The sequence below is a fragment of the Etheostoma spectabile genome, chromosome 5 (assembly GCF_008692095.1).
Source record: "Etheostoma spectabile isolate EspeVRDwgs_2016 chromosome 5, UIUC_Espe_1.0, whole genome shotgun sequence".
Taxonomy (NCBI): Eukaryota; Metazoa; Chordata; class Actinopteri; order Perciformes; family Percidae; genus Etheostoma; species Etheostoma spectabile.
The window spans coordinates 30977517-31049222 of NC_045737.1; the positions used below are offsets into that span (position 1 = coordinate 30977517).

Genomic DNA, 71706 nt, shown 5'->3' on the forward strand with positions numbered 1-71706 from the left:
AGAATGTGTCTGTAACAGGCTTCTAGTAGGGCTGTAGTGGAGGGTCCATGCACGTTACAAGCTGTTTACTACCTGTCAAACATGGTCTACACAGCAGGAGTTAGGGGATGGGGGAGACATGTAAAACAATTCAACGTCTGAGAAGACAGAACTGTTCTAATTTATTCATTTGTACATTCAAAATACAAGATTATAGCCTGCTATTCAATGGACTTACAATGGCATTTTCACGTGCCACACTCACACGCACATCCACACACTGACAGCACAGCCTTTGGAAGCAATCAGGGCGTTCAGTATACTGGGACATGCTGACTGGTCGGATCGCAAATCTTTCGATTGGTGGACGACACGCTCTACCTCCTCCTGAGCCCACAAGCTTTGGTTTTAATACGGACTTAATGACTTTTACTTCTGTTTCCTGTTATGTTCAGCAGACTGTCAGTGTTCAATCACACCCAGAAGGCTGTCTCTCAGCATAACTACACACATTTGCAGACTGGTTCTTCCTCTGCTAACTGGAATAAGGCCTTTTCCAACTAACCTGATCTCACAGAATTCCCTGAAATGAACATGGCCCCTTGAGTTAAGGAAAAGGTTGTGGGTGGGCTCACGGTTCCGTGACACGCGGAAAGAACGGGACGGTTGGGTTTGAGAAAACTAGAAGGAAACGTTACACATGGAACATGATCCCTGGTCTCAAGGGTGAAAGTCCTGTGTTTGACATCCACCCCTCCAACTAACCTCCTTATGCAGATTTTCGGGCTTTCATGCTACGCGCTACCATGGTTGCTCCTAATGCTACCTCATCTTCTCATTGACTTTTCTTTGGCATTGTTTTCCGTGGTGAACACACAGATATTTCACAAATTCCGTGCCACCACCACATAATGTTAACAGTTTGCGAACATTTCACAGTATTCTGTGAGACCAGGGTGATTCTGACAGTTTGAATGATGTCGGGGGATGTGATTCTGTGAGGTTAGTCACTGATTTTCCTGTCAAGGCCAGAAGACACAAAACAAACTGAGACAGCTGGAGGGCTTTGTGTGCTCCAGATTGGAGAGCTTGTACGGAAGAGTGAGCTTCGAGGTGTTCATCCCTCTCCAACATACAGTTTCAGAGTGTAAAGTACAAGGCTAGCCGCTCACCACGAGGACAGAAAGGAGGTGAAGTAAAATCAATGAATCTCATATCCTACTTTCCCAATGCAGGTAAGAGTTAGAGACGCACAACAAGCAGATACTCTAATGATCTATCCTGGGATTCCACCAACTTAGTTCTCAGTCAGCGTTCCTCCACATCCATTTTGATATTGACCATATCCCATTGAGCCCGATCCAATGTGTTTGATGAAGCTGGAGGTCAGTACATGTCATCTTAATATGGACCTGCATAATTATAAAATCAAATCTGAGATTCATATTTCAACACTTAGCTTGGGGAGCTGATTTACTTGTTGGGCTGCAGACTTAAAGAAAATCCATTCATTAGCAGCCAGCTGCACATGTATCTCAATTTCACAATACTCTAAAACTCCATTGCAGATGTGGGGAGACAGGGCCGGAGAATTGGATTGTATGCCCCCCCTCTCACCCCTTTTGGCTTGACCTCTGGAGAAAAAGAAACACATGACTTCACCCTCTGGAGCACTGTTTGAACACTAACCTGCCTGATCATTAGCAAGTCCTGCTGAATCCAGTGGGAACAATTATGGCCAAAGTAAAGCACTGTGGGCCACTATAGGTGAACTGGACCCAGTGGTGTGTGAGTGTGGGGGGGAGATTAATGGCGGCAATTAAACTGAAACTGCTGCCAGTGCCTGATGCTTCTAATTTGATAGCATAAATCACAGCAAAGCTAGGCTTTAGATCTGTTAAACCCTATTCAACACTAATGGCCAACACAGAATGCCATCAGACCTCCCCAATTAGTCCAGCCAATGGGAGATACTAATCTATAATAATTGCCATATGTTGACTTAATTCAGCCTGATGAGCACTCAATTTGTGTGCAAGGAAACGTTTGTTAAATGGCTGACAATACATGACATCATTGGAAAAGTACACAACAGATGCAGTGTTTAACTGAACTAGCAATAACACAGTGGCTCTTTGAACTGAGAAGTAGAGGAAGCAAAAAAAAACAGCCAAGGACTTCTGATGCAATGAGAAAGTATCCCTACATTAAGAGGACCGTCAGTCATCGTTTTGCCCTGTGTCTGCTTTTACTGTATGGGATCTCTTCCCCAGACAGACCCTTTGCCTGCCACAGGTCACCACACAGGGCTTCAAGCTAGATGCCAGAAGTTACATCAGCTCCTCCTGAACCCGCCCACGTGGAGCCCCCCGTCACGGCTAACCGCATAGTCAAACAGTGATGTCAGCTAACAGCTACTAGATTAAACACAATGGCGTGTGGTACTCAACAGAAGATGTTGTCTTTGTTACTCAGTGTTTGTTGTTATATGGACAAGTATGTAGCATAGACCTATGCCGCACACCATGGAATTTATAGCCTAAGCTAATTTGCACATTTACACATCCCTAGATGGACCCCTTTTTTTAAAATAAATACAATAACTCAACAGTTGCTGCACATAAAAGACAGTGAAGAATTTAAAATCAACAAGAGAGACATTACTTATACAACTCACACAGAAATACGGACACCCTATCAATCATGACTACGGCTCCCACTTCAAAAACAGTTTCAGAGGACGATCAAAATGATCCCAGTCAGTTGATTTCTATTTAAACTATAAACAAGTAACTATGACAACCTCCACTGGGCTTGCCCAGGCCTCCCCTCTGAACTGCATGCCTCTCTTTGGACAGTTTATTATTAAGACTACCTCCCACACCTCATATATTTTGCCCTCTAGGTTGCAAAAGTAGCGTTGTGTCAGGAAGGCAATGCGTCTCTGAGTGGTGCTTACTGAGTGTTGTGTAATAGTTTACGCTTAAAGGCTTCAGTAGCAAATGTCACGTCTAGAAAACTGTCTCTCTCTGAGTGTTTAACACAGAGACCTCCGTCCGGCTGAGCCAAGGGGGGCCCCTGAGATCCCTGCGGCAGGCAGTCGGAGGCCTGGAGAAGCTGTTGTTGGTCCACAGGACAGAAGACCTCAGAGAACAGAGGGGCTTTGTGCTCCCGCCTCACATCCGACCTCTTGGTTCTGTGGTCTCTTGGTTCACCCCACCGCCACTCACTGTGTGTTTATGGAGATCAATGTGCCATGTCACCGCTGTGGTTCTACTGTAACCATAACTCATCCAGCGGACAATGTTTTTCATGTCTCTGAAGTTGTGTCCATCAAAGACGATGGCGGCACTTTTGGACATTTTCTGCCAGGAGCTACATGTTTTCCATCCACCACACCTGGTGTATTTAGTGTGTACCCAGTTATATTCTTGGTATGGAGGAAAAGCTGAAACAGCATTAAGGATAAACATCTAGCGCTTTTAATTAAAACGCTAATTCAATCCTTTTATCCTTTGGGCAAGGCAACGGGAAGAAGATAGATTTATCTTCAAATAAAGATTTCATTAATTACATACATTTACATTGGCAGGTTGTGATAAGTTTTTTTTTATGTTGTTGTAGTTAAAGCTGCTATATTTCAATATTAAAGGATTGAATTCCCATGTGGAGCTGCTGGGGGGAATGAAACCACCATTGTCATCCACCCCTTAGCTCCATGGAGCTTTTCTCAGCTGAAATCTCTAAAAACCCACTATACAAAAACACTCTATTTAACTGGGTCCCATGTACAATACAGGGCCCCGCAGGCGTGGCATTAGGACCCCTCAGGTGGGGCTTTAGTGGTGCACACAGTATTACCAAGCTCCGTTTTAATGGATCAAACTGCCCCATTCCCTGCTCAGCGATGCAGCCTTGCGGTTATGTGTCTGTGCTTCCTCTGAATTGTTGTCTGTTTCTCCTCCCACGGGTGTTGGGGCCACATCTACGGCCCCCAGGGGACGTCTTGAATGACCGATTTACAGGGTCTCATGCCTATAAATTGATTTTACCGATGGTGTCAAAGATCTTTTAATTACTGGAACAAACTTGCATGGTGACTGAAATGTTATGGGTTACACCGGTTGACACTGGTTGGATAGGTCACACGTGTAAAGCTGAAACAACTTCACAGCGGCAATAAAAAGCATCCAGAGGGGCCGCTCTCACCAAGTTACAGTACTGCAACGTGAGAAAAATAACTTTTAACTTGGTCCACTCCCTGAGTCTGTGCCAGTAACACAACTTGAGATTCCTCAGTCAAGTTCAGCCAATGTTGTTCAATTTAAATACAGAAAAAGACAGGGAGCCAGCGTGGTGCTGCTGACGCTCTAACCACCCGAGCTGCCATAGCCATTGAGCCCCAAATGACAGGACTCAAACATACAGGAAAACAGGTAGAGACAGTTGTTTTTTGTAAATAGCAGGAGCTATAATGGTAGCAGAGTCCTCTGTCTCGTCAGGTCACAGGTTTGAAAGCCGACACATCAGCGGCCAGGTTAGGTGCTGGCATTCATTTGGAAAGGAAAGCTGAAATGCAACGTAAATAAAGATTTTTACACATAGGTTCACCTCTCCTTTTCCCAACCTCTGGTGAACCCTCTTCCCCATTTCTGATTTGCAACTTCATGTTGAGATGCCACCAGTCCATGTTAACACCCACCTTTCAAACAGCAGTAGAAGGAAATAATAACTATTATTATCATTTCTGGCACATAGTTGCACTTTGGAAAGCATCGGGGAGATCCAGGTGCTCGAAGTGCACCAGTCTTTGAAAGTGAACGATCAAAGTCTCGGGGGAGGGCTGGAGATGCACAAACACTGTCCTTCATATTACACTAGCAGAGACTGAAGGGTAAAAGTTAGCGCAGTAGTGGGGGCTTCTTGTCTAATGAATGGTTAGTTGGAAGGCCAAAGCTCATGCAGGCATCTTCATAGAGGGGAACCAGCTTTTCAGATTAATAGCCCTCATCATCTATCATTCACCGTGTCCCACCATGACCCGGCCCGTTAATTCGTCTCCGAGCATCTGTCTGGAGAGCCCGCATGCAAAAATTATTCATTCATTTATTTATTTATTGCTGAAGGGAGTAGAGTCTGGATTTATTTTGGGAGAGCAAAGAAGGACATTTTGTTTTTTTCTCATCCCAGATTTGTATTTATGTCAGGCTTTCCTTTAAAGATTTTCTTTAAAAAAGCATTAAATAATATTTAACTGTATTAACCCTTGTGTTGCCTTCCCGTCAAAATTGAAAATCAACACTTTTATTGATTTTTTTAATCAAGGTTTTTAGCTTTTTCTCTTTCAATTTGTCCCTTTTTTTAATGTTTGTCACTTTTTTGACGTTAAACACTTAACTTTAGTTATACAGTTATTTTTGGAATTTGTGGTCAGCAAGACTCATTTATAGGAAATTATACCTAATGTTTGAGTTAGAAAAGCAGAAATTGGGAATTATTCAGACTAAAATTAAAGGAATGGATGTTGATGGATAATCACAGACTGGAATATGTCAACTTTTAAGTCTGGTGTTTTTTCCTTACTTGTTTGGGACATGAACACTTGTTTCCTAGTGAAAGTCTTGTGTTTTCTCCTTAACTTCTCCAGGACATGAACACCTGTTTCCTGGTGAAAGTCTTGTGTTTTCTCCTTAACTTCTCCAGGACATGAACACCTGTTTCCTGGTGAAAGTCTTGTGTTTTCTCCTTAACTTCTCCAGGACATGAACACCTGTTTCCTGGTGAAAGTCTTGTGTTTTCTCCTTAACTTCTCCAGGACATGAACACTTGTTTCCTGGTGAAAGTCTTGTGTTTTCTCCTTAACTTCTCCAGGACATGAACACCTGTTTCCTGGTGAAAGTCTTGTGTTTTCTCCTTAACTTCTCCAGGACATGAACACTTGTTTCCTGGTGAAAGTCTTGTGTTTTCTCCTTAACTTCTCCAGGACATGAACACTTGTTTCCTGGTGAAAGTCTTGTGTTTTCTCCTTAACTTCTCCAGGACATGAACACTTGTTTCCTGGTGAAAGTCTTGTGTTTTCTCCTTAACTTCTCCAGGACATGAACACCTGTTTCCTGGTGAAAGTCTTGTGTTTTCTCCTTAACTTCTCCAGGACATGAACACCTGTGTCCTGGTGAAAGTCTTGTGTTTTCTCCTTAACTTCTCCAGGACATGAATACCTGTTTCCTGGTGAAAGTCTTCTGTTTTCCCCTTAACTTCTTCAGGACATTGACCCGGCTCCCCGGCTTGACAGCCCTGGGTTTGAGGAGCCAGACATCAACACTTGTCCACACACTTTGTCAATCACAGTTTGGAATTAGTGTGCACTTTCATTGCCTTTCTTCCCCAGCCATCTGAACACACTCTTTATTTTCCGCTCTTTGTTAGGTAGCTGACACCACAGTTCCGTTCATACACACAATAGTACCATCCCCAAGGCTTTGGTTTTAGTATAATACAAAACCAAACCCTACAGCAACACATTTCCATCAGCATCTCTTGGCTTTTGTTTTTACATAATAATATATAAATTGTTTTTAAATTGTTAAATGTAATCATTTCTATGGAGATTGCCACTTTCGGCATCAGAAATTATCAGAAATTTTGGAACTGCTGCTTCCAACTTTGCTGATGACAAAGAAGAAAGTTGGGACATGGGTGGAAGACTTTGCTCAATGAAGACATGTATCTATATTTTGAAAGCAGGTTACGCGCATCTGCAGGATATTAAAGACACAGGCGAGCCTCCAGAGGCCCACAGTTAGAAGTCTAAATGAGATGCCACTAAAGGTGATTTACACCCCTGCATCACATGCAACAGGCAGTCATTTCACACCACCGCAACATCTGTGTAGCAGTCAGTTCAGAGCGGAGCTGGGCTCATAAATTGAAGGTTCAGGACCGAACGTGTGATAATGAGAACCATACAGCTTCTCTTCACAGATGCCATTTTTTTTTTGTTTTGCTTCACAAATGTCACTCTGTGAGGAAAAGGCTTCACCTCATGCTGCGGTGGCGCTATCAGGGAGATCATAAGGCCTCCAAAGAAAACAGTAGCCGTTGACAAGGAAAACATTGCCTCGATGCTTCAGGAGGACCCTGCTTCCAGCAAAGAAAATAAAGCCCGCTGTAAATCCAGACCATCCAGAGACAGACAGACCCAGGCCTGTTGGAATCCCACCGCAAGGCAATCTGAACGGGAAGAATCTGACCGCCGAAACAATAGAGGCTTTATAGGAACATTACCCCCAGCATGCACACAATGTACTTTATGGCTTTGTGGAACAGAGTGGTTCAGAATGTCTTTAAATCCCACAGTGGACCTGGGTTGAATTAGTACAGTATTGACGGTCAGTTCTCTCGTTTCATGAGTCTGTACATTCACAGGAAACCTCTTCCCAGCAGGGGAGCCCTCGCTCCACTGTACCCCAGTATGGGTTCACATAAATTACATCCAAGCTGCACTAATTAAGGTTTTATATTATTAGATTAACTGACTGTATAATGTGAAAGTTACAGTATGTAGGATTTTTCTAAAAAAACAATGTCTAGATTAATATAAAAGTGATCCCTCGGATTTAGGGGTGAACCGGATCGCTCATGGTTTGGATCATGTCACAGTTTTGAGTCACAAATCGGATAATCCTTCAGTAATTTTCAGCTGATCAGTAACCAGACAAATATAAGTTTGCTATCCATTTATTACTTAAAGGACACATAAAGTAAGAAGCTTTGCCCATGCATCGCTGACAAGTAACACCAACGGTACCTTGTTTCAACAATTTCATTTTGGTTTTAAAAATAAGTCTGTAATAACCCCCCTCCGTCCCTCCCGCCCTCTCCGCTGCTGTCTCTTGATGGTTCTCTCTGTCATATAGTATGTTATATAGGTCTGTCAGACATGTTTTCCATCATTCAATTTTCCCTTTCAAAATGATAGCCACTTCCCCAGCAATAGAAGAGTTGTTTTAACACCCTTTTGTTCCTTTGATATCGATCCAGACACCATGCATTTGTCATTTGAAAAAAAAACAATTAAACTCAAATATCACACCCATAGAAATAAGTCTCTATGATCCTGACAAAACATTGTAGGCTAATGTACGTAGGAGGTGTGAAGGATGGATCATACATAATTCTGATGGATTCTGAGATGAAATAAGACAAAACAAGAAAAAACAGTTTGGTCACAACGAAAGCTAGGACTGCACCGGAAGCATTCTGAAGCTTGGCTTCCATGACTGTTCCTTCTCAGGTGTGTGTGCCCTTGATTACCCTGACCAGCAGCTATTCTCTCTGGGCCTGTTTTGGTGCTCCGGTTCACTTGTGAAAGATTTCCTGCAAAAAAAAAGCCACCCTACTATCAGGACCAAAACAGAGATCTCTCAGAGAGCACAGGCCTCCACCAATGCCATGCCATAATGTGTGTATATGAGCTTCAAAATATCCTGGGTTCTTGGCTCATGCTACACCCTTTCACCAAGTTTATGACAGTCGCACCAATGTGTTTTTTGTTAGACAGACAAACGTCCTCAGCGTTGCTAATGTCTGCTGGATGTGTAAAGTGCGTCAACACATTCCCATCTGCATGTTTATAAGACGATGATACAGCCCCACAGCCAGAACACATTGAAGCCAGTATGCAAATGTGCATTAAAAATGTGCAGCTCCACCCTTGACTCGCTGTTAGAAGAGCTGCAGGCCGCATTCAACGTTTTTTAGGCCAAGGACCCATTAGCTGAAAGAGAGACGGAGCAGGGACCCCCTACTATGCATTAAATAAAATTGAGTTGCATTTTAAACTGGGCCTAAAATAACTCACACAGACCTTTTTAATGGTACATAAATGTACAATGTAAAGCTATTAAAATAATAATTGACGTATTGTCATATTTTACGTTATGTTTGTTTTTGTTTTTTACATGTTGTTTAACATACATGAAACAGCTGAACTGTATCTGTGGATGGCTACCTCACCTACAGGCCAGTAAGCCTTTCATCAATATTGAATGAATAAGCTGATTTATCTTCGATATTAATATGTTGGACTGAAATTTATGTATGTCATGTCAGACGTATTTCAACTTTTGAAATAAAACCCATTTTTCTAAATGATTAAACAAAAATCTGAGGGCCCTGCTGCAGAAACCAAATGTAGTATTAACTACGGTCACAAGCAGTGATCGGATGCAGTGGTATGGGGGGACTTTTTATGAGTATGAATATGAGTACTTGAGCACAGTATCAATGCATCCCTAGTGAAAAGCTTCCATTCTGTTTCATTTTGAATCTACAGTTGATCACTATCCAGACTCTAGGATCCCTTCCTCTGCAGCGAGGGGCTGAAGAGCTCTGTACTACAGATCCTATGTTGCTTTTCAGAATCAGAATCAGCTTTATTTCCCAGGTATGAGGACACATACGAGGAATTTTTCTTTGGAGCATCGTTGCTCACACTGTGCTTACACATACAAAAACAACCAAAACAAAAATATACACACACTAATATATACACACAATATATACATACTCTAAACAGAAACAATATAGAGGCATGAGTGCAATGAAGAGTTCAATAAAAATGATTTAAATGTGGAGCATAGTGCAAAGGTACGGAAGAGGATTAGGGCCACTGGTGAAAAACCCATGTGAGCTCCGACTTTTCTCAGAATTCTGAGAAAAAAGTCAGAATTCTGAGATTAAAGTCAGAATAAAGTCAGAGTTCTGGGGAAAAAAAAGTCAGAAATCTGATAAAAAAGCCAGAATTCTGACTTTAATCTCAGAATTCTGAGAAAAAAAGTCTGAATTTCACAGAGAAGTGCCTTCACAAATGCCCTATTCATTTAGTGTTGCAAACCATACCTTAAACTTGTCTTGGCTGGCCCCCACGTCTCACATTCACTCATGCCCAGTGTAAGCACATCAATGGCCATAATGCCATTTGAGCACATTTGAGTGTTGATGGGTTGTTTTATCAAAGGGAACTTTGAATTGTAGATCCTGATCCTTGTCAAATGATTTCCATGAGCTCCTGCTGTCAGTCAGGAGGGACCAGCAGACACAGCGGCTACACACTTTATATCCATCAATCAATCAAAATGTATTTATATAGCACTTTACAGCAACCAGCATGTATCCAAAGTGCTTAACAGAAGGAGTAAAATCCCATCATACAATAGAAAGAGTGAACTTAGAAAACAGTAAAATCAGAAAAGGTCACAAAGAAACAAAAGAATGAAATTATCCCACCACTGCTACGTATTAAAAGCCTGACTGAACAGATATGTTTTGAGTTTGGACCTAAAAAAGAAGGGAGGGGGGGGTAACTTGTTCCAGAGTCTCAAAGCAGCAACAGCAAAAGCCTTACCCCCCCACTGTTTATACCTGGACCTTGGGACTTCTAAAACCAACGGATTTGAAGACCGCAGTGACCGGTTGTGCTCCCGCAAAGAGACCATTTAAAGGCTTAAAGACAAACAATAAAATGTTAAAATCAATTCTAGAACGCGACGGGAGCCAATGCAGGGTGTAGAGAACGGGAGTGATATCTGCACGTCTAGATGTATTTGTTTGAAAAGCGAGCAGCAGCATTTTTCCCAAGTTGAAGGCGTGAGATGGACGTCTGATTCGTCTTTATATGTTTATGAAATGTATGACGATAAGGTCTGGGAAACACTTCATGGTAACCATCGGTGATACGTTGAAAACAGATCATGTTAATAACTTCTGTCGGTAGTTAACTATGGAACATGTGCTTGCTTCATCCAAGACCAATCCCGCATTTTAAAGAACTCAGAAACATCCAACCCTCCAGTTTCTCACTTTCCGGATTTCAAAAAACAGAATGTCTATGCCACTCATACTGTGCTCATGATAACAAGAGGCCAATTGTAGATTCAATATTTGATTGTATTGTTGCATTTATGTTGCAAGCTATCAGTACCAACGACTCTGAAGAACTTTCCTTATAAAAAATGAAAAAAATGCTTCTACAGAGCTTTCATCCTGACTCCCAAGAGATAGAGCACCTGTATCTAACTCTAACCAACTCATATCGCTGAAGCTCTCCCCCCCCATGATGTGGCCCACAACAACGGCCTGGAGAAAGAATGACCCAGTACCACCTGTGGTTCCTGTGCAGTCCTGTAGCCTGGGGTGCCGTTTCATAGGTGTGTTCTCTGGGGAGTCACCTGGTTCAGTTTCCCATTCCTCTGCTTCCCGTGCAGGTCAACCCTATCGTGACCCGGTCCCAACACCACCATCTGGTTCAGCGGGCCAGCTGCATGCTTACAGAATATGACACAGGCTCTGACATGTGAAGTTTTGGAAGTTTTTAATCTTAGTAGCTTACAGCATCATGAGTGCATGCATTTCCTGGGTGGCCCAGGACATTTGAGTAAAGTTAGAGCCATGCTGTACCACACAAGACCAGAAGAAATCTCTCAGCCAAGAGGGAAAAAAGATCCGATCTTAAAATGTTTCAAAGTCACGGACATTTGAGCAACACCTAAATAAATACAACTCGTTTGCATCTGCCAGCCGGAATCCAGATGTTTGGGAAACGCGGGTCCGTACAGCGTGTTTATGGAAAAAAGTCGCTCACAAGGGAACATCGGAAGCTTTCTCGACATTGCTGATGATGTTGCCATGGCACCAGGAGCAAACGGTTTCGCTAAGCAGATTTTTGAGGTGTGGGAGTCCGCCCTCCCATCCCATCTAGTTTGTTCCATCCCCCCCCCCCCGCCGCTGACTGTATGCATCTCTTTCAAAGTCTCTGTATTTGCAAAGACTAATGAAGGACATTATGAGAATGTGTGTATTCACCACATCAGCAGGGGGAAGCAGAACCACAAGATGTCTGGAAGTGAGCTCAAGCCACCAGAATGTGGCTTACACTGTTAAAATCCCACATGAAAGGGGCTGCTCTGGGGATTGTGGGAGTCCATGAGTTTCTTCCCCACTGCAGGAGTTTTCCAGCCAGGGCCTCACGCTAACCATGGGTTATAAAGTGTTACTGAGTGTTACGTACTACTGTTCCTTTCACTGTAGAGACCTTACAATGGCCCCTTTCAAACATTGATTCTATGGTGTGAGGTGAGGTGGACTCGGTGATTAGTGTGAAATGATGTGTGTCTGATTGATCTGAACTGATGATCCCTGACACGTTGACCCAGAACTACGTGTGTCAATGACCTGACCTGACCCTGGTGAGCCAGAGCTAATATTCACAACTTTTCCATCTTAGCTTGAGAACACCGCGCTGGGCTAACAGGCATATATTCAATTTAATTCAATTCAGTTTCAGTTCAAAGTGAGAGGGAGTGTTCAGAAGCAGTCCTGCCAGTCAGTAGCTAATTCTTTATGATGAACAACACAGCAGGTAGAAGCTCTGAGAGCCCAGCAGCATCTCCTGAATGCCATTCATTATTTCCACTGAGTAGTAAAACCGCTGCTGGCCCAAACACAAACAAAGCTAGAACACAGTGTCTTCTCCAGGGCCCTGCAAGCGATAACAATAAGTGATCTACATATCCAAATAAAAGAATACCGATACGTGCCACCGCTAAACAACAAGAAAACATTCTCAAAATGTCCTCACTTCAAGGGGAAAGGATGAAGGCACACACCCCAGAAACAATGGCAAAAGTGAGAGGAGTTATCTCAGGTGTCCCAATGACTATGTCAATGGAAGATGTCAAAAATGACATTCAGGGAGAGTGATTGAAGCAACATGGCTGAAAAGTAAATGACATGGATTTCTAAAGGAAACACTATCGGCGGTAGTGTACAGTCCCTGACAAAAGTCTTGTCGCTTATCTATTTTGTAGAAACACCTGCTATTAACCTGACTTTTAATTAATCAATTGGTGTAAGAAATAGCTCGTATGAAAAGCTAAAACCCTCCCAAATGATGTTCAATGCACTGAAATAAATTAGTTTCACTAAAAAAAGATTTATTATTTAAACAAGACAGAAAGGTCAAATTTTGGCAAGACAAAAGTCTTGTCGCCTATACAGAAATTGAACAAATTAACTACAAATACTAAAATATGTCAGCAAATTAAATAGTGGTGCTGTGACATTCAAATGTAATATCTTGTATGACTTCCATGAGCTTGAAGGACTGGACCCATGCGGTTTGGCAAGGATTCATACAATGTGTTGATGAAGTCATCAGGAATAGCTAGGAAAGCAGTCCTGCTGCCTCCCAGAGTTCATCAATATTCTTTGGTTTGGTCTTCCATGCTTCCTCTTTCATCCTACCCCACATATGCTCCATGATGTCCATGTCTGGTGACTGGGCCGGCCAATCCTGGAGCGTCTTGATCTTCTTCGCCTTGAGGAACTTTGAAGTGGAGATGGAAGTATGCGATGGAGCACCATCCTGCTGCAGAATTTGGCCTCTTTTATGGTTGCGAATATAAGAGGTAGCTAAGATTTAGAAACTTTAGTCTCAGGGTGAATCTTAGGCATGTTTGCAGAGGTCTAGTTGCAGTTGATGTGAAGGTCTAGTGTACTGGGGTTGTTTTTATACACACCTGAGACCTAATTGATCCATTATTAGTCACAGGTGAAGCTCATATGACAAGGCGACAACACTTGTCTTGCAATGCATTGCAACTTGCAATGTCTTTGCAAAAATTGACTCAACGGGCTTTACCAAGCTGTGAATATTAGAACACTTTTTGACAGTTTCTTTTTGCACTAAAACATTATTACAAAAGCTGTTGGGATTAAAATGAGCCATTTCTTGTAAATAAATCTTATTTCAGCGGCACTTCAGGTCATTTAGTACACAAGCGACAAGACTTTTGTCAGGGACTGTAGTTTGAGAGAAACCTCTCTAAATCAGTGTAAATGGGATACATAAATTACAGTGTGAGGGAGTACATTCCTAAAACTATTAGGGGCTATAACTGTCAAAGAATGGGGCACACAGTACAGCAGAGCAAAGGAACACTAACGTGTGCTAGATGTCAAGGTCAGCATGAGTACCGTAAATGTGAAAAGGATGCAAAGGTTAAATACTGTGACTGTGGAGGAGAGCATAGTGCTGCGTTTGGAGGAGGTGAAGTGCAGAGAGAAGCCAGAATAAAGTATTGTGTGCAGAAGCTTTAAAGACAGTGAGAGAAACGGGATCAAATAACAAAATCCCCATCGGAATGCTCCAAAGAAACATAATACCAGTTAATCAAGCCCAAATTCAGACTCTAGCCCATGCACAGGTTACTCGGGATCACAAATGCAAAGTTGATAATGATGCATTGGTAGTGAAGAAAGTAAACTTTGTTGTTTCCATTTGTCACACTATCAATATATCACAGTTAAAAAAGAAAAGGCTATTGTGGAGGCAGCAGAAATATTCCTTGATTTGTGAGTAGTGGTATTCCAAGGAAAGAGGCTTATACCATACGAGATATGGTGTGGAGATTGTAATGTTCATAACAGCCTATGGGGTAGCAATCTTACAGACAATAATGCGAACATAGTTGAAGAAATGATGGAAGAAAGATTATTGGTCTGCCTTAATAAGAACAGGGTATTGAAGCGTAAGGATGGGGATTTGTGGCAGTTCACAATGGTAATCAGCTTAGTGATATACATAAGCAACAGAAAGATATTGTACTCAGAAAGAAAAAGGATACTTTAGGTATTCTTTAGGTATTCTGGGGTTTAGATTTTATATAGAGTAATGTTTTGTTGAGGTAAGATAAGTAAAAGTATTTTTTATTTGGAATCCATTTTAGGTAGGCTTGGCATTTGTTATTGTAGTTAGTTTGTAGTTATTGTTTGTCTCCCCCTGTGTGTTTAAATTGGTCTGATCAGCCAATATACAAGTCCCCTTTGTTTCTTTGTTAGTAGGTCAGTTGTATTTTGTGAGTCTCTTGTGTACAGCGCCTTAGTTATGTCTGTTTATTTGACCTCTTTTAAGGGCCCAAAACATTATCTTTATTTTGTTGGAATTATTTTTGCGAAATAAAAACCCTTACTTTTGAATTTCTCTTGTGGCTCCTTGTGCATAACTGCTTGGTCCCTCACAGCCCATGTTCCGACAGCTACCAGTAGAATCATTATTTAGGTTAATATTAAGAAAAGAAAAAGAAAATCTTTAATAAAATCTGGGGGGATGGAACAGTTGGAAAAGTGCAGTAATACTAGCATTTAACAAACCTTGTAAGAATCAGAATCAGAAATACTTTATCTATCCCTGAAGGGAAATTCTGTGTTAAAGTTGCAAGAAGTACAGAAATATCAGAGAAGAAATATAAATAAAGAAATATAAGGAGTGTGGATATGTACGGTATTTACATAGTTAAAGGAATTTTGATACAGTATTTACATAATTAAGGTATTGTAATGAACAGTACTAATGAATAAATAGTAGCAGCAGAGTATTGCACATTATAATTTAAGCCAGACCCAGAAACCAGGACCCAGGACCCAGGACCCAGCTAATCCTGGTAACCATAGGTCCTTACAATAGTTTCGACAACTCACTTATGCAAATGGGTGGAGAGGATATTAGTTTGCAAGATATCACATACAGTATATTGGAACAGAGAGGATTACTACCTTACTGTACACACAAAGTGGATTTGAAAAGGATGCTCCACAACTAGTTAGAGTAAGTAATGAAGGGGAAAAAGCATTGGAAATGAAAGAGCTGATGACAATAGTGTATTTTGACATTGAAAAGGCATATGATTCCAAGTGGAGGGACGGTCTACTTATTAAACTAAGTAGCATGCGTATCGGAGGATGGTTGTATAATTGGATTATGGACTTTTTATCAGGTAGGAAAATTAGAGTTAAGGTTGGATCAGAGGTGTCTATGGATTTAGATGTGGACAATGGTATTCCCCAGGGGAGTGCAATTAGCCCTGTACTGCTCAACATCTACATAAATGACGTTTTCTACAGAAATCAGCACTATATGCGGACGATGGAGCCATTTGGATGAGAGAAAGGAATGTGGCATATGTATTAGAAAATATAAGGAAAGCAATAAGCAAAGTAGACAAGTGGTCATATGAGTGGGGGTTCAAGAAATCAACAAGCAAATCCTGTTACATGATGTTCACAGAGAAGTGCAAGTGCCATGCTGAAAAGTAAAGTAAATGAATTTAAGTATCTGGGTCTATGGTATGATAGTAAGTATACATGGAAAACACACATAAAGCACTTGGAAAGTGCAAAAAAATTCATAAACCTGCTGAGAGCTGCAGCTGGATGCGACTGGGGTGCAGATAAACAGTCATTAATTGACATCTACAGGGCATCCACGAGGTCATCAATAGATTAAGTGTATCCATTGCAGCTATTAAGTCAACCCCCTTCAATGCAATACTCATAGATGCAGGAGAGACTCCACTGGAGTTGAGGAGAGAGAAACTTGCACTGGCATATTGGATCAGATTAAAAGGAAGTGGGAAAGAAACCCCTACAAAAGAGACAATACAGGAATGTTGGGAGTATTCCAAGTTTCAGGGGCTTGGGTTTGGATGGACGGGAGAAAAGAGTGTGAGGGTATATGAAATGGAAGCCTTAGACTTCACTACAGCTAACCCAGTTAGTAACATTCCACCATGGCTTTTTCCAAAAAGTAAAGGCAGATATTAATAACATGGAAAAGAAAAGAGAATGGAGAATGGAGAAAGTGGGAGTTAAAACAAGCATTGGCCTCAGATTCAGTTATTATAATTATCTAAAGATTTACACAGACAGATCCAAGAACAAACAGGATTGTGTGGGAGTCGGTATACATATTCCAGAATTTAAAATAAAACACTCCAAAAGATTATCTGACCGGTTATCTGTGTAGACAGAAGAATTAGTGGCAGCCGTCATTGCGTTAAAGTGGGTTGAAAAGGTCAGACCGGTTAGAGTGGTTTTATGATTTAGCTGTCATGAAAAGCATACAGTCAATGACATCTAACTAAGTTCTGATGAACAACACACAACAGTGATGCAAAATCTGAACAGACATCAAGCTAGGCTACATGCTAGCGTCATATGCTGGGTGCTTAACTTATGTTACTCACCCTCGTATTTGTGGACGTCCCTTGATATGTCCCACTTCAAAGCTTTCTCCCGTTTCCTGATGATTGCAGGTGAAAGTGCGTTGACCATTCTGTTCACATTGTTGGCATTTACTAAAAATAAAGCAATGGAACTCATTTACAAAGCAGCCGCCCGCAACAGACGTTCTAATATACAATATGTATAATATAAGCAAACGTACCCTCAACGGGGCAGGGATCATTTCATTGGTCAACACTACAGCTGGCATTCTATTGGTTGGGGAGACTGGTAGGACATTTCCAACATTCAGCTGGTAACAGACTAGTAAAACATCTCTAACATTCAGCTGGTAACAGACTTGTAAGAGATCTCCAACATTCAGCTCGTAACAGACTGGTGGAACATCTCCAACATTCAGCTGGTAACAGACTGGTAGGACATCTCCAACATTCAGCTGGTAACAGACTGGTGGAACATCTCCAACATTCAGCTGGTAACAGACTGGTAGGACATCTCCAACATTCAGCTGGTAACAGACTGGTAGGACATCTCCAACATTCAGCTGGTAACAGACTGGTAGGACATCTCCAACATTCAGCTGGTAACAGACTGGTAGGACATCTCCAACATTCAGCTGGTAACAGACTGGTAGGGCATCTCCAACCTTCAGCTGGTAACAGACTGGTAGGACATCTCCAACATTCAGCTGGTAACAGACTGGTAGAACATCTCCAACAATCAGCTGGTAACAGACTGGTAGGACGTATCCAACAATCAGCTTGTAACAGACTGGTAGGCCATTTCCAACGTTCAGCTGGTAACAGACTGGTAGAAGATCTCCAACATTCAGCTGGTAACAGTCTGGTAGAACATCTCCAAAAATCAGCTGGTAACAGACTGATAGGACATCTCCAAAAATCAGCTTGTAACAGACTGGTTGGACATCTCTAACATTAAGCTGGTAACAGACTGGTAGAACATCTCCAACAATCAGCTGGTAACAGACTGGTAGAACATATCCAACAATCAGCTTGTAACAGACTGGTAGGCCATTTCCAACGTTCAGCTGGTAACAGACTGGTAGAAGATCTCCAACATTCAGCTGGTAACAGTCTGGTAGAACATCTCCAAAAATAAGCTGGTAACAGACTGGTAGGACATCTCCAAAAATCAGCTAATAACAGACTGGTTGGACATCTCTAACATTCAGCTGGTAACAGACTGGTGGAACATCTCTAACAATCAGCTGGTGACAGACTGGTGGAACATCTCCAACATTCAGCTGGTAACAGACTGGTAGGGCATCTCCAACATTCAGCTGGTAACAGACTGGTAGGACATCTCCAACATTCAGCTGGTAACAGACTGGTAGAACATCTCCAACAATCAGCTGGTAACAGACTGGTAGGACGTATCCAACAATCAGCTTGTAACAGACTGGTAGGCCATTTCCAACGTTCAGCTGGTAACAGACTGGTAGAAGATCTCCAACATTCAGCTGGTAACAGTCTGGTAGAACATCTCCAAAAATCAGCTGGTAACAGACTGGTAGGACATCTCCAAAAATCAGCTGGTAACAGACTGGTAGGACATCTCCAAAAATCAGCTAGTAACAGACTGGTTGGACATCTCTAACATTAAGCTGGTAACAGACTGGTAGAACATCTCCAACAATCAGCTGGTAACAGACTGGTAGAACATATCCAACAATCAGCTTGTAACAGACTGGTAGGCCATTTCCAACGTTCAGCTGGTAACAGACTGGTAGAAGATCTCCAACATTCAGCTGGTAACAGTCTGGTAGAACATCTCCAAAAATAAGCTGGTAACAGACTGGTAGGACATCTCCAAAAATCAGCTAATAACAGACTGGTTGGACATCTCTAACATTCAGCTGGTAACAGACTGGTGAAACATCTCTAACAATCAGCTGGTGACAGACTGGTAGAACATCTCCAAAAATCAGCTAACAGACTGGTTGGACATCTCTAACATTCAGCTGTTAACAGACTGGTGGAACATCTCCAACAATCAGCTGGTGACAGACTGGTAGGACAACTCCAACATTCAGTTGGTAACAGACTGGTAGAACATCTCCAACATCTCCACCCAGAATGCAAAGCGGTTGCGGAGCTGGTACCTTCCTCCTGAAGTCAATCACCATCTCTCTGGTCTCATCCACGTTCAGAGCGGATAGCAGTGCTGAGGAACTAGCCAACACGCTAACAATGCTCCAGAAATATTGTTATACACTGTACCAATACGTTTCTTTGCTTTTGACAACTACAATGTCAACATTATGCATGTAATAGGCAGATACAGCCAGACTTCATTTCTCATAGTTTAATGGCCAGCCTTAAATGAGTGCTCTCTAACTGATGAAGTACAAAATGCAGTCTTAATTCAAAACCCTGCGAAGTAAAAGTACCATTAATATTAAACGAAGCATACAGAGAAGCAGGAGTTGTGTCATGGATGATGAAGTCAGATCTCCTCCTGCGGTTCCATGAGATTCCTCCGCCCACTCTAAACCTCTAAGACGGAGCATGGCTGCTTGTGTATCTAACAGAGGAAACTCGAGAGTCTTCCTTCAGAACTCTTCACAAACACTGGGTTTAGAATATGTGGTTTGGAAACTTTAAACCCAGAGGATGAAGGGAAGTAGTAAAAAATGATATCATGGAGAGGAAAAAGGATGAAGGCTGCTACCCACAATGCCTGATCACGCTGCATTATGGTGACCATGCTGAGGAGCTGTCAGGACGGAAGATGGATGGATGTACGGATGGTAGACAATGTGTGTCAAACAACATTCATCATTCTGCCTGCCTGCCACTCTATATCTCTAATGTTACACATTCAGGTATACAGTGAATCCCACATGGTGACAAATACAATAGAAGAACACTCACGTCATAATGTGGTATAACACACAAGAAAAGAGACTATATGGTAGAGCATTGCTCAAATTTGAGTTTGTGTTTCAGTGAAAACTGAGACTCTGCTGCCCTCTGCTGAACAACTGGATACACATCTCTTACTGGCACAGCACAGCATGAAGCATCATGCAAATTGGGATCAGTTCCATAAATCAATTAATTCAATTAGACTGCTTTCCTGTCTTTTCTTTCCCACATACATTTCTTGGATTGGTTTCAGACCTGTCTGATCTGAACCTGAATGCTCATGTCTGTCACACTTTGTGAATATAACGGCGTTATTACTGCTGGGGCTGATTGTCGAAACAATGAGAATAAGAACTAAGTCTGAATAAACCAGAATTCTTCTTCAAGACAATGACAGGAAAACAAAGTACTCTAGTAATGCATTTACAGGATGAGTCTGATTACATGGTAAATAGTCAACCAATCCCGTGTGCAGACCCAGACCAGCAGTGAATGTCTCTGCTAAGTCCTGTGTGTTACTGCTAGAAAGAACCACAAGACCTGACATATACTTAGACTGCTTTTATCCTATAGACCTCCAACAATTAATGTTAAAGGTCTATTAGACCCCATCCCAACGAGGCTACTTAAAGACGCGTTCCCTGTGGTTAACACTTCATTATTAGATCAATATTTCTTTATTAGTGCTTTATCAAGCACGAAAGTGCAAGCCCCCAACGCCCCAATGGGGTCTTGCATTGAAAGTGCTAAGGAACCTATTGTTTTTGTAAGGATTATTATTTTTACAAATCCTTTGTTGAATTTTTGAGGGGGTAAGAATGCATGAAAACTCACAAAAATTTGCTCACACGGTGAAAATTGCAAAGTTCTATAGTGATAGATTCTAGTTCTATAGTGCCCCCTAATGCACACCATGATCCGGAAAAAAAAAAGGAGAAGTTAATATACCAAATTTGGGATTATAGGTCATCTTTTTAGAAATGTTCAAAAGTTTTCCTTTTACAAACAGGTGTTTGAGAACTTTTGGATGCACCAAAACGCTCAAAATTGTGCAATCAACCCCCGGGAGCAACTGTACAGTGGTTTGGCCCATACCTGTAAGCGGGCTCAGTAGCACCCCCTAATGCCCCCTAATTGTTGTTCTTTACGCTGAAGGTTGGCTGTATGTTTGGTACAGAAGAGGATTAGGGCCACTGGTGAAAAAATGATGTTAGTTCTGACTAAGACTCAAGGAGGGGAATCAAGGAGAGGAATCGGGGGTGCACAAATTGGGAAATGGGAAAGGCCCCTACTGTGGCAGGAACACTGGTTGCACCGTGTTCTTCATAGCTCCAACGAGCTGTGGTAGTTCTCCACCTACAGCAAATGTTCACGTTACAAAATGATAAGCACTGCACTTCTTTGCATAGAGGACATCTTAAAACCTTTAATGAAACAAAATGAAATACAAATGGAACAAATGTCCGGTAGTACAAAGAGTTCACTAACACACAGTTACTGTCCAAACAACGTAGCAGAGACGACAGGTAGATTGCAGTTTGATGTCATCACTCCTCATCTTAATCTCAATATGGGCTTTACAGAGATCCATTCAAGAGATATGTAAATAAATCAAACTGAGCTGTTTCAGTGTCATTTGAACACACACGTGCATCACATTGACACATTGTTCGTTCTGTTGCGGTAACAGTGAGGCAGTGTGGCGTTTCCTAGAAGTCCATATCGCTGATGCAGCCGATACATCGTCCGGCTCAAATGGAGAAGATTCCGTCCCATCCGGTCAACAGAGCTACAGACACATCTGTTTGTTTGCCTTCGTGTGACTTTAAGCAGATGGAAATGAAATGTGAAGCCCTTTTATGTTCACCAGCTGTGAATAACAAAGTCTCGCCGCCCCCCCCCCCATCAGGTAACACATTTTACAAGAGAGAGCAAGTTTGGAACATCCATCCAGAGCTGGAAGCAGCACATACTGTACGTAGGGCCACAGTCATCCATGCAAAACGGCAGTGTACATAATGTGCAACGGCAACATACTGTGAAGAGGAAAGATGGGAGGACACATGGAGCCCTCCGGAGGTCAGACTGCATCCCTTCCACACACAGCCAACATGCTTTTAAACCGTCTCAACACGCACCATCACATGTTTCTATATATTAATCAGATATGGGTTCCACAGCAGCACACGTCTCATCAAAGTCAATACACTTGCATCACATATGGCTATATATATTGATCCTAAAATCATAAAAAAAAATCAAATGCTGGTCTTCAACATGAACCAGTGTTTGATATACTGTATCTGCATTTTTCCTACTGAAACATCTCATGCACAGAGAGGCTTCAGTATCGTTGAGAGGGTTAAAAACACGCTGGATGTGTCTGGATGAAGATCCGAAAGATGAAGATATTCTGACCTCATTGGAGTTATGATTAAAGAAAGTAAAACTGTAACATTCACTAGTTGGATGTATGCAAAAGGAAACATTCTTGGTCACAACTGAGTGGGCTCAAGGAACAGAAAAAAGGTACAGGCACTTCTTTTTCTGTAAAAAGTAGGTCGGTTCAAAGCTGTAAGGAAAGCCAAAAATAGGAAAGTATTACAATAATATTAACAATTTCCTTTTCTCATACCTCCTGAGGCCTCCTGAGGCCGTCACATCTCAGATCCAGCGTGGGTCCAAGCACGGCTGAAGGCTACACCTACATGAAAATATAACACTACACCCATATGGAAATATAACGCTACACGCATATGGAAATCTAACACTACACCATATGGAAAAATAACATTACACCCATATGGAAATATAACGCTACACCCATATGGAAATATAACGCTACACGCATATGGAAATATAACACTACACCCTATATGAAAATATAACACTACACCCATATGGAAATATAACATTACACCCATATGGAAATATAACACTACACCCTATATGAAAATATAACACTACACCCATATGGAAATATAACACTACACCCTATATGAAAATATAACACTACACCCATATGGAAATATAACACTACACCCTATATGAAAATATAACACTACACCCATATGGAAATATAACACTACACCCTATATGAAAATATAACACTACACCCTATATGAAAATATAACACTACACCCATATGGAAATATAACATTACACCCATATGGAAATATAACACTACACCCTATATGAAAATATAACACTACACCCATATGGAAATATAACACTACACCCTATATGAAAATATAACACTACACCCATATGGAAATATAACACTACACCCTATATGAAAATATAACACTACACCCATATGGAAAAATAACATTACACCCATATGGAATATAACACTACACCCATATGGAAAAATAACATTACACCCATATGGAAATATAACATTACACCCATATGGAAATATAACACTACACCCATATGGAAAAATAACATTACACCCATATGGAAATATAACATTACACCCATATGGAAATATAACACTACACCCTATATGAAAATATAACACTACACCCATATGGAAATATAACACTACACCCATATGGAAAAATAACGTCACAACCCATATGGAAATATAAAATTACACCCATATGGAAATATAACACTACACCCATATGTGTCTTCATAAAGGGTTCATCCGCACACAACTGACACACACTAATAATTGACTTATTTTAAAATGTAAAAGCTGAAATGCAGTGATTTTCTGCCTCACGGGTTTCAGTGTACGTCACAACCTGGGAGGGAGGAGTAACCCATGGAAACCACTGCCCCTTGCTGCAGCGTGTTGATGTTGCAGACCGTTTGCCCCAGCACCCCAACAACTGTCACATTCACACTCTCAGAGCTTGTGTGCAAAAGTACTTTTTTTATTTTTAACAAAGTGTTATATTTCCATTTGGGAAAATCAGCTTGTCTACTACCATTGCTGTCCTGGACACACACACAACACACACAACACACACACACACACACACACATCCCAGCTTCATCTCTTGCTGTGTCTGTCGGCTGTTTCATCTCGTCACTGCTCTACGGATCAATTCTTCATTTCAAATTGAAATCTTGGTGGTTGAAATTTCAAAACTTTAACAATACAAAAATTAAATACAACTCTTTTGCAGCGGCTCTGTGTTGACTTTTTTCATTTCCCCCCTTTTTCCAAACGTTTCTGTTACTTTTTTTCCACATTTGTTTTCAACCTTTTATGATGTTTTTCTAAATTTTGTCATTGTTTTTGTTACTTTCTTCAATTTTTTTTTCCACCCTTTTAAGATGTTTTCCCCCTTTATTGTCATGGTTACGTTTTTGTCCCCCCCCCCCCTTTTTCCGATGTTTTTCTAACTTTTTTCGTTGTTTGTTGATTTTTTTCCACATTTCTTTATGATGTTTTTCTAACTTCTGTCGTCATTTTTGTTACCTTTTTTCCGTGATTTTTTTAACTTTTTTTTCACCCTTTTACACTGTTTTGTCACTTTTCCTCTGTGCTTTTTTACATTCCCCCCAACGTATTATAATCTTTTTCTGTCATTTTTGTCACTTTCTTTTAACCTTCTTTTATCAATTTATTTTTCAAATGCTATGAAAATTGAATAAAACACCCACATTCAAAGAAAGTAGTGAACTGATCATAAATTTTAATTGTAAAGAGCGTCGTATGAAACCATCCACGTAATTGTTTTGGACATTTTGGTTGATAGAAACACAAATTTCTGATATGGAAACTATTAGAAAATGGATCAGATTTGACCCGAGGACAACAGTAGGGTTAAAGAAATGCGAATTGTTAGCGGCAGTCTGAAGCTGCTCCCAGTAATCCAGCCTCCGTACTCCACTTGCAGACAGACACAGTCAGAGACGAGCATTCAGCAGCTACAGAGACACATGTTTCCCTCAGGAGTGGGTGGAGACCAAAACAGAACTAAAAGGAGAGAATATTGGACTGCCGTTCATCAGGCTGCCAATGACACGTCTCCTAGTGAGCGAACATGTTGCTCTGTGTCTGCTGGATGTGGTAATAAAGATTAGTCCGCTAACATCAACTATGTCGTGTCAAACGTGTGGTTTACCTAGAGCCCAGTGAGGTCTACGATGGCCTTGATGAAGATGGTGTCGTCGCGGATGTACGAGTTCTTAGAGTCCAGCTTGGAGAGCGGACAGAAGAGCGGGCAGCCGCTGGCGATGTTCATATCGCTGACGGGCCTCTGGAAGGACGAGGACGAGATGTCGGGCCGGAAGGCATCGATGATGTGCTCCCTGTTGTTCTGGTCCAGCAGCATGAGGGTGACCTGCGGACAGATGTTAGCAGTCTGAGCCAACAGCTGGAGCTGAGCCATGGAGGCAGGTTCTGGGCACTTTGAGCTGCTCGGTACAGTGTATTCATCATGAGAAAAATGTAACTGCAGACACTAAATCTGAAGCTAAATGTAAAAATTTGTCATTCAAACACAAAGTTAGTTGATCTAAATCCACAGTGTCCAGAAATACTATTATAGAGAACTAGTGTGGAACTATAGAGCATTTTATGCAATTATCTGCCTTCTTCTTGAAGTTAGATAAGATAGCGATCTCTTTTTACATTTAACTTCAATGTTGGAATCAGGCCATGGTTAGCCTAGCTTAGCATAAAGACTATTAGCAAAACAGCTAGCCTGCCTCTGACCAAAGTTCAGAAATACACTTGCATACTGTAGCTATGTGGATAACATGTGCCTTCTTTTAAAAAAAATAGACTAACTTCTCTTAAAGCCACAAACAGACATTACATTTGGGAAGTTCCAGGTTAAAAACCAGAGAATGGGGGTGCAAGGGGGTTCAAGTTCCAGTATGGACCAAAGTAGTGCACCGTGGGTGAGTGTGGACTGGTAGCTGGAGAGATGCCTGTTCCCCTCCAGGGCACTGCCAGGTGCTCTTGTGCAAGGTACTGTACCCCTCAGGGTGCTGGTCCAGGAATGGCAGCCCCCCCACTCTGACATCTCTCCATTTGTGCATGAATAGGTTCTGAGCGTGTGTGTGTGTGTAGTGATTCTAACAAGTGTAAATTGTATAAATGATTAACTGTTTGACGCTTTATGCTAAGCTAGGCTAACCCCGTCCTGACTGCAGTTCCAGCATGTTGAGCTTGGTGTATTCACAATGTACGTACAAAGGTGGAAGAAGTACTTTGATCTTTACTGCATTAAAAGTACTTATACCACAGAGTAGAAAGTTAAAGTCCTGCATTCAAAATGGTAAACTTACCAAGGTATTAGCATCAAAATGTACTAAATGTGAAAAAGTAAAAGTACTCATTCTGCAGTACAATGTATATTATATCATGCTATTATGTGTTTTGATGCATTAATGTGTTCATTACTGTAATGTCGCAGCTGCTAAAGAGGGAGCTCATTTTGATCAATTCAAATATAACAATACATCATCATTTATTTGATGATTTGGTATTATTAAAATCAATCTGCAAAGTAACAAGTAACTGAAGTTACCTCTTAGATTTAGTGAAGCAAAAGTATGCATTAGCAGAAAGTAAAAAATACTCTAGTAAAGTATCTCAAAATTGTGCTTTAGTAGAGAACCTTAACTAAGAACTTTCCTCAGTTACTTTCCACCCCAGGATATAGGGATTTCAGCTCATTGCCACGTGTGAGCGCTGGCTGTGTTACCTTCTGATTGAAAGGCCACTTGAGCAGCGCGTCGCTGTGTCCTCTCATCACCACGAAGAACAGAGACAGGTGGGTGCCGCGGCCCGTCCCATCGCCGTTCAGGTAGATCCGCAGGCACATCTTGTAGCCGTATTTACTGGTATAAAAGGCTGGAAAACACAATACAACACTATTCACTGCAAGAAGTGAAAACCCCTAATCACACAGATGTCTCATCATATCGGGAGACCATCTCGGACGTTAGGTGTCAACGGAGCCGTTACCGGGAGAGAACATGGCGGGGGCGCGGCCCGCCACGGCGTCCTGCCTCTTCTTGGTGAAATCCGAGATCTTCCAGACAAAGATGCCGTCGTATGTGGCGGCAGACATCTCCCTCATCTTCCCATCCATCTCCACGATGGACAGGTCCCTCAGGCTCACCGTCCTCTCCAGCTGACGGACCTGCGGCACCGGAACACGTCAACAAGACACAGCGAGACCAAAGCCGTGTGAGTGCCGCAGAGACATGCGGAGCAGACAGCCGATCGAGCGTTTAGCAACAACAGAAAGAAATTCCAGTCATTTATGAACGCTGAACTTCATTGTACATGATGATCATCTTCACTCAACCCTCCTGTTGTCCTCGGGTCAAATTTGACCCCTTTAAAAAGTGTCTATATCTGAAATAGGAGTTTCTTTTTAACCAAATTACCACAAAAAAATGGATTGGATTCCATACAACGCTCTTTGAAAATACTATTGATCACTTTTATTTCTGACTAATCTCATCTGTACGATCCTCTGAAATTATTATTAGTCAAAATAATTTTACAATCTTTGTTTTTTTGTCTTCCCGTCAAAATTCAAAAAATCTAAAATCAACAAGAAAATCACTTTTGACACTTTTTTATCATTGTTTTTAACTTGATTTTACGTTTTTAAAACTACGTAACACTAACTTATTTACTTAAGTTTTACAGTTATTTTTGGAATTTATGGTCAATAAACCTGGTTTATAGGAAATTATACCTAATGTTTGAGTTAGAAAAGCAGAAATTAGGAATTATTTAGACTAAAATGAAAGGAAAGTATGTTGCTGGATAATCACAGACTGGAATATGTCAACTTTTACTCAATACTATTTCAAAATAAAACTTTAATTTGTTTTTAAATGCTGTAAAATTGAATACGACACCAAAATGTATGAATGCAAAGATTTGTACTTGCCAAAAAGCGGTTATTTTGGGTAATTACAAGTAGGTAGTTAAAAACATGAGGGTTAACTCAAATATTAGGTATAATTCTATATAAATGAGGGTTATTGATCATGAATTCCAATAAGTAGTGTGAAGCTAGTGGTAGTAAGGTTAAATTAAAAGGTCTGAAAAAGGGACAAAAATGTCAATTCTTTGTCCTTTTTTGACCCGGGAGGACAATACAAGGGTTAAGGATGGAGTGACCCTCTTTTACGTCCTGTTGCCTTGACAATCTGGTTGCACGGGCTAACGTGTCATGCCGTCACCTTGTTGTTGAGGATCTCGATCTTGTCCTGGTCCAGCCGGTGCTGGCGGTTGTAGGCCTCCATGGTGGCGCAGGAGCGCTCCATCTCTCTGTTGAGCACGCAGACGATGTTCTCGAACGTGCCGACCTTGAGCTCCAGCTCCTGGCAGCGCCGGCTCAGCTCGGCCACCTTGGTCTTCTCGCCGTGCAGCTGCAGCTCCAGGGCGGCGGCGGCGGCGCTGGGCAGCGGCACGAAGGAGGTGGCCAGGGCGGGGGCGGGGGCGCCGGCCCCCTGCACCGGGGTCGCGGCGCCGCGCCCAGCTGGCTCATCTTCAGCTCCGCTCCCTGAGGGACTGGTGCAGCTCCTGCAGACGCTGGCCCGCCACCTCCAGGCTCTGGGGCTGCACGCTCTCCAGGCTCACCTTGATGCCCATGATGAAATGCAGCAGCAGGTTGAGGTGCTCGTAGGAACACTGACGCTCATGGTCATGGATCCTCTCTTTCTCCACCTCCACTCAAAAAGAAAGACACAACGGAGACACGTTAGCAACGCGGACCACAGGCCTCGTCCTTTACATACACACAGACATGGAATGATGATGAGGGGAGTTGGGCCACAGAAGAAGAAAAGCACACAGCAAAGAAATCATGGAGCTAATAATGGAAATATACAAAGAATTCATAAATTATTAATGCTTTATCGGTTAGCCACGTTGACAGCAGAACAACAGAAAAAATGCTATGACGTCAAAGAGATCTCATACAGTGAGTACAAATAATACTGAGCAGTATTCACAACCATTATTAGGACATATGTTTAGAAGTCGCCTATGGGCTACTTAGAATATGGAGATTATAGAAATTGTCTGACACAGATCCCCCAATTCTGATGCAAGCAAGTGTGTGTGTGTGTGTGTGGGGGGGGGGGTGTCTGTGCCTGTGTGTATGTCACTTGGCTGTTGAAAAAAGTCAGATGATGTCTGAGTGTTCCACACGACTTCTGGCAACTACTTTTGATCAAGTCTTAGCCTGTATGTATTTAGTTTTGGTCAAATTTCATATTTCTATTCATTTCAGTGTAGTTTAGTGTTTTATCTACTGCATATTGACGCTAAGGGCCCATTGTTCTGGTGTCCAGATGTGGATCTGATCAGTGTCCAAAGGCCTGACACACCCCACACACACACACACACACACACACACACACACACACACACACACACACACACACACACACACACACACACACCACAACACACACACACACACACCACACACACACACACACACAACACACACACACACACACACACACACACCACCCACACACACACAACACACCACTTTGCAAACTAAGGAAAATGTTCTAAATGTAATAAAGTTGTCTTATCAACAAAATATAATTTAATTTCTCTTATATTAGTTCCTGTGCTGGTAATGATGATGGTGTTTTAGTGAAGTCATTGATGTGTATGTGATGAGCAGGAGATTTTACATTGTTGTTGCATTGTTACACATACAGCAAATTAGGACAAAAATGTCTACTTACAGACGTATCGCAGCCAACAACATGAAATCTGCATGGTGCTTTAAATTTACTGCAGAACTTAATATGGTCCACATACTGCAAAACAAAAAAATGAAAGAAGCTAATGATCTACAGAAGAGGTCGCAGAATTTGAGCCCTGGCTAAATGGTAAATGAGATCATTCAAAAGATTCATGAGACTAGACATCTGGGGCATACCTTTTCTCTGGGGATCTTTTTCTTTGCACAACCTTCACAAATCATCGGGTACTTTGGACAGATTTCATCGTGAGCCTGAAAAAACCAACAGACTATGTAAAGTTAGTTTACAGGAAGAGAGAAGTCATCCTGGTGCAGCTGGCCTCAGTGAGACATCCACCCTCTTTTTTTACAATTATTGTACTAAATACATGTTGTATAAAAGTTTATCATTTTAACTGCCTCACTAGTAAAAGTATGATGGCGTCAGTGTTCATTCAGGGTCTTAGTGGCTTGAATTATTTTACACACCCCTGCTAAAGGGGAGTAAAAAGAGGAATAAAAAAACATCTTTTGGAAATTGATCTAAATGCCTTAATTCAATAAATGTAGGAAAATCCAACCTTTTAAGGACACCAATTTTCTTTGTGAATGAATAATGCGTTGTAAATAAATAAATGTTCTTCCTTAAAATACAGGGAGCATAAGTATACACCCCCCCTATGTTCAATTCCCATAGAAGCAGGTACATTTTAATTTTTGAAGGGCAGTTTTTTCATGGATCAGGATACTATGACTCCTGATAAAGTTCCCTTGGCTTTTGGAATTAGAATAACCCCCCCCCCCAACCCCCTCATCATCACATACCCTTCACCATACATAGAGATTGGCATGGTGTTATTTCAGTTAGCTTAATAGCTAGTTTGATTTGCATTGAGAGATGATCTTATGGAAAGTTCTCCATGCCAATGGTGAAGGGTATGTGGTGAGGGGGGGGGGGCTATTTTAATTCCAACAGCCAAGGGAACTTCATCATAATGCATTGTATCCTGATCCATGAAATAACTGGCCTTTAAAAATAAAAAAAATCTGCCTTTTCTATGGGAATTTAACATAGGGGGTGTATACTTATGCCCCCTGTATTTTAAGGAAGAACATGTATTTATTTACAATACGTTATTCATTCACAAAGAAAAATTGGTATCCTTAAAAGGTTGGATTTTCCTTATTTTTTTAAATTAAGGCATTCAATTAATTTCCAAAAGATGTTTTTTTATTCCTCTATTTGATCAACCTTAGCCTGGGTGTGTAAACGTATGTAAGCAACTGTAATGCAACACATTCCTTGTAATGGATTTTCTAACTCTGTTACCATGGATTCATTGAGTTACACTGTGGGCTACAGCATGTGTTTTAGCCAGGGCTGTGTAATAACATTGGATGTGTTTGTATTGGATTTGATATTCACCCAATTTGACTAAAAGTGTATTGGATTAACATCGCTTTTAACACCTTTAAAATACAACTTTCCTCCGAAACTACAACTCCCTAAACAAAGAGCTGTCAGAGAAATACTTGGACAGTGTTTGCCAGACCTTGATGTTCTTCAGCAGGAAGGGTTCTTTGCAGTATTTGCAGTTGAGCGTCCTCTCGGGACACTCCCGCTCGTTGTGGCGCTCCTGCTCGTTGGCTCTCATCAGCTCTTTGCAGGAGGGACACAGGATGATCATGAAGTCACAGTGGCCCTCGTGGCTGGCCTGCAAGGGGGCCCCCAAAAAGACTTTAATAATCTTCACTTATCTTTTAAAGACCTGGGGTGGGCCTTTGGCTTGATGCTGACCACCACATGTAGGAAAGTACCTGTGTACCGGATCATTTTACATGCAAATTGTTGCAGCTGCAACGTCACTGTACAGGGCTTCACATCAATCACTGCTCCAGGAAACCTTTTGGGGCAGTAACGTAGCTAAAACTGACTCGGGATGTAAATGTAGAACTTCTCTCAACACGGGATCAGAGGTGATAAAACAGGAAAAGTTGACATTTCTGACATTCTGACATTTCCCTTCATGCTCTGCATAAGTGCGCACCTCAAACTCTTTGATGGTTCCCGTCCACGTGCATCCCTCGTTGGGACAGACAGCCGCCAAGGCCTCCACTTCTCTCCGAGCTGCATTGTCAGGGAAAGCCTGCGTGGAGAGGCAGAGGCGGGTGTCTCTTCAGTTACAGTGTGAGGATGCCCACAGCCACCTGTTCTAGGGACACACCACTACGCTCGCTCCATCTATTGTCTATTCTGCCAAGAATTAGGGAGCAATCACACTTTGTGTTGTGTTGGCTCTGAACTCCAACACATCGGAGGTGTGGGACTGTGACATGATTGAGCTGGGTCATATAGAGAAAATCAAGATATCACCATATTAGTGACCGAATACCTCAATGTCAATATAACAGCCATATTGTAGGATTGACAAGTGGTGCATTGACAAAATGTTTTCACACACCAGATTTTAGATAAATATTCATCAATAACGTGGATATAATGACTAAGTGGGTAGAAGCTAATTATGTATCAGCCTGGGAAGTTAAGAAAACCAAATCACTTTACTGTAATGCAGCCTTTAAAACCAGGAAAAGACAACACTTACTATAATACACATATATATGAAATCTAAGACAATATCTAGTGTATCACAATATGGATATAATATCCATATGGCCTAGCACTATGATGTGACAGGGCTGATTATACAGGGCTGTTACACTAACGCTAACTAAGGGCTGACTACACTCCTACTGACAGACTCGGCATTATGTTAACAGACAAGGGAACTTCCTATTGCAATATAATGTCGCTGCGAGGGGAAAAAGATGCACTTACACCACCTTGCTTGAGAATGGAGGTGGGTTCCTCAAACAAGTCTTCTTTGATGCATGCACTGCATTTCTGTGGTCCTGAGCTTGAAGGGAGCGAAAGCAAATATTACAGAAATACCATATATACAATGTTAAAGTACCACATCTACAATGCAGTTAAAGTCCGCCCAGTTCCCTCTTAACTCTGGGATCAGGACAGAAACATCTCAACTCAAGGTTTCCCAGTGAGCTTTGAGCTTCAGCCAGAGACGCTCCCAGCTCTATGAGATGAAGGTGTGAATAACGCTAGCTCGGATGAATTAGTTTAGTCATTTTTCAAGCAAAATGGACAAATAGTCACAGGCATTTACAATATTTACAAACTTAAATATCTTAGGGTTTTGGCCAGGCTGGACAAAAAAAATAGTCATTCAAATATGTCAATTGCGGACGTAGGAAAATGTGACTTCTGACATTTTTATTAATAAAAATTGGCTGCAGCCGTACACATATACTATAGTCTACCATGTCATATTATTAAAGATATTGCAGAAGCTTGAGGCACTAGCTTTATTATCTAAACTTTATAGAATATGTGGTAAAGCAACAAGTTGTGTATTATCAACCCAGCTTGATGCGCCATTAGTCCAAATACAGTCTATGGTCCAAATAAGAAAACTAAAATGTGGATTTTGTTTCATGATACTAATAAAAAAGATATAACATCAGTCGTACAATTTTTCCTACTGTTGTCATTCTTATGTAGAAAAACTAACTATTGAAAAGTACATGGTTAGGTCACATTATCTACCATAAACGTCATCTAAACTCAAATTTTCTCTTGCTTATTGACAAATATACATAGTGCAGTACACTGTAATTACTGTAACAGTTGTCGGTGGATCCTCTAGTAAATTCGGCATTGATATTACTTTAATACAATACATTGTCAAGTTAAAACTCTTCGACATCACAGTGCCACAACAGAAGTTAGCAGGAAAAGACGACGAGGACACCTGGCCAAGCCGTCACATAAGTAACGATTTTATTAATATCAAGTAGTATTGGTGATTTGCCTTTAGGCCGAATTGTGCATTGGGTCTTTGCAATCAATATATCGTAAAATGTTTTAGTTGTACCTGGCGTTACCTGTAAGAACAGGCGGGGAAGTATTAAATTGAGGGATATCTGAAGGAGGGCTGGTGACAGGCTCTGACTGCTCCTGTAGCTAGCTCCCTAGCAGCGCCAGCACTCACCTCACAGTGTTGTTAAAGCAGAAGGAACAAAAGCGGTGACCACACTGAGCCTGCAGGGGCCTCCTCAACACTTTCTGGCACGAGTTGCACAGATGCTTGTCTTCCAGGTTGTTGGCCAGGATTTTCTTTGGGAAGCCCGGCTTGTTTCCTTCCAGGGAAGATGGTGGAGACGGCGGCTCCTGTGCAGCCATTATTCCCCTTGAACAATATAACAGGCACTCAGCGGGGTGTGTTCAGGACAGCAACCACAGCTGTCGCCAGCAACCACCCATCGTTTTTTGACAATTTAATAATATATGTATTCCTGCTAGTGTTAGAAACGCATAACAATATCTGAGCTACATATGCACTGACAAATAATAGCATGCATGTGATGTGATAGATGTGACAGCAGAGGATGCTGTAGGAGGAGGATGGTTGTAAATCACACCGTCTCCCGCTAGGCGCCGCAGCCCGAGAGAAGAGCATCTATTCTAGGCGAGTACTATCAGGAAGCAGGCTGCTGCCCTGGATCTCGGCTCTGGACCACAGAGCTACGGCTAGCTACAATTAGCCAGTATAGTCTCGGAAGTGATGTCATTTTGTCTTCAAAATAAAAGCAAAGTATTTTTGTAACCAAATATCCAAAAGATTTTGGACAGAATTGAGTTACTTTTTTGAACCCATTAACTTTGTGTACTCTTTTAACCTTAAATATATCGTATGCTTATATGATTAGTCTGAAAATGTCTCTCTTTAATATTTCCCAACCCAACTCCCTACTGACTGAGATACTACCACCTTTACCACCAGTAAAGTAATTTTTCTATATGCCAAATTTTGTATCCACAAGCGGAAATTCTCTAACTTAATTCTCATTTTTTTTACCTTTTCTCATAGAACTAAAATCTCTATCAAATCACTTAGATTGTTAAGCAACAACAAAAAGAAACTAGAGCTTTTTGCCCTCCTGAAACCTCTGACTAAATATGGTTTTATGTTGACTTGCACTTCTTTTTTATTTAATTCTTTTACGTTATGAATTTTCTTTTGTGTTTTTTTTTTCGTTTTTACATATGTATATGTGAGAATTAGTCTTTAGGTTAATGTGCTTTTGTTGTTTACCTGTTTCTTTGTATGATTTTTAGGGTGTGCAGAATCAATCATCTTGTAGAGAAGGGGATCTTATGCTCACATATTTCTAAAGAAACTTGATGCTAAATATTGTTTTTTTTTGCAGATTTGCAAGCCACTGTAAGTGTGAACACATACAGGGGACTTTTTGTTGCTCTCACTGTACATACACAGACATATATATACAGCTAAAAAAGGACAACAAGCAAGGTAACATTTGACAACGTACAGATATTAGCTTGTATATATATATAAAATCACTACATAAAAATAAGCGTACGTGTATGCACGCAACAAAACATTTTATTTTGAAAGTTCCAAAGGAAGTTGTACATGTGTGTCGCACTCTTGACGCCGCTGCTCCTTGACGTTGCTCCGTGACGCTGGCGCTGTGCTGTGCTGTAGCGGACGTAGACTGTGAAGGTAGCTCCTGTCTTTGCGAAGGAATGTCGCTGCTGCAGCAGTGTCTCTGTTGGGATGGAGCACTGACAGACGCTTTGGGACAAACATGTCGGGACTGCAGTCTCTTATCCTATTAAATAACCGTGAGTATGTGTAGCGGCTGGCTGCCAGCTTAAAGAAAACATTCAGTCTAGCTAGTTCCCGTTTAATGTGGGGAAAAGCTAAGCTAGCTGATGTCGACTGGATAGCTAAGGATAGTGTTACCTTTCAGCCAGGGTAGGTTACAAACGGCGGGCCTCCTCACCACTGTTCGAACCCTTGCATAGCCATTAGAGTATATGACTTTAATATGTTAAGCACAATTGCGTAAACAACCTAGAAACCCCAGTTTTTTAGAGCTAATAGCCTTGGTAGCTAATGCTACTGAGTCACTGTGATGTTATTTAACGTTCCGGACAGTATTGAGATGAACAAAGACCCCCCCCCCCCCCCCCCTGCACTGATGCCAGCTACAGACACATCCGCACAGCCACAGGGGAATGACACTGGGACAGCAACTTATTTTTAGGACTTCATAGGGACACCATGGGGTGGCTGTAGGGCCTCAGTTATGTACCACTAATATTTCTCTTATAATATAATGTAACACCTCCTGGGACACTGGGACAGCTCCTTCCAGGGAATAGCCAGGATCCCTGCACAAAGTCCAAAAACACTGATGGACAACCAGGACAGGACATATTTTACAGAGTGGTTCAGTAGGAGGTTCCTTAGCAACATACATGCAAGTATACAATGTAAGCATGAGCAATATTAACTGGATTTTATAGTGACATGGAACAGCTGTAAAGCCCTAGTAATGTATTATTAATATTTCTCTTATAATTGACCAATTGTTTTGGCTATGTTACAATAAAACATCAATATACACACATGTAACTGATAATACAACTTTCTAATCTTTTTTCACGTTGTACACATTGAGCACAGACATGTCAGGCTAACAAATAAACTGTGGCACGACTCTGGTGAAATGTTTTTTTTATTTTTATTATCGTGCAGCAGATGGAATATTGTTTCATCCAGATGGTTCAAAGAGTGTTTGAGCTCTCTAATTATTTTGGATGCTTCGAATGTATAGACAAAAAACATGAGAGGCATATCCTGGGGCTACATCAAAATGGTCTTAATGGTGTTATTTCTGCCTGTGTTTCTTGATATTTATTGACTGAAATAACCAGAACATCATATGTTTGAGTGCGTTTCCCTCTAAGTTACCAGATCTGGCTGCATGTTTCCTTCATACCTTGTAATGAAGACATGATTTCGTTTGGGCTTTTGTGTTTAACAAACCTGCCTTTTTTTATTATGCCGATACCTAGGCAGGGGATTGAAGTTAATTTCTAATCATAACGTCTGTATTTCTCTGGTTTTTTATTTACAGATGATGGTCAAAACGACACAGTAGGTACCTCCACCTGTGACCGGCAGCCAAGAACATCAAGTCAGATTTAATTAACAGTGCCGCTGCTGAATAAATTCAGAGTCAAAATTTATTAATTTGGCATTATACTTGCTTTTAAGCATGGAGCCTTAATTTCCCCATCCATCAGGACACACGATTACACTTTTCCTTCAGTTGTTGTGTGACAAATTGTCAGCGGAGTTCGGGTGTAGTACCACGTGTTACTGTGCAAGCTGGTGAAGCCTCGTCAAGATGTTTTCAGCTCTTAAGAAGCTGGTGGGGTCCGAGCCAGGGCAGCTCAGGGACAAGAACATTCCGGCTGGCTTGCAGTCGATGAACCAAAGTTTGCAGAGACGCTTCGCCAAAGGGGTCCAGTATAATAGTAAGTGATGCAGCCAAACCGGGGAACAGGCTTCTTCAGTCTAAATATCTCTATAAAAGTTGAAATGTAGCTTCTTAGTTAAGTTATTGAACTGACAAAATTATTGTGCAATCTCTTTGCCATCCAAGTGAAAATAGTCATCCGGGGAGATAGAAACACTGGGAAGAGTACTTTATGGCATCGACTGCAAGGCAAGAAGTTTGTAGAGGAGTATCTACCCACTCAGGAGATCCAAGCCACAAGTATCCATTGGAACTACAAAAGTAAGTCATTGCCACTCATGTCATCTCTGAACATTACAGCTTATTTGATTTTTTCATGTTTCTATTTTGGTGAATATTTGACATCTGCTGTTTGTGCCTGGGTGATTTATTTCAGTGGCTCCATACCAAGGTAAAACAGAGACTGTGTCTTTAGATGTAGCTTCAGCTAACCAAGTTTTAGAGTAGGTGTCCTGTGTTTGTGTTAGTCCTCCCATACCAAACACACCTTTACCACCACTGCTTCTTCAGGTGTTTTCAGTTCTCAACTGCCTGCACAATTGAAACGTTTCCCTCTGTGGCCCAAGAACATGAATAATGAAAACGCCCTTTCTTTTTCCTCTCAGCTACTGATGATGTGGTGAAGGTAGAGGTGTGGGACGTGGTAGACAAAGGTGAGTGTTGACACACGTGTCCATTAAAGAGGCAGACTTTCCACTCAGGCTCTAAGAAGTTATACTGTACGTTCTTCTGTCTATTGCTGTCAACCTGCTACAGTATTTCATGACAACAAATAGACGCATGGTAGCTTGTGTGTTTTTTCTGTCCTCAGTGTTGATGTTGTCTTTTTTGCACCTCTCTTGCACTCATCTCAGGCCAAAAATATCCTCTTCCCGAAGGTGTAGGTGAGCGCCACTATAGTGTGTAGAAATTGAGCTAGCTTGCTTGTGTGCTGTGGGTTTGTCCCGTCTCGTTTCACTCTTATCTGAATGTCAATATTCTCAAGGTTTGACTGTTCCCAGGTTTGCTGAGTTTTCTGAGTTTGGCTGAGTTTTTCTGCTTTTCTGTATAGCTAGAGCCTGAGCTGAGCGTCTGCACCGCGTGAACCATGACTTAATTCCAGCACTGTGTATTTGAAACCTAGTGTGTATTAAAATTAGGCTGTAAGATGTTTTTCCTTAAGAAAAGCGGCTGTGCTCTCTGCTTGTTTTACTCAACATAATCTAACATAAAGCAACAAACTAAGGTTCTGATATTTGTTTCTTTTCAGCCCGTCTAAACTTGTGATTTTTTTTTTCTTTCTTTCAGGCAAAGGCAAGAGGCGCGGAGAGAATTTGAAACTGGAGAATGAGCCCCAAGAGGTGATTATCACATGATTGTCATGTGTTTAGGAAAGGCATGGCTCAGTGATGGAGCAGGCCAGAGGAAGAGGTATTAATACATGTGTCTAATATGTGTGTTGTAGTCCGATGAGGTGGCCCTGGATGCAGAGTTTCTGGACGTGTACAAGAACTGTAATGGAGTCATCATGATGTTTGACATTACCAAGCAGTGGTAAGAGTCGTCTGTCTGACTTGTTGTCCTGATACTGAGCTCCGATGCTACAATATGCATGGGCAGATTAGGTTTCAGCCGAGAGCTGCTACGGCTGGATTTTGTTCAGCTTCAAAGGCAAAAACCTCACAGACATTTTAACACGGCTATTTTAGACATAATTTCTGAGGGAATAAATTAAGATTACATTTTTTAAATACTAGAATATATACAAAAGGGACATGATGCATCAATAGGTATGTACAGTAAATATTGTCGTGCCATGGTAAAACAAGAGACAACACACAGGAAGCAAATAACATTCAATCCCATAATGGATACAAAGAAATCAACCCTCCTAATGCGATCTAAATCACAAGAGTAAAATAATTACTTTACAAATCAAATGAACTGTTTCTTAATTCAGACCAAGGCTTCCCTGGATGGACAAGCAGCTTGGTCTTGTCAAGGTTGAGTTTCAGATGGTGTGTGAACATCCAGTGTCACTCAGACAGGCTGAGATTTGAGCTTCTACCTGTGATTCATGGGGAAAAGAGAGAACTAGTTGGGTGTCGTCTGTGTAGCTGGGAGGAAAAGCCGTGTGAGTGAATTACAGAACCGAGAGAGAGTGTACAGAGATGGGAAGTTGATTCAGAAGGTTGGTAGAAAAAGAAGAGTGTATGTCATCTATCTTTTATAAAGTAGAAGGGAGGAAGGAGGAGGGGACTGGGGGTCATCGCATGAGTGTCATAGTTAACTCAAGATTAATCACACATTTTGTGTCTGTTGTAAATGTACTTTAAAAGTTTCAAATTGTCAAGTGTTGTTCTAGGTTGTGCCCACTTGTGGGGTAACTTAGTTTATCAACAGTATATGCATAACTTTAGTCATATGGAGAAAACCATCTGGAAGGGCTTTGATACTTAACTCTCTATTCAAAAGACCCACCCCTACTGACTGCCTGTGCAGTGCTGCTGCGCCTATGGACAGACTGGTAGAGAGCTTTGCTGTTTAGTGTGTACCCGAGGAACCGTGGACTGCATGCAGAAGAAGGAATTACAATAGAAATAGATTTATAAGTCACTAAGAGGGTCTGAAAAGTCAATAAATCTAGTGAGAAAGTCGCCAACTTGGCAGTACCGGCCACAATGTTACTGCGACAGCGTCTTAATTTCCCAAACTATGGAGCAAAATCACAGGATGTGTGTACGTTAATCACAAAAACAAAGTAAATGTGCTTTTCTAGTCTCAACAACTACTTAAAGCGCTTTAGTAGAGGAACCATTCACACACAAGGTGCCAAGGTGCTCTTGAGCAAGGCACCGGATCCCCAACTGCTCACGGCTCCTTTCCATGGGCAGCCCCCCCACTCTGACATCTCTCCAGTGCATGTAGAGGTACTGAGCATGTGTGTGTGATTCAGGCCTGTGCATGTGTGTAATAACAGAGTGAGTGAAAACATTGTAATTTCCCCTTGCGGGATTATTAAAGTATACATTATTATTAATAATGCTGCATGCATATCCTGATGGCTCAGGTTCTCCTGAAAGAAGTGATGTCTAGAACTTGGGTTGTGCATCACCGGGTTGAGGTTACACAAGCATTATTACACAAGTAGACCAAGCAGACAAAAGCTTGAGAAAATGACACTTCTGAGGGTAAAGTGTCTAAGCAACAAGTGATTTGTGTATTTTACTGAACTATTTAAAGGTTTCTCATGTACGCCTGAGAGACTGGTATGAAAACATACTGACTGATAGTGTACCAATCAGTGTTGTGTTGGGATTTTGTCAATTGCAGGACTTTTAGCTACATCCTGAGGGAACTGCCCAAGGTACCCACCCATGTGCCGGTGTGTGTGTTGGGGAACCACAGGGACATGGGCGAGCATCGCGTCATCCTCCCTGACGATATAAGAGACCTGATCGCTGGACTGAACAGGTAGAGAGCAACACTTGGCTAAATGGTGGTGATGGGTGGATGAAGCTCTGGGGCTTTAAACGCAGCAAACACAGTCTGGGGGGTTGTATAACAGGTAGCAGCCCTTCAGAACGGGCCAAAACACAGCAACAACACTTCTCTGATTTTAATAGTTTTAGTCATGTGTGCATTGCAATAAAAGTTCAAAAAGCCTGCATGGTATTACCAAGTATCGAAGTATGTATTCAGGAATATGTTCCAGTAAAATAATGAATGCATGTCCAAAAAGACGGCATCTGAAATATTTGCTGACAAGAAATATAAATTACCTTATTGGTGTAGTTTAGCAGTCCACTGATTACTAATATATTTTAACTTCTTGGTATTTTATATATTTCTTGGTTAACAGTTTATATGAACTGTGATGTGACTGGACAACGATACTCCTACTGCGTTTATTTTTTTGTGACGTATGGTTGTATTAAGACTGGTGCAGCAGTGGAATTGGATGTACATCTATACAAGTCATGCATGATGGTTGTACCACGCCAGTAGGCTGCACCGTGTGATGACGTGTGCTCAGAGATGAAAAAGTGTCAGAGTGTTTTTGTGGAACGACATGAGAGCAAAAGGACTCAGTCTACAGTGGCATATTATATGACAAAATGTGCGTAATCAGTTCTTTATAAGAATTTATTTACCTACTAAGAATAGATATGATTTTCTATGTATGCAGAATTTAAACAGAAAATAAATTGCTGTTGAACTCACTGACTACAAACCACTGTACTGTGCCCGCTGCTCAGCTGACAGATGAGCTGGTGAACACAGCGGCACATTCAGCAGCTCCAGAGACTGATATGTCCCTTCGAAAACAGAATTAAAAGAGGGAGAATATTGAACATTTAACAGTGAGTGCTCTGTCTGCTGGATGTGTTTTGAAGACAATGGTTTGCTAACACAGAAACTGTAATAAGTGGTAATTAATGCAACATGTTTATAATCGTGACCTTTTTATATTGAAAAGGATTACTGTCACATATATACTGCATATGTTAGAAACTGTCGTGAAGGATAACCAATAACACTTGTGTTTTACAGACCAATGGGAGCATCTTACATCCACTATGCCGAGTCGTCAATGAAGAATGGCTTTGGCTTGAAATATCTGCACAGGTTTTTCAACATCCCCTTCCTGCAGCTACAGGTTCTTTTTTACTTCGTCATTATTGGTGTCATAAATATTTAGTTTGTCCGTTCTGTAATTTTAGTTCCTGTTTTGCACAGCGTGTACTGTATATGAAGAAGGCTTAATCTGAGATGGATTAATTGTGTGTCTGTGTGGGTCTGTGTAGAGAGAGACCCTCCTGAGGCAGCTGGAGACAAACCAGCTGGACATGGACGCCACCCTGGAGGAGCTCTCTGTGCAGCAGGAGACTGAAGATCAGAACTATGAGATGTACTGTCTGCTTTGTTTCTCTCTCTGTTGGTGCACTGTTGCAAAGAGCCCCTAGACGGGCATGAGCAAAAGCTTTTTCTTCCACAAGTTTCTGGTGCACAGCCGATAGCATGCCCTAGTATGTCCTCTCTGGGAACACACTATAGACTAGCTGTGCTTCCATCCAACTGTTGAATTTTACACCCATGTATGAAATACTGTGCCCTTTTTTTCTTAATAACATAATTTTTTCCCCTCAAAAATCCAATAGCACTTTCTCTCTGCAGGCCCTTCACTGAGCCACTCTGGCCCCCTGCTGGCCCTATGCTGTGTTTGTAGCCTCAGGTACTATTGCAGGTGAATTGTAGTTTATTAACCAGCCCTGTTGTGATTCCTGTAGTTTCCTGGAGAACCTTGAGTCTCGCAGTAAGGGCTATGGCTCTCCTGGTCCAGCTAACGGTCAGAGTCCCTCTTCTGGCTCCCAGTCCCCCATCATCCCTCCCAGTGGGGCCTCCACAGGCAGCTCCAGCCCCAGCACCCCTCAGCCCCCAATGCCCTCCCAGATGCTCCCACAGTCGCCATCTGTGTCCACCTCCTCCGCTCCACCTCCGCCTCCTCCAGCGGTGGCTAGCGGGGCAGCTTCACCCCCTGTTGAGTCAAAGCCATCGGCCCAGTCGCCCGAACACGTACAGGCCTCGGCTGCATCTGGAACCCTGGGCCCCCAGAAACGTGGCTTTATGTCCCGCTGGTTTGGTTCAAATCCTGCCTCTGAGGCTCCTGCTTCTGCACCAGGTGAGTCTCTTTTACACATTATTGAACAGCATAAGACTCAGCATCAGTCCACATGTCAACTCCTCTGGAGTTGTTTTCACATTGTCCGCAACCATGATACTCCCATCCTCACTCTGCAGCTCACACTGTGGACAAGTCGATAGGAAGCACATCAGAAAGGTTCCAGAAGGCTAACGCAAAACATGTTATCCATGAATGAATCCGTACAGTGCTGATTATTTGGTGCAGTACACATTTAAAACACTGCTGTGTCTTTTATTTGGAAATGAATTGTTTCATCATGCAGCAGAGAGGACAGCAAGACACTGTTACAACAGTTTGATTTATATAATTGCTATGGTGGACCTCCACATATATTCAGCGTGTGCCAGCAGGTATATCATTGCACTGCTTTGTGAGTGCATTCATGGAAGTGTGGAGACTAACATAAGAACCAACCGAAGGCCCACACTCTTCCTGCTGTGATCTGTTGTTAATCCACAGTGGGGTAGGCTCTGCTCTCAATGGGTAAAGTAAATAGCAGTGAGGTCAGCGTACGTTAGGAAAACTATGACAGAATATGTTTGTTACTCACCTTTTTCCATAAATAAGACCAGGTAATGACAAGAAGGTAAAAAATTAAAACTTGATTTTCATCACCTTCCACCTTTTCTTTTGCTGTCTCTCTCTTTCAAACACACACACACACACACACACACACACACACACACAGCCACATTCATATCCATCGCCGGTGCCGCAGCGCTCAGTCTGTTTTGGTCTTTGGCTCTCTCCTAACAGTTGTGTTACTACACTGCATAAAAATTAGCAGCTCTGTGGGTCGGTAGCTTCTGCACGTTGGGCGGGGTGTCAGGGCTCTTATAACAGGCGGTGGGTGCGACTGACCAGCGCATCACTAATGAGCACAGTAACGGGATTTAGAGAAACCGCAAAGCTAGATTTCTAATCATTTTGCTTGTTTTTTTCAAAGAATAGATTAATTGTCATGTAAAATCAGTTTTACTAAAATGACAAAAATTTGGTTTTTGTCTATTAATTGAAATGTTTAATATAATCTGATGAATAAAAGAAGCTATTGATGCTTGGCTGGCAGACATGAACAAAAAACAATAATGTGTAGCTTTTAAAGAAGTTAGCCAATAGCTATTGTTACTTGATCAAAATTGTTAAAGTAAACAGTATGTTTGTGATCACCTTTTATATGAATTATTCAGCCATAACTAAACCTGACCAAAGGACTGGCTGGTGATGTCACTGTTTCATTTGATTTGAATAAAGTGAATTTATTTGAAAGTTATCACATAAATTGGGCTGTATGTTCTCGTCAGACGAGCCGCCAGCATCAGTGTGTCCTGCTAAGGTTCAGAGTGTGGACGATTTTATGCCTGATGAGAGACTGGACAAAAGCTTTCTGGAGGACAGCCTGCCCCCCCGGACCAAACCACCTCAGCATGCAGCGGCTATGGACAGCGACAGGTCAGAGCTTTAACAATCAGGTCCTACATTAGACCTTTTTACATTCACTTTGAAATCAACCTTAACCTGGCTGATAAACCAAGCTTTATCTAACCAGCCCCACACTACTGCAGGCTCTCTTTTAATGAGTGAAGGTAAAAAGAGCTCTGTTCTGTCCTGTCTCTGTCCCAGTGATGGGGAGAGCCGAGGAAACCCCATGGTGTCTGGTTTCCAGGACGAGCTGGATCCTGATGACACGGAGCCCAGTCTCCCCCAGCCCAGGAGCCTGCCCCTCAGTAAAGACATCACTCTGACCAGTGATGAGGACGAGGTGGGCCAAGCAGCCCCCGCCATCAAACAGGACCAAGACCTTGACAGTGAGCCCGAGCTCAAAGCGTAAGTTCTTATATGAATCTATTATAATACTGTATAGGTTGAGGTATAGATGGAATGTGGGTCTGTCATAGAAAGCCAAAGTAAAAGTTAACCAACCAGGGCTTTGCCATTAACTAGCAACATCAACTCTAATAACCACAAGGCAATAGAGTATGTTGCTTCTCTGTCCATTCTCAATCCATTCTGTCATATAGGTGCAGATTGGGTGCTACGCAGTTAGCTAAGCAGCTAAGGCCATGTGGACCATCACCAAGGGGCGTCCGGATAACTCAGTTGGTAGAGCAGGCGCCCATATATAGAGATTTACTCCTCGACGCAGCGACTTTGACCTGCATCCTGTCCTTTGCTGTATGACATTCCCCCCCGTCTCTCTCCCCTTTCATATCTTCAGCTGTCCTGTCAATAAAGGCCTAAAAATGCTCAAAAGATAATCGTAAAAGATCCAATCCGCTGATTTCACCAATACACTGGTTCTGCATGTAAAAGGAACATTGGAAATGTAAATGTGTTTAATCATAAGTTCTGTTGATTGAATTCCACCAATATCAGAAAAGGAATGAATCCTGTAGTGGGTTTAGTGGGTGCCATGGCCCCCTGCAGGGCCTTGACAACAAGCCAAGAGTGCTGCAAGATTTGTTCATTTGTATATTCTAGTGTGCTTTTTTTAAAAGAGTCTGAGTTGACGTTAGATGTAGCTATGATGGCTGCTGACGTCCTGTGGTTTCTTCACCACTGCTGCAGAAAAAGATGGCAGTGACCTCACAATGATTAAACAGATAAGAAACAAAGTTAGCAAGTGACGAATGTGAAAGACACTGGTGTATATGGAATACAAATATGTTCCATATTCTGCTGTTTCAGGCCTGTGATCCACATCACCAAACCAAAGGTGGCCCCTAAAGGCCCGAGCATCTCCCTGACTCTGACTCCAGCTGCAGAGCAGCCGCCCCGACACCCGGCCAGGAAGAAGGGAGTAGCAGCCAGAGCGGAGGACTCTGACTCGGAGCCCGAGGCCCCGGTGGCCCAGCAGATGCTCTCCTTTGTCATGGATGATCCCGACTTTGAGTCTGAAGCATCGGACACACCAAAAATAATAAAGGTAACGTGGAACACACCTGCCGTGATAGCAGCTTTGCTCTGCAGGAAGTTTTCAGTGTAACAGTTGAGTCCTTCAGTCGAATCCACAGTATGATAGCAATCCCAACATTCAGAAGACTTATTTCTTTATGCCTTTTTTCGGAAAAATCTAAACATTTAGCGAGAGCGTTAAATTTTGGGTATCCCTCTTTTCCCAGGAGACATTTCCAGTCCGAGACGAGCTTCTGTCCGACCTCTCTGACGACGACCTGCACTTAGACAATGTGGCAGAACCTCTGAAGCCCACTGTGATCTCCTTCAAACACAAGGACGATACCGACCTGTTCGGCCTGGGCATCAAGGAAGAGGCTCCCGCAGCCAAGGACAGCAGCGAGGACCAGGAAGGCAAGTCCACACACGTCTGTCCACCCATTTAGACTAGCACTTCCTTAACTGCATGCCCCAAAGTACAAGACAGCATCACGCTCCCCTAGGGTTGGGTTTGGTTTGGGGCTTTTCTGATACCGGTGATAAAACAATGTTTTTAAAACAGGGCCGGTGCCTTAACATCGCCTGAACCAAAATATATATAATAAGTTTATAATGTATATAATATAAAAGAAAGGAGCACAGAAATTAAAGAATGGCTTGTTTATCGCTAAGACCACATGGTCAAAATGAAATGATTGATTAATAATGTAACTTATTACAATGACTTATTTCACCAGTAAACTGCAAAAACAAGCACCAGATGGGAAAAGGGTATTTTACAATAACTTAAAATGCAACACAAGGCTGGCGAGTTTCAAGTGAACGCACCGTCTCTGTGTTGTTTTTCTGACAGCGCTAGCTGCAGACTGTTACCATAGAGACGGTTACGTCCCAGTGTTGAAGTCCTCTACTAGGAAATACGGACACACTTTACACCGCCTAACGTTAGCTCTGAGCCTGTTAACCATTGGGTTTAATCCTGCTACTAGCTAGCGGTAACATAGCGTCCCGTACAGCGATGCTTCTGAAGAAAAAAAAAAAAAAAGCCAGGCACCGAAATCTTCGTTTTTATTCGGTCTCGTTACTACCGTTAACGAGCGCGGAACCGGTACCCTACTGGCACCGCGTTTCAGTACCCAACCCTACGTCACTCCAAGAAATGAGCTTCTGCAGGTATTCCATATATTCTCTGCTCTGGAAAAAATCCTTATCATTATTTTGGTCAATATTGAAATCACAATTCTTTAACACGATTACTCCATGACTTGAAAGATGTTCCATTTATTAAACTTAAGAAACAGTGAAAACACCTTGAACTGTAAAACTTCCCTTAACACTTTTTCAATTCACCAGAATCAGAACACAAGAAAAAATATGACTTTATTTGCAGAATGCAAAGTACAAAATAACCTTTTTTTTCTTGATTACATAGTTGCCAAAATCAAAATTCGATTTGAATACCGGCCCTAGTCTCTGGTGGTCATCCAGAGTGAACAGAACCAGAGTTAACGACATCGTTACATATTCAACAAGACATGCCTGGTTTGCAGATATTAAAGTCATTTTGACGCAACAATGAAGAAGAATGTCTCTCCTCTTATTCAGTCAAATGGTTGAAAGATTTACTCCTCATAAAAGGTTGATTTGAACATAATCAAAATGGGATATCAATCATTCCTGTATGTATCTGCTCCTCCTTCAGGGAAAGAAAGCAAACACTCCTCCAAAGAGAAGAAGAAAAAGAAGAAGAAAAGCAAAGAGGTAAAGTTGTTGTGTTCCTATTACCTAATACTAAAAAGTAGTAAAGACAAGAATATTACTACAACAAATTGTGCCCTTCCTTTTTCAGGAAGATGAGAAGAACAAGAAGAAACACAAACACAAGAAAAAGGAAAAAGACGACGATGCAGCAGGAGATGACAAAAAGAAGAAGAAATCCCGGACCAAGAAAACCGAGGTGGACGAGTTGGAGGACTTTCTGGGCGGAGGAGCAGCCTCGATCAAAAGAGATGACGGCGATTACGAAGAACTATAAGCGCTCCTGTTCCATCGGGAATGGAAGCATGAAGCATCTCCAAGCCATACACACAGCTCCTGACCCAGCCAGGTAACTCCCTCTGGTACCTGTTCTTCTGACTGACTCCACATCTGCACTACCGCTGTCACTTCCGTTCCAGCCAATAGGAAACAGCCACGAGACCCCCATGAACTGTACTGAGTCGTGACATTAAAATCTGATGATTGGCTCTTTGTACTTTGACATGATTGAATAAGTTGGCTTAATATTTCCCACTCTGAATCAGCGGCTGTAAATAGAGTTCCCATAGTGTGTGGTTGGTGTACTAATGGAGAGCATGCTTACAGTGACGACTGACTGTCTTCTTTCTTTCTTTCTTTCTACTTGTTGGCTTCAGTGGTTAACTGCACATTTAGTCTTGTGTCTCTACATAAAAACACTGAACAATCATTCACAGTGAATTGATTTAAGAACTCTGAAACGACTTCCCCTTCTTTGCTTCGTTTTGGCCTCCCGTCCACACTTAGCCTTGCTGGTGTTTCAGGGCGGAGCAGGGAAACGATGATGTAACACTTTCTGTGTTTTCAAGTGTCCATATAGCTGATCACATACTCCACAGTTTGTCATTAACTGGTCTGGCTCAACGGATCTGCATTGCTGAGATAGTGAGATGAGATGAGAGACACGATTGGATGTCCCTCCACTTTCGCTACCTCTGCTATCAGGGCTTGGCGCCACCCAGGACAGCTTTGTTTAAAGTAAAACCTACAAGTCAGAGCTATTTCCCCCCCAAACCCAGAATAGATAGTCCATTTCTGGCTGTGACAGTTTAGTCATTTACCTGTATGAATGTTGGTTCTGTCCTAAACAGAGATTTAACCAACTGAGACTCAGCAGGGTGAGCGGGCTGCATCTGTCTCTCCAGATGTAGTCTGAGGCAGTTTGAGAGGACAGAGAAGATTAGACCCCCATATAATGGCGCTGGGAGCCAAAATTAGCATTGGGCACGAAAGTTGCACTTTGCATTCCTCGTAGTCAGCATGTCAACCATCATGTGCACACTCAACCTCTTTCTACATATTGATCATGAACGGTTCCAGGTTCAGGTTTTTTTTTTTTTTTTTAATATTTAATGCAAGGTAAGGCAGAGAGAGGAGAAGACCTGGAGCAAAGCCTCTCCAGGTTCCCTTTCACAGTCATGTGTACTGTAGTCTGCCAAGTCTCAGCATCCGCGTCCGTCTCAGATGTCCTCATGTGACCGTGAGCATCTTGAAGGCAGCTTCAGTGTCACAAATAATTGGAATGTGTGCGCGTTAGCCGGCTTAGTGTGGACACCGGCAACATGATTTTCTGATTTCATCCACTGGTCAAACCAGCTGGTACAAGTCCCCCCCCCCCCCCAACAGATCACTCACTGGCCCTTACCGTGCATCTCCCTAGAGGGTGATATACAAATTCTACCCTTATTTTCTGCTATTGCCTTAATGGAGGTTACAACTAGGGACTGCTGGGCCGCGATCCTCATGAACCCGTGTGAAGTGTTCTTACTGTAACGTGTTGGTGAAACTCTGAAAGCTCCTCTACGACTGCAGTGGATCAGAACATCTGTTTGTCTTTTCTTTGATTCTCGTAGGACACCAAAACACCTGTCCTTCTAAAGGAGTATTATGGAACTATGTTAATATTTCTCTGTAAGTAACATTTCCAAGATTTCCTCATTGTTTTATGATCCTCGTGTTATTTATTGCTTCTATTCTGTTTTGTTGTGTGATTTGTGCTGAAAACTCCTCAACGGTTGGACACATGGATTCCAGTTGCTCCTGTGTCCTAACGTCCTCTGATGGTCAGCTTCACTGCTTTTAAAGACATTTACGTGGTGATATGAACTACGTACACTGCAGTATCTTCCATTCATCACCAAAATGTTAAGAATAAGTGAAGCATTTTTTGCATCTAAGAGAAATTCTGTGTATTTTTAAACTTGTTTTGACAACTTGACAGATTTCATACAGTTTCCATCTCCCGTACCTATACTATATGGCTACACTCTGTTGGTTTACAAAGACATTATGTTTGATATTCCAAATGATGAAACTATGCAGCATTGATCCTGAATACTGTGTGCTATTTTTTTGTCTTTTGTCATGGAATTGAGGATGAATGCTGAAAGCACAGTTTCAAGCAAAGCATGAGACTTAAATGTACAGAAGAGAATGTATTAAGTATATAGATAAATGCATATATTTGAAGAGCTTTGTTCCAGAAATGGTACATGCACCGTGTGGAAACTTAACTGAAATCCATTCAAATGATCAAAAGAGCAAAGATCTAATCAAGCTGTCTAAAGTAATAACATCTCTGAACATGGATATGCACTTCGGAAGTGTTGTCTTTTTCCAAATGGATGTATGACCGTTGGAATGAGGCCCTTCATTTATTTTTCACCCCGTAACATGTTTCATCTCTACACTGTGTGAGATTGCCTCTGTTTGGTTTGTCCAATAAATATAAACTTATTTCTTCATAAAGAACATTTTTTGTGTCTTTAAAAATAAAATAATTTCCCCCTTGAAACACTTTGAAAGAAAAGAACATGATTTGAAATGAAGCTAGAACATGTGATCATTTCAGCTGACAGAAAGACGCTGCACATACTATATATAATGTTCTTTGCACATTCTGCACTCACTCTTTTCTTATTCAACAGTTATTTTGTATGAATGTATTTGTCTTCTGTTTATTTTTTGTTTCATATTAATGTTCTGTTTTTGTTTGCACCATTCACCAATTTGTGTGCACGTGTGCGTGTGTGTGTTTCATAGTAACTAGTCTGCACTGGAGTCTGGTTAAATGCTTCATATTATTATTATTATAGTAAAGAACTGTTGCAATAACTTAATAACTGGAAATACGTGTATCATAACACATCTTTATAGTAACCTGTTTTGATTTCGGGGCCAGTCTGAAGCCTGTGGTACTACCATAGATCAGTAATATTGTGTGTGTGTGTGTTTATATATATATATATATATATATATATATATATATATATATATATATATATATATATTACTGCTCAACACTGTAGCAAGGCTGGAGTTTAAATTGGGCTTTTATTTTGAAAAGCGTTCTACTCAGTATCCAGCGCTTTCATTGGAGATCCTCTGTCGGCCAATGACGGAAGCTCTTGTACGCATGTCCTCTTGTGTCCATGTGAGTAGGACCCGAATGCTAGTTAGCTCCTAGCTAAAGAACCATCATGGTAAGTTCAAACAGAATTAAAAAGATTTCGGCGCATTAATTATTTTAGTAGCGTGGTATGAAATGTGTCTTCGTTGAGTGTAAACGTCACAGTCTTAAGTTAGAGGATACTTTAACAACTGAATGAGCCCCAGGACCCCAGAACTGCATTTACAGTGTTACGAACCGTGACTGGATGAAAACAGGATTTACTACATGTGCCCATGGTCATGGAACGCTAGTCCGGTTCAGTTAGCAGCTCTGCGTTAACATAGGTGTTAACTTACAAAACTGGTCCATATGAAGTGTGTGTATAACGTTAACCGTGATGTCGTATGTTGTCTTTGGGGTGGTAGCAGCTCAGTCAGTAGGGGGTTGGGAACCGGAGGGTCCTGGGTTCGAGTCCCCGTACGGACCAAAGTGTGATTGTGGACTGGTAGCTGGAGAAGTCCAGTCCACCTCCTGGCCACTGCCAAGGTGCTCCTGAGCAAGGCACCGAACCCCCAATTACTTGGGGCGCCTTTCTATGGGCACCCCCACCCCCACTCAGACATTGCTCCATTTAGTGCATGTGTGTGTAATTCAGGCCTGTGTGTAATAACAAGTGTAAACTGTAATTTCCCCTTGCAGGATTAATAAAGTATATGTTATTATTATCATTTTAGGGTTCAGCTTTCTGACAATGCCACCATCTAATGATATTTATTGAAAATGTAAAATATACAATCGTATACATATATAAAGAATATGACAGAAACATCACGAACTACACACAACGTTAGTTCTTGATGTTTCTATCATGTTGCAAGCTCACATATTCCTATTGACATTTATGAAAACTAGGACCGGGACGATATGCATTTGTCCCGATTCGATTCTATAAGTATTGGGATTCAGTAGTTTTCAGTATTGGGATTATCTTTTCCTTCTTTAATAAAAACCAAAGTTGAACAAAACACTTCTAGAGACAATATATCATGAGACATTTCTAAAGAAGAGTGACATCACATGTCAGTCTGACATTTATCTACTTTGTGAAGAAGAACATAACGTGGATGTTCTGCTTCCGCTCTGTTTTGATGGAAACAGATAGGATGTAGTCGCCATCGGCAGTACCATAGAAACAGAACATATGTAGGTCAATCATTGGTAAAAATGAATAAATAAAATGTATTTATTCCAGAAAAAAAAGTTATTTTTAAGATCGTTGCAAAACAAATCCCAATACATCAGATTTTTGACCCTGATCCCTAATGACGAGCCTTTTTTATCATGTGCTGTTGCCGTTGTGCTAGCTGCGTCGCGAGGTGAGGCTGAGGCGGGAGTACCTGTACAGGAAGGCCCAGGAGGACCGTCTGCGGACGGTAGAGGAGAAGAAACAGAAGCTGAAGGGCGCTCTTGAAGGTAGGAGGGCATCGTGTCGTCCGTCAGCAGTGGAAGTGATCCAGATCCTGGTGTAACACAAGCTGCGTCTTCCCTCTGCAGAGAACCGGCTTCTTCCAACGGAGGTACGCAAAGAGGCTCTGCAGCTGCAGGACCTGCTGGAGTACGACGATGAAGGGGCAGAAGGTGGGTGCTCTCATGGCTTCATATTACCAACACCATCATATAGTGCACCGGTGACCACGTTTACATGCAAATAATATTCCGGTAATATTGTTATTTCCGTGATATTTCCAAAAGAGACAATATTCCGACCAGAGCCCGGCCAATAAAGGATTTTTTAGGCCGATACCGATATGAATGTTTGGTTATTTAAAAATCTGATATGCCGATATATCAGCAGATATATATATATATATATCGATATAGATATATATATATATATATATATATATATATAGAGAGATATAGATATATAGATATATATATGTATAAAAAAGAATGTCCAAAGAATGCTTTTAAAACCCGATTAATACCAACATGTCACACAATGCTAAACACGGGGAAAGACCTTATTCAGCATATATAAACAGAATATGCTGTTTACGTGATCAAATTGTCATATACAGAGTGGACTATTACTGGAATATATAGAGGAATATTACTGTGTGTGTGTGTGTGTGTGTGTGTGTGTAAATGTTCTGGTTGTGTCAGTGTCTTGTATTCATTGCCCTTGCCGTGCTGGCTGTGTGCAGGTGTCAGCTCCCACATGGACGATGAGTACAAGTGGGCCGGAGTAGAAGACCCTAAAGTGATGGTCACCACCTCCAGAGACCCGAGCTCCAGACTCAAAATGTTTTCCAAGGTCAGAATCAGCTATGACAGCAGATGGAGTCATTTGGTTATATTAATAACTCTTGTGTGGTCCTCCCGGGGTCACAAAAGATTAACACTTTTTTTTTTTTTACATTTGGCATTTTCAACGCATTTTTTATTTATTTCACTACCACTACTTTTTGGAATCAATGGTCAATAACCCTCATTTTTATAGAATTTTACCTAAATATTGAGTTAATAAAGCAGAAATTATGAATTATTGCGACTAATAAACAATGAAAGTGATCAATTGTATTTGCAAAGAGCGTTGTATGGAATCCAAACTTTTATTTTTGTAGTAGTTTAGTTAAAAAGAATGCCATATTTCTTTTTTTTAAGATTATTTTTTGGTGCTTTTCTGCCTTTAATGGACAGGACAGCGAAAGGGAAGAGAATATATGCAGGAAATCGTCACAGGTGGGACTCAAACCCTGGACCTCTGCGTCGAGGAATGTATATGTGCGCCTGCTCTACCCACTTAACCAACCCGGCCAGAAGAATGCCATATTTCTGATATAGACGTTTTTAAAAGGGTCAAATATGACCCGGAGGACAACAGGAGGGTTAAATATAAGATTTTACTTTTGGTGGCTGTGTTTAACTAGTACACTTCCACTGTGTTACCTGCATTAACTAGTCTTCTTCATAAGTGTCTGAACATGTCATATATCTACAGGCAGATCGTTATATATGAAGAATAGTTGCCAACATTAAATGGCTGATACAATGATGCTTACTTGCAGTTACGTAGAGCTGTTCTTTAAAGGCAAAAAACACACAATAACTACTAAATTACAAGATACACAAACCTGTGAAATAAAGGCATTGCTGCAGTTAATCCGCATTTTTAACATATTTATAGAAATTAATTGACAGCCCTTTAAAAATGATACTAGAAATTGATTTAACAACAAAATGCATGTAATAAAAAACATTACCATATATTCACGCATATTCTTGTTCAGATGGACCAAGGCCTATCCCAGCATGCAATTTGGAAAACCGAGATGGGAAAACCTTTGGACAAACATTATGCCTTTTTGGATTATTCCCATCTTTTAGTGTGTCATATCGTTTGTGTATGTAATAGATGAAGATGGAGCGTGCTGTCTCACAAACATCTGGCTTACATTCCTGTTTAAAGTTCTAGTAGACACCGAGAATACAAATATATGTGGCTGAAAAGCAGTATGACGGGCTTTTAGCTGCTCCCAGTCATTCATTCTCCACAGCTACAGGAACTACCAGTGAGTTACAGAGAATGAATGAGTGATGCATGTGACTGGTTCCAGGAGGTGAAGCTGATGTTCCCCGGAGCCCAGCGCATGAACCGAGGAAACCACGAGATCAACGCGCTGGTGAGCGCCTGCAAGGCCAACAACGTCACAGACCTCGTCATCGTGCACGAAACCAGAGGACAGCCAGGTACGCCGCCCCCCCCCCCTCTCATAGTGGGGACATGTGTTTGGTCTCTGGGGCTTTGAGAAGCTCGTCTCTCTGCTAGGGTCGGGACGGTAACGCTCCTCTACCGCGGCATGGCATCATCACTGCCATTTTATTTATTTACTTTTTGCTTGCGGAAGTTACAGGAGAATAGATAGCTTGTCATATGAAAATTGTGAAAATAGATAGATAGATAGATATTGATCCCAATAAACTGGGAAATTACAGTGTTGCAGCAGCAAAGTCAGTCCCACAGCACAGATTATCAATATAAATGAAATACTAGGATACAATATACATACATATAAGATACATGAAATAATACTAGGATAAAATCCATGAACAAATATTTGAATATGTACAAGTTGAGAATGCAAAAATGAAAGCAGTTATCATTGTGTAGTTTCAATACAGAAATGTACTTTGACCTTATAGTTATTACTCAGGTAGCCTATCTGTGACGTTAAACCATAAACCCAGGACCCCCACCCTGTCCGTTCTCCCATTTCTACCTGCCTGGCGTGTATGTAGACGTACTCCCCGAGAGCTCAAAATGCGTACGGATAACACGGCACTTGGCTTAAGAAAGCCGGCGTGTATGTTTACGCGAAGTCATGATACCACGTTGGAGTGTAAAGGGAAGTAGAGTCCGCGCAGAGCCCTGCACAGGGAGGATCTGATGTCTTGTGTTGTGTACCTTCCCAGATGGGCTGGTGGTGTGCCACCTGCCGTTTGGCCCCACGGCTTATTTCACCCTGTACAACGTGGTGATGAGGCACGACGTTCCAGACATAGGCACCATGTCCGAGGCCTACCCACACCTCATTTTTCACAACTTCACCTCGCGACTCGGCAGCAGGGTAAGGGAGAGCTGGACCCGGCGTCGAACACGTCGCGCCGCTGATATTCTCTTTCACGACTAATCAATTCTGCCCCCGCAGGTCTCGAATATCCTGAAGTATCTGTTCCCCGTGCCGAAGGAGGACAGCAGGCGTGTGATCACGTTTGCCAACCAAGAGGATTTCATCTCTTTCAGGTCAGTGTGAAAGGACCCCCCCCCCATGCACATGTCACACACACTCTGTAAACCGTACAAAACATAATGCGTTTATTTATTTCAGACATCACACCTACAAAAAAACAGACCACAGGAACGTGGAGCTGACAGAAGTCGGACCCAGGTTTGAAATGAAATGTAAGTGTGTGTGTGTGTGTGTGGTGTGTGTGTGTGTGTGTGTGTGTGTGTGTGTGTGTGTGTGTGTGTGTGTGTGTGTGTGTGTGTGTGTGTGTGTGTGTGTGTGTGGTGTGTGTGTGTGTGTGCACGTGCACGTGCTTGTGTGTGTTACTTTAAACATAACCATTGCTGCCCTGCCTGGAAGGAGATGTAAGGGGGAAAACAACACCAAACATTGCATGTGTGCACGCACAACAGTCATATGTCGTACGCTTACATGTTAACAAACTTTGCGTTACGCATAATAAGTCATGTTTAAAATGAACGAGGGTAAGATATTCATCAACTTCAAGTTGAAGGTTTTCCACGCAGTGTGTTCAGTTATCCGAGTACAGACGTAAAAGTAAGGCCGAATTGTTTTCTAGATTTCTTTACGCCTGAGTGCCATTGATTTGGTTATGTTGCCGTTTAAAAGAAATATATACATGTACAGTGGCTTGCATAAGTTTACACACCCATGCTAAAGTTGATTAAAAAGAGGAATAAAAAACAAATCTTTTGAAAAGGCCAAGGGAACTTTATCAGGATGCATAGTATCCTGATCCATGAAATAACTGGCCTTTAATAATAAGAGTATGCCTTTTCTATTGGAATTGAACATAGGTGGGTGTATACTTATGCCCGCTGTATTTTAAGGAAGAACATTTATTTATTTACGATACATTATTCATTCACAAAGACAATTGGTGTCCTTAAAAGGTTGGATTTTCCTACATTTTTTTTAATTAAGGCATTAAGATCAATTTCCAAAAGATGTTTTTTTATTGTTCTTTTTATTAAACTTTAGCATGGATGTGTGAACTTATGCAAGCGTGTGTGTGTATAAATAGATAAATAGATGCATAGATAGATATAGTTTGATCAGTGCATTTGAATGTAGCTTTTATTGTTAAAAGAATGATCAGACGGGACCATTGTCCCCCGAGCATCTTCACATTATCAAATCTGCCACTCTATAAAACCCGTTTGGACACCGCTGCTCTAAACGTTTCTCTCCATTGTGTTCCACTGTTCTCCTGGATGTGTAACATGTTTGTGTGTGTTCTTTTGTCCAGTGTATATGATCAAACTGGGCACCCTGGAGAATGAGAGTACGGCCGATGTGGAGTGGCGTCACCATGCTTACACACACACAGCCAAGAAGAGGAGGTTCCTCAGTGTGCAGTAGAAAAGCTTGGACTCTTATACAATTATTTAAATATGGAGTTTATGGAATGATGTAAGTTTTTCTTATTCGCCTACCAAATATGACAAGTACAATCTGTTGAAGTCAAACTGCATCACGTCATCAGGAGTAAAATGAGCCTTTTTTTGACAAACCCATTGGTTAACAAAGTCCTCTGTGTATTATAAATGTAAGTGTTGTTTAATAAAATTTGTTTAATGACTTATTGGCTCTGTGAATTTTGTTTTGCCAAAAACAAAGAAAAAAACCACATTTCATACATTGTGAAAACATAAAAGATATGCAAAGTTGTAGCATAATGGTAAATAAGAATGCAAGAATGCTTGTAGCTACCACTGTATTTATTATTTGTTTAACCCTCCTGTTGTCTTCGGGTCAAATTTGACTCCTTTCCAAAAAAGTTTCTATATCAGAAATCTGGGTTTCTTTCAAAGAAATTTTCCAAAAAAGTAACGTGGATGGTTCCCAACAACGCTTTTCACAAGTTAAATAAATAATCAGATCACTACTTTTATTGAATTTGGGTGTTTTTTGTCAATTGTATAACATTTGGAGAGAAACAATTGGTAAAATAACTTTAAAAAAACAAAAAATGTCAAATCAAGTGACAAAACTATGAAAGGATGTCGAAAAAAGTAACTAAAATGTCAAAAGAAAGTGACGTGAAAAAAAAAAAAGCTTTAAAAATTTAAAAAACGATCAGAAAAAGTCGAGAAACGTTGGGAAAAAGTGACTAAATCGTTGGAGGAAAGCCACAAAAGGGTCGAAAAAGACAACCATAACCTTGATAAAAGGTTTTTCATTTTAAATTTTTGACTCAAAACAAAAATGTCCAGGTTGGCGGGAAGACATAATGAGGAAATGGTAGCGGTGTACGTCATTTACATGACTAAAATAAAGCTGAGATAGAAATGGTCTTGCTTCTGGTCTTTGCTCACTGTAACATGAGATATGTGATAGATTTTTTAATTTTAGTAATTGTAATTTATTAAAGCAATTAATCACTGTGTGGTTTTTGTGATGCCCTTTGTGTTACATTGTATATATGTATGGAAAGTGCTATGCAAACTTATGATTGATTTGAATTTTGGTAAAGGCCCCTTATTGTAAAAAGTGAGATTTCCATATCTTATTTGAGGTGCTGTATAAATACTGGGAAACTTGAAATATAAAAAAGCGCTCCACAAAGAATCAGAGTACCTTTATTAAACAAGGAGATCTATATGAGAGCCTTTATGCCTGGTGCAATAACGCTGATGAATAAACCCCTAATAAGCACCTTTCTACAGAGAAAGCTTATTGTGTACTGTCTCATTACATGTCATATTACAGTCTTATGTACTGTAATATGATGTTTTTATCCGTTTAGTGAGATAAAAGAGTATTTTCTACCCTTGGCTGGAAATAAAGTTGATTCTATTTATGCTATATGAGTGCACACAGCCCATATTCAGAAACTGCATGTGCTTTTAAATGAGCGTCCGGCACTTCTGTATAGTGTCATACTATACTATACATAGGGAGAAAGTGCTGTTACAGTCATTCCCTGGCTGCAATGATGGTGCAGAGATGCAGAAGACCCTGAAATGCTGACCAATCACAGCAGACTGGGCTTTTCCCAAAATACAAGTTTAAAAATATTCATATAGGTGGCCAGATTAGCTCAGTGGGTAGCGCAGGCACACATTCATAGAGGACTATGCCTTGATGCAGAGGTCCAGTGTTTGAATTTCACTTTTGATAATTTCCTGCTTGTTTTCACCTCTTTCTCCCTGAGCTATCCTAACAAATATAGGCAGAAAAGCCCAAAAAAGAATCTCTGAAAAAATGTATATATATGCATATGGGACCTTTGATTGTTGTATTAAATTAGATTATTTTCCTAATTTCCTTATTCACATTTTCCATTTTCATATTGTGTGTGTTTTGTATTTCCCCATACTGCCTGTACTGTCTCATAATGCTATTGTGATTTTAATAAAGTTAAACCACAAAAAAAGAAAAACATCTTTTACATTGACCTGACCTGACTGCCTGCAGAGACCTGCATGCTGCTGCAGAAGGAGCTGTGCGCGCCCCCGTGATTGCCATGCAGTTTACAGCGGGCATGCAGAACTCGGTTTAACACCATTGCTCTTGCCCTCTGCGCAGGCGCTTAGACGGCATTTCCGGGTACGACATGTCATATAAATACGCTGCTCTACTGCTCGACCGTCGTTAGAAAACACAAACCCAATGATTCCCATATGTCCAGTGGTGTCCTTCACCTATGGTGAGTATTGTTACAAAAACATGTCTAGTATTTTACAGCTAGACAAGTTGAAGTGACGTTAGAAGCAGTATTAAGATAGTCACGTTAATGCTAGTCCTTGGGCCGCTAACCGTTAGCCGTGTGTGTTTGTCTGTCCTCCGCAGTGCCCAGCCGGCTCGGTGAAGATGCCAAAATGGCTACCGGCAATTACTTTGGCTTCACCCATGGCGCTGCTGCCCAGTACAGGTACAGGTACAGTACAATTATCCTAAGTACCCTATCGGTCACAACATGCCACGTATTAACTTAACCTTTAGGAGTGTGAGTGATGTGCAGCTCAAGTGGCTGTGTGCTTCCCAGTGCTGGCTGCCATTGTTACAGCTGGGGGAGGGGAGGGGAGGGGAGGGGCGGCCATCCCTCCCTCTGCTGCTGCTGCTGTGGCTGCTCACACTGCGTTAAAACCCGAAACACACGCACGGAGCTGCGGTCACAGCCTCTGCGGAGATACTGATATTATGGAGATGGAGACCAGACTCAGTAATCCTTCCATATAAATTTCAGAAGCCACAACACAGCGGGACAGATTATTCCAAGTAATCCATGAATGTGCACACTGACATTTTTTTTTTGGCCAACACAGTGTTGCATGGTAAGCATTACATCGCGACAAAAGGTGAGCCACGCACATTAAAAGGCTGACGGAATAGAATAGAATACCCCCCCCCCCCCCCCCCCCCCAAAAAAAAAAAAAACTAGGAGGCTTTTATAAATGTTACTGTATGTCAGAACACTGGTTTTCAGATTGGGGGGGGCCACAACCACATAACAAACTGGGATAGGAGAAAAGGTGCTCTTGTTAATTGGCATTTCTTTAAACCAATCACAATCGTCTTGGGCGGGGCTAAACTTAAAACTGAGCCACGGTGCCTCTGCTAAATAGTTTCAGGAAGGAACTTGTTTTGGTGGAACATGTGTACGTTCAGGAGTAGTTTTAGTCGTTAACAGAAACTTCTGATTGGACAGATAGTGTAGCTAGTTGTCTTTATTTACCCTGCAGAGATCTGAGGACCAGGTAACCATAGTCATAAGAAACCATGGTTTCCAACCTTTCTTCATCTAAGGGCTTAAAAAAAAAGTGGCCAAGAGATATTTTATTTACACAACACACATAATCTGAATGAAGCTGTTTGTACACGCATGAAATTGCAATACCCGAAGCTTATGAAAAAATTTTCACTGGCCGTATGTGTGCAGTGCCATGAAGCAATTCATTACATGGCGTGACCTGATATCATGCGATACTTCCTGATGCTGAGTGTGGCTACTCTCCGGCCGAAAGCATAGACAGTTAAAGAAGTGGAACAACAGATCCAGTTGTTCTGGATGGAGAGAAGGCAATGAAAATAGAAGCACTTTTCCGGTGATGACTGCGTCGCCTCCAACTGAGCTTGACAACTTGGTTGTAATGTTGGCAACTTGTCTGAAAGTTGTAGGTCTTCTGGTAGCTGTGCCAAGAGAAATCTTAATCATTTCCAATCAGCAGAGACGGAGAGCATAGGTATATAATAATATCTCCTATATGTAAGGAGATAACATAGGCACAGGCTAATTATTGCTAACTAACATGCTAGTTAACATTAGTATTTAAAACTAAACAGCTAATGGAAGCCCAAACTGTTTGCATGCTTCTACTGACCATACGGTCACTTATGGACTATGCGACGGTAAGTCGCATGGTTATGGCGCAATCCAGTCTATATTTTTGCAAAAACCTCTGCTACGGAGCCCTAACATGAGCTACAAGGTAATGGAGCTTTTATACATTGTCGTGTTTCTTTAGAAATAAACAATGGACAAACAGTCTTGACATGCTTCAGATGTAAAGTTATTTACTGTCAAAGTAGCGCCAAAATGAATGGGAGTCAATAGGATGCTAACGGTGGCCGATGGCTTGGTAGTATCAATATGGCGCCATGTGAGCTACGCTTGGAGAGGAGAGCCTAACCCCCTTGGCCGAAAGTTGCATTCCATTGTCTCTGAAGATGTTAAGGTAAATTAATTAAACTGCATAGTTCCCTTAACAGCTGTCTGCTGTGAGCACAGTCACCGTCTCTCACTTGGCAAACGTCCCATTAATGTTCTGTATGACAGAGTGGAAGCCTGAGCTGCCCTGCTCATGTATTATACCTCTAACTATTGTAGAGGTGATGCTAACCGTATGTGAAATGGGATCTGCCACAACGAGTGATGCCAACAAGTCGCCACTGGCCAGCTAACCTTTTGACTTTTCTCTTTGTGTTGCCCTTCCAGTCAGCAGCCGACTGCCGGGGTAGCGTACACACATCCCACCACAGTGGCCAGCTACACGGTTCATCAAGCGCCTGTGGCGGCACACACGGTGGCGGCAGCCTACGCTCCCACTGCGGCCACGGTTGCTGTAGCTCGGCCTGCGCCTGTCTCAGTAGCGGCTGCTACTGCTGCAGCTTATGCAGGATACCAGCCAACCCACGCGGCCACTGACTACGGCTACCCGCAGCGCCAGCCGGAGGTCCCTCCACCGCCACCGCCCGTCACCTCGCAAAACTACCAGGTACAAAACTACCAGGTACAAAAAGCTTTCTTTTTTCCTTTTAATATTGTTACTTTTTGTCATTTTGATTCTTGGTAGTCACACTGGGCAGGGTGATTATACCAGCGGTTGGCTGAGTCATTTTTTAAAATTGTACACAGATTGAATGACTGCTAAGTCCTGTGACCTGTTGTTCACGTTTTTCTTTTAGTTTTAGTATATTTATTATCCACTGAATAAATGTTCCAATATTTAGGTCCAGCCCTATTAATTAAAGTTTTCTAAATGAAATCATGGCTGGATGTTGCTTTAATTAATTGGCTTGAGAGGCTGTGTGAATGTTGTTGTTGTTGTTGTTATTATTGGGGTACTAAAAATTCTTTCAAAAATAAATACTGTTTCTAAGCTAAAAACCTGAGCTCAGTCTGTTATGTAGCAAAGGTTCTGAATATTGATGTCAATGTGATATTTCAGTTTTTTTCTTTTTAATACTGTACATTTGCAAGAAGTCGTAAAATTCTGGTTCAGGTTTTTCATCATGGGCTAGTAGATTGATGAGTTGGGAAAATGAATTTCAGTAATTTAAGCATAAGGCTTTAACATGTGAACAAAATGTGAAATAAGCGAACTGTGAAATACTTTAATGAATTGCATATTACCATGTCAAATTGTGTAATTGGTGTGAATCTATGTAAGGTGGGTGTTGCACCTGTGGTCTGTTAACTAAAGTAACTTCCCCGCAAACAAACAAAAGTGACTTTGGTGTTAGCTGTCTTTGACATGTGGACAGGGAGAACCAGGATTTGAACCGCCAACCCTGTGATTGTGTCTTACCGTTTTCCTCTGCAGGACTCGTACTCCTATGTCCGGTCCACAGCTCCTGCTGTCGCGTATGACACCAAGCAGTACTACCAACAGCCTACTGCTACTGCAGCGGTCGCTGCTGCACAGCCACAACCCAGCGTGGCAGATTCCTACTACCAGACAGGTAGATGTTCAAACTACACTGTAGCCCAGATTTGTTTGCTCCCAACCAGTTTGTTAAAACATACCTAATTCACTTTTATTTTTTTTGATAAGTTTGAAAATTTGCTTAAAATTCACTTGACAATTGAATAGAACCACAGTTATTGAAAGCTCCTCCAATGTGTTTGCTATATGAGCTGTACATCCAGGTGCTAACCCGATTTGGCATGGTCTGGCTAACCACTGGTTCAGGGGGACTGTAGAACTTATGCTCCCCATGTGCCAAGACATACACCTAGTTAGCATGTTAATTCAACAGTACTCATTCAACGCTACGCGGTACAATACCAAAAATGAATTTGTGCTTTCCAGCACCCAAACCAGGATATAGCCAGGGGGTGACATCATACACCCAGAGCCAGCAGACTCGGCAGGTGACTGTGATAAAACCAGCTGCTCCCAGTCCAGCCTCGTCCACGTTCTCCATCTACCCAGTGACCTCTACTGTCCAGCCAGCCGCAGCGTCTGTGGTCCCCTCCTACTCCCAAAGCCCAACATACAGCACCAATGCTGTCACCTACTCCGGTAAGCTTTTGAAGAGTATCGTAAAGACATTGACGTTGGTAATCCGTTCTCTTTAGCCACAAGGCATCACCAGTAACACTTAAAAACAGCGTAGTCTTAGCACAGTGGTGCTTTTTCTAACATCAGCATGCTAACATGCTCAAAGTGACAATGCTACCCTGCTTCTTTTTTACAAGTTGTATAACATTATCCCCCCTACTTGCAGTCACCATCTTTCTTGGCTCAGCTGCCTGCCTGCCTGCGTGTGCGCGTGCGTGTGTGTGGTGTGTGTGTGTGTGACAATCCAGCAGCTCTGTTTTAATAGTACCGTAATGCCTTGATACTGGCCCCGCCTTTAAAGCAGGTATAATATTTACCATCTTCACCTCTTAGTTTAGCACCTTTTAACATGCTAATATTTTTTATTTGGCACTAAACACAAAGTACAGAGTTTACAGAATGTTAAGTCATCAAAATTGTTTTGAAGTCATGGAGATCTATTGTCCAAAATGTGCATGAACCCAGATGTGGAACAATCTAAAACATCATTTATTGTGAAATTACATCTGTCCTAGCCATTACGTTACATTTAGCTGACGCGTTCATCCAAAGCAACTTACAATTGCTATATAAATATCAGAGGTTGCACCTCACTTAACCCCTAGCTAAGTGACTAGCTCAGGGACACACTGGTAGATGTATCGCAGTGGGGAAACTTTGCTTGTGACTGTGTAGGTTTTAAGTCGGCCTTGGTTTCTCCTTTTCCAGGAACCTCGTACTCTGGTTATGAGGCAGCAGTTTACTCTGCAGCCTCCAACTACTACCACCAGCAGCAGCAACAGCAACAGCAGCAGAAGCAGGCAGTGGCAGCTGTAGCGGCAACAGCAGCATGGACGGGGAACACTTTCACCAAGAAACCCCCCTTTCAGAACAAGCAGCTTCGGCCCAAGCAACCACCTAAGCCCCCCCAGATCCACTACTGCGACGTCTGTAAGATCAGCTGTGCCGGCCCGCAGGTGAGTTTTTATTTAGCCCATTATAACAGTTTTTGTCGTATGTGCTAATAAGCATTAAGCACATACAGTGGCTTGAGAGAGTTTACACACTCATGCTAAAGTTGATTTAAAAAAAAAAAAAAAAAAAAAAAACATCTTTTGAAAATTGATCTTAATCCCTTAATTAAAAAAAATAGGAAAATCATGGTGGCACTGTGTAGTTTTAGTTTCCAGTAAGGTATGTGTGTCAATATAAAACACCTCCTGTTTTTACTGTCTGCTGAGTGTGCTCCTAATATTGTGTAACCTCAAAGGACTCCACAGAGCCATGCACAAACAAATGTCTGTCAGCCCGTGTGAGTAAGGGCTCTGTCTTTCTCCAAACGTTGAATGCATTAGACCTACAAGGAGCATCTAGAAGGCCAGAAGCACAAGAAGAAGGAAGCTGCACTGAAGGTTTCCCAGAGCAGCACCAGCAGCAGCGGGGGTGGTGGAGGGGTGTTGGCCCGCAATGCTCAGAACCAGCTCCGCTGTGAACTTTGTGATGTTTCCTGCACTGGGGCAGACGCCTATGCTGCCCATATCCGTGGAGCGAAACACCAAAAGGTATGGATATCAGTGGGGCATTACATGGCTACGGCTGAAGGTGGTGTTAACGGACAAAACGGCCCTCTGGCGCAGCTCCAGCTCTCTTTGAGTTTGGGATTTAGAAGAAAATTGTGATACTGAGTTGTAACCTTTTTGTCAATGCTAATGGTGCTAAATCATTTAATTCCTATATGTTACCAAAATGTATTGGATTTCAAAACATAAAATCCAATAACATGCATCCATTATTTAAACCTTCTGTCCTGTGATGTGTAACCCTAAGCGGCTGTTTACATTCACACCTGCCGACAGCTAAAAGTTGTCAACTAACTTAACATGCATGTCTTTAGTCTCTAAAGACTCTGTATAAAGACAGACACCTTAAGGTCATGCAAACTCCACAGATAAGGATGAGATAAAACGGACATGTTTAGATGAACATGGCAGCTGTAATCGGTCCACACCTAGTACAGACCACCAAATATATATAGTAATGAACAAGCCTTTTGAAGTGGTACATAAATGAAATTGTGTTGGGAATCAGTAGTCTACTGTGTGTTAACCCTCAGACCTTCTGAAACTTCTCTGAACTCTCTTCTGCAGGTTGTGAAGCTTCATACCAAACTTGGTAAGCCCATTCCCTCCACTGAGCCCAGCATGGTCACTCAGACATCGGCCTCCACCACAGCGGCTCCTAGCAAGACCACCACCGCTCCCCTGAGTAGCTCCAGCAGCACCAGCTCTCCGTGTGTGGCGGCCTCCTCCGCTGCCACCAGCTCCAACCCCCCCTACCTGAAACCTGTCAACATAGTCAGCGGTGGTGTGGCAGGTGCCAAGAACACATTAGCCAACTGTGCTGCCAGCCCTGCCTCAGCTGGGAAGAAAGTCAACGCCCCCAAGATCAATTTTGTTGGTAAGTAAGCCCCCGTTGAGGATGCAGCCCTTCTCCGGGCGTTCTCACTTTGAGTTTGTGCTTTGGTCTCAATCAGTTGATTATGTTGTAAACTTGATTGGTTTTCCCTTGGTTTGGTTTCACACCTGTCCACCAATCCAAGCGTACCAAAATACTTTATTGCAAATCACGAATCAAGAACGTTCACTCTACTTATTGGCTGGATGTGTGTGGAGCGGGAGCAAGAAAGTAAATGATTGTTTTCAGGAAATTATTGAAATATTTGTACCAATAGTTTTGCTTAAGTAAAAACCTTTTTTGTTCTTTAGGAACATGTCTGTCAAGTCTTCAGTTAACGAAACTGAAATATCACAGGGAGGGATGTTAAAATGGAAACGGCCACAGTGAGCTTCAGGTGATGCACTCACAGGCTGTGTGGCCATTTTTCTGTTGAGGAATAAAAATCCCTAATTTTATCCAAAAAGTCAATCCTAAAAATGAGTTGTTAGCTGCTCTATTACTATCTGCTGATTATGTGAACCTGAGAATTCCTCCTCGCAGAGCCACCTTACCAACTTCGTTACATTGTCCTTTTTGTGTGGAATAATTTGGACCAAGATTTAGCAGTAGCACTGTAAATGATGTATGATTTTTTTATTTTTTTAAATTGTAATTTCTTGTATGCAGGTGGAAATAAATTACAGACCACAGTGAAGATGGATGAGACCAAAGCGGAGGCCTCTAAGCCTGCAACGCCCTCTTCAGCTACTCATGACCCCAAGACCGACGTTTCAGATTCTCTGTCCACATCGGCCTTGGCTGCTCTGCAGAGCGACGTCCAGCCTGTTGGCCATGATTATGTGGAGGAAGTGAGTTGTGACTGACCAATTCAATGGGTTAGACCCAGCCTACACTGCACACTGAGCAGAAATGCATTTAAATCTTGACTGTAACACATGAAACTCTTTCTAGGTCCGCAACGATGAAGGCAAAGTCATCCGCTTCCATTGCAAGCTGTGTGAATGTAGCTTCAACGATCCAAACGCAAAGGAAATGCATCTCAAAGGTCGTAGGCATCGCCTGCAGTACAAGGTTTGTAGCGGACATTGCATTTGATTTTAATACACGCTGGTTCAATCATCAGGCATCTTGCACCAGGTTCTGAAACTCGTGTACATATCATGTTTGGGTAAAGTGTTTTTGCTTGCAAGTTTTCAGGGTGCTTAAATGCATCTGGTCCAGTAGAAAACACATCAACTCAAATAATAGTAAATGTAGTCACATACACATAGGATCTACAGGCATATTGGCTGATGAAAAGATAAGAGTATGCATCCTGAGAGTGCTGAGTCAGTGCTGCTTCAAAGACCTTTCCCTGCTGTAATGTCATGGCTGAGAGCGTGTTTTAGCCAGGCTCTGCTCGGAGTCAAACTTTCTGCCAAATGTCTAGGGATGACTGGGATGCTTGATAACTATTTACGCCTGCGATATGTTTAAACCATCATTTTCCTGTTATTAATGTTTAACTTTGAGATCTGTCAGCAGTTCAGAATAGTTTTCTTCTTATTTCTGTATTAGACCCATGAAAAAGCATTTTACACGTTTTTTTTTTGTTTTTGTAGAAAAAGGTGAACCCGGACCTGCAGGTGGAGGTCAAGCCCAGCATCCGAGCTAGAAAGATTCAGGAAGAGAAGATGAGAAAGCAGATGCAGAAAGAGGAGTACTGGAGAAGAAGAGAGGAGGAGGAACGCTGGAGAATGGAGATGCGGTATGGTTATGGTCATTTCTTATTAACATGCGTTTAGAAGACGGCCAGTATATAAGTAATTATGTTTCCACGCCGTCAGGTATGCTTTAAAGGGAAGAATGTTACCAATGTCTGTTTCTACAAGGATGTTATGTCGCGTTGGGTGGCATAAATAATGGTTAATGATGACTGCAGATGAGTCCATAGAAGGCACAAGGCATTAATGGTTTAAGAAGGATTAATTTAATTCTCCAACACCATCGGGGTACCTGGTTAGCTCACCTGGTAGAGCATGTGCCCCATGTACAGAGGCTGTTATTCGTCCCAGCGGCCACATGTTCAATTCAGGCCCTTTCCTGCATGGCATTGCCCCTCTCTCCCCTTTCATGCCTAAACTTTCCTATCAAATAAAGGCCCAAAATGCCAAGTAAGTAATAATCATAAAAAAATGAGCTGTGGTTTAATATTTCCAGGCGTTATGAAGAAGACATGTACTGGAGACGCATGGAGGAGGAGCAGCACCACTGGGATGACCGACGGCGTATGCCAGACGGAGGGTATCCACCAGGCCCTCCTGGCCCTCCGGGTCTCCTTGGAGTCCGGCCTGGCATGCCTGGCCTGCAGCCTCAGGGTCCTGTGGTGAGGCTTGCTGACTTTGTTTAACCCATATACTGTACATGCACACAAAGGCGGGGTATTGTAATTTTTAGGGTTAGAGTTTATTTTGTATTGTTTGAGGTTAGATCAGACATTTTTTTGGCAATTACTTCTCCATCATTTAAATATACAATAAACTCGGGAAACAATTTAAATCAATTTTATTATAGATATAAAATCCTAGTGATAGCCATCCCTATCTGTGAGTGTCACTTTTGTTTCATTGAATAAGAAAATCTAATCATACTGACATTGTAAAGTTGTAACCGCTGTTTTGATACACAACAAGACTGTGTGGAGTGTTAATGATATATTTTTGTTAATGATATATATTTTTTTGGAAACCTTTTGTGGCTCTCAGCCCCCGCGTCGGCCTGATTCTTCAGATGACCGCTACGTCATGACCAAGCATGCAGCCATCTACCCCTCAGAAGAGGAGCTCCAGTCTATCCAGAAGATTGTGTCCATCACAGAACGGGCCCTCAAACTGGTCTCGGACATAATCACAGACCAGGACAAAGACAAGGTCAAGGAAGACGACAAAGAGGAGAAAGAGCCCGCTAAAGACAGGTGGGATTTACATTTCAGATTGTGTACTCAATGTAATAACGTAGTAGTTTTTACATAATCCTGATTACAAACAACAGACTGAGGCAAAAACATGATCACTTTTGCGGGGCTAATAAGAATATCGGTATAAATGTATAATGTTTAACGCCAAAGTAAATCTGTCTTTTGCAAAGCCAATCCTGCCTCATGCCTGCAGAGCTCAGTACCAGAACCAACCCATTGCCCCCAAAACTGTAAACACATATTCAGTTATATGGAGTTCGCATTCAGCGTTACATTTTGTATTCAAATGAAACTTAAAATGCCTGTAAGATAGTGTTATTATAGCAAATTTTTAACCAAAGTTTTCCGTTAGTTGAATACCTGAGTCATATATCAGCAGGTATTTGTTGTGCAGCAGATTATCCACGGTTATCAGGGTCTGAAATAACACTCGCCATGTGCAGGTATATTTTCCATTTGGTGAGTAAATCTAAGAGGCCTCAGACTAATTCATTAGCTAGTAAGTGGTGATTTTTGGCAGCCAGCCTTCCAAAAGAAAGCACAATGAAATCAAAGTTGAACCGATCATTAACAGTTGACCCGTCAAGGAGGCTCTGACTCACTTTCTACACTCTGTGTTGTTGGACAGCTGTATGCTGCTGCTTGTATCGGTGGTGGTGTGTGCATTATCGGACTCGTGCACCTAGGCCTGCACAATATCTATCTTTTTATAATAATATGATAAAAACGCTTTAGCTTTAAAACGCAACATGCTGGTTCAGAAGTAGGACCAGCAACTTAACTGGCAGTTAAGAAATTGATTATATGGCCTATCTACATTTTTGTCGTGCAAGAGATGTGTTTTAAAACTTTGTTTATGCTAATTGGTCAACAAACCTTTTATAAGCCTTAATATTTTGGCCAGTAAAAAATATTCTTGTTTTTTTTCTTTTATTATGAAATATATCTACCAGCCAACTTGACCGGTGAGTCCAAGATAATTTGGTCAGCTTGTCTGAACATTCCAGGTTTATACAGTAAGGTCATTTGGAGAACAGCAGTGCACTGTTTAAGCAATAATCCAGACCACGTTTTAAGATACAAGTGGCCAGACCATTTTACTAATATTTTCCTACAGTATATTTTCATTCATATTTGACCTCCATGTTGAACTATATAGCCTGGATATTTCAATTATTTGGATATGTGTAGCTAACGGCAGACGTGAGTGACGGGGTGCCTCGCTCCACCCTGTTTCACTTTTCTTCCAAACACACCAGTGAGTGCTTTTCAATTTGGCTGTCTAATTCTTAGTTATTTTAACAATTGTGTATCTAGATCTTTCTCTAAGAATGAGTCCATTATAACTGTTTGTGTTACTCCTGCGTATCTCCCTTGTGTGTGTGCAGAGCCCTGAAGGGAGTGATGCGGGTCGGCGTCCTGGCCAAAGGCTTGCTGCTCCGCGGGGACAAGAACGTCAACCTGGTCCTGCTCTGCTCGGAGAAGCCCACCAAGAACCTCCTTAGCCGCATCGTGGAGCACCTCCCCAAACAGCTAACAGTACTATCTTTACAAATATCTCACCACAATCACTTTCTGCAGTGGCCGCTTTAATAGGTACCTTCCTCGCGCTTTCCAAGTCATTTGTTGCCCTGATCTGACGGTTTTAAAGCCACTTATTTGGCTGTGTACTGGTTGGTTATCAGAAAATCTAGGAACAAATGGTTGAATCTTAATAGCCAAATCTGATTTAAACCAAAAAGGTTTGATTTGTGTACCACCCTAATATGGTGTCTAGTGTTTTTAGATGGCGTATTATTAGTATGGAGTATTGGTAAGAAACAAAGACTCAGGAACTTGGAGGGACTTTTTTTTTTTTTTTATTAGTCATTGCTTTCTCATATTAAAACAGGAAACTTGGATTACATTATAGATAATCTATTTGGGTCCCCACCACATTACCCAGTTGCATAAACCTCACATCATGCCCATTTTGTTCCAACAGTAATTGGATCTCATGATTCCAGTGAGCATCCTTTGACATACCAAAAGACTTTTGCAGTCCACATGTACTAACAGCTGTAGCTATGAAAGTGGCCACTCAGTAGGGTAGATGACATTTTCTTGGTATGCCCCCTGTCTGGGAAATGACTGTCGACAAGTTGGATGTACAATGGACTTTTAAATGTTAGTGCATTTGCATCTACACTGTTTCTTCCAGATTGTAACACCAGAAAAATATGAGGTCAGTGGATCTATCCAGGAAGCAGCGATCATTCTGACTTCCTGTGCCGAGCCAAAGATGGAAGTGACGATCACACTGACTTCACCTGTCATCAGGGAGGAAAATGGCCGGGATGGAGGTTGGGAAACCCATCACAGCCTTTCCCATTGCACCTCTTTTCTTTTCTTTCTGCTATCTTTCTATGAAATCTGGTTCAATATGTTTGACACTCAGAAGAGCGCTGTCCTGCTGGCACTCCACAAACACGTTTTGTTGGGCTTTAAATCAGATCATCCTGGCTTCTTGCTCTTTATGTAGGATTCATTTGGATTTCAGAAATGAATGACAGGGCAACCAAGGAAGCAAGCTCATCAGATTTAACTGCAGATGTGATCTCTTCTCTTCAGCGGTTGCTGTGCACAGTCAGTGGCCTGCACATATTTCAGTTTTAATACCACCTTTGTTTGAACAACTGAAACCATTAGAATGGATTTATTTTCAATGAAACATTAGAATTAGATAATCTGCTTTTACTGGCCTAAGTGAGAGCCAATGAGAGGCCCCCCAACATAGTTGTTTTTCTCTGTTTGTGGGGCAGATCACTTCTAGTATCAAATGAAAACGAGATCGAAAGAGGCAAGTGCCAGCAGTATTGCTCTT

The 71706-nt window shown here is 41.7% G+C and overlaps 4 protein-coding genes across 9 annotated transcripts in view; 3 read left to right on the forward strand and 1 right to left on the reverse strand.

Annotated features, from left to right (window-relative positions):
* Positions 1 to 21336: 21336 nt before the first annotated feature.
* Positions 21337 to 34235, reverse strand: traf2a (Tnf receptor-associated factor 2a). The gene is given in 13 exon segments (XM_032516919.1): positions 21337 to 22518; positions 25031 to 25249; positions 26621 to 26769; positions 26884 to 27061; positions 28122 to 28414; positions 28417 to 28440; positions 28443 to 28608; positions 29649 to 29723; positions 29846 to 29920; positions 31201 to 31362; positions 31696 to 31794; positions 32487 to 32565; positions 33718 to 34235. Coding segments are annotated over 12 exon segments (1710 nt in total). The 5' UTR covers positions 33909 to 34235; the 3' UTR covers positions 21337 to 22518.
* Positions 34236 to 35192: 957 nt separating this feature from the next.
* On the forward strand, positions 35193 to 48438 carry LOC116690143 (rab-like protein 6). Of its 4 annotated transcripts, XM_032516915.1 has the most exons (18): positions 35193 to 35375; positions 36677 to 37079; positions 37208 to 37342; positions 37458 to 37472; positions 37687 to 37734; positions 37936 to 37965; positions 38369 to 38421; positions 38526 to 38614; positions 40394 to 40534; positions 41615 to 41720; positions 41869 to 41972; positions 42352 to 42743; positions 44072 to 44219; positions 44391 to 44594; positions 45456 to 45693; positions 45890 to 46076; positions 47365 to 47423; positions 47512 to 48438. In XM_032516915.1, exons 2-18 carry the CDS (start codon positions 36950 to 36952, stop codon positions 47695 to 47697), a joined length of 2265 nt encoding a protein of 754 aa, XP_032372806.1. In that variant the 5' UTR covers positions 35193 to 35375; positions 36677 to 36949; the 3' UTR covers positions 47698 to 48438. The 4 variants fall into 4 exon arrangements, with proteins under 4 accessions (XP_032372806.1, XP_032372808.1, XP_032372807.1 ...); XM_032516917.1 differs by lacking the exon at positions 37936 to 37965; XM_032516916.1 differs by lacking the exon at positions 37458 to 37472.
* A 2396-nt stretch (positions 48439 to 50834) lies between these two features.
* Positions 50835 to 57245, forward strand: imp4 (IMP U3 small nucleolar ribonucleoprotein 4). The gene is made up of 9 exons (XM_032516920.1): positions 50835 to 50941; positions 52215 to 52323; positions 52405 to 52488; positions 53058 to 53167; positions 54471 to 54603; positions 55327 to 55481; positions 55563 to 55657; positions 55743 to 55816; positions 56911 to 57245. Exons 1-9 carry the CDS (start codon positions 50939 to 50941, stop codon positions 57021 to 57023), a joined length of 876 nt encoding a protein of 291 aa, XP_032372811.1. The 5' UTR covers positions 50835 to 50938; the 3' UTR covers positions 57024 to 57245.
* A 1874-nt stretch (positions 57246 to 59119) lies between these two features.
* Positions 59120 to 71706, forward strand: part of zfr (zinc finger RNA binding protein) — a 17646-nt gene continuing 5059 nt past the window's right edge. For 2 of the 3 annotated variants that reach the window (XR_004332180.1, XM_032516913.1), the window contains exons 1-15: positions 59120 to 59313; positions 59457 to 59538; positions 61603 to 61897; positions 62711 to 62849; positions 63200 to 63412; positions 64160 to 64407; positions 64786 to 64992; positions 65578 to 65887; positions 66554 to 66735; positions 66839 to 66958; positions 67489 to 67634; positions 68087 to 68252; positions 68632 to 68840; positions 70232 to 70382; positions 71044 to 71185. Coding sequence is in view for 2 of the 3 variants with exons in the window: in XM_032516913.1 (XP_032372804.1) it covers positions 59277 to 59313; positions 59457 to 59538; positions 61603 to 61897; positions 62711 to 62849; positions 63200 to 63412; positions 64160 to 64407; positions 64786 to 64992; positions 65578 to 65887; positions 66554 to 66735; positions 66839 to 66958; positions 67489 to 67634; positions 68087 to 68252; positions 68632 to 68840; positions 70232 to 70382; positions 71044 to 71185 (2647 nt within the window). In the remaining variant the exon portion in view is untranslated. The remainder of the gene's footprint in view (positions 59314 to 59456; positions 59539 to 61602; positions 61898 to 62710; positions 62850 to 63199; positions 63413 to 64159; positions 64408 to 64785; positions 64993 to 65577; positions 65888 to 66553; positions 66736 to 66838; positions 66959 to 67488; positions 67635 to 68086; positions 68253 to 68631; positions 68841 to 70231; positions 70383 to 71043; positions 71186 to 71706) is intronic. The other variant, XM_032516914.1, reaches the window with a different exon arrangement.

Bases quoted from the DNA above. Each gene is read 5' to 3' on its own strand.
- imp4 (XM_032516920.1), top strand. The intron at 52,324-52,404 runs GTAGGAGGGCAT...TTCCCTCTGCAG, and splicing joins GCTGAAGGGCGCTCTTGAAG to AGAACCGGCTTCTTCCAACG. The intron at 55,482-55,562 runs GTAAGGGAGAGC...CTGCCCCCGCAG, and splicing joins CCTCGCGACTCGGCAGCAGG to GTCTCGAATATCCTGAAGTA.
- LOC116690143 (XM_032516915.1), top strand. From the start codon at position 36,950: ATGTTTTCAGCTCTTAAGAAGCTGGTGGGGTCCGAGCCAGGGCAGCTC. The intron at 37,735-37,935 runs GTGAGTGTTGAC...CACTCATCTCAG, and splicing joins GTGGGACGTGGTAGACAAAG to GCCAAAAATATCCTCTTCCC. The intron at 40,535-41,614 runs GTAGAGAGCAAC...TGTGTTTTACAG, and splicing joins CTGATCGCTGGACTGAACAG to ACCAATGGGAGCATCTTACA.